Source organism: Apium graveolens, chromosome 8 (assembly GCF_009905375.1).
Source record: "Apium graveolens cultivar Ventura chromosome 8, ASM990537v1, whole genome shotgun sequence".
In the NCBI taxonomy this organism is placed as follows: Eukaryota; Viridiplantae; Streptophyta; class Magnoliopsida; order Apiales; family Apiaceae; genus Apium; species Apium graveolens.
The window spans coordinates 264,820,487-264,892,575 of record NC_133654.1 but is presented as its reverse complement, the minus strand read 5'-3'; the positions used below and the strand labels follow the sequence as shown (position 1 = coordinate 264,892,575).

Sequence of the window (72,089 nt, the reverse complement as noted above, 5' to 3'; positions counted from 1 at the left end):
AGATCTCGATGTAAAACTCAAGTACAGAATACAGAACAGTTAAAGAACCAAGATTGTCAATCAACAAACAAATCAATCACTGATTTGAAAAGTCTACAAAAAGAAGCTTGAAGAGTACAAGATCAAAGGCCAAGATTAACTAACAAAGTAAAGTCACAGACATGCACGATTTGCAAAGATACACTAAGCCAGAAATAGAAAGTTTTAGTTAACTTAAAGTAGGGTTTAGTACATGCTATTGCATGATGTGTAAAACCTGTGTTTACTATTCTATAAAGTAAACACTGGATGCTTTGTTTTAAGAAGTAACAAAAAATTAGATGTAGAATTTTCTTGTAACTCTCTCAAGAAAGAAGCTGAGTTCTTTATCAACAAAGAACCCAGAAATTTGTAGCAAGACATACTTGATTTGAATATAAAATTAAGTGAGTTTTGAAGATAGTGTGTTTATATGCCTGATTTACTATTTCTGTTAAAACGCTTTATCTCTACAAGTTAGACTACTTTGTTCACCATATCTATAACAGTTCAAAAAGCTTAAAAGTAATTCAAATCACACTCACCCCCCCCCCCCCCCTTTGTGTTATATTTATTACCTAACAAGTGGCATTAGAGCAAAATCTGAAAGCAAATAGATAAAAGATCTTGAAAGAATGAATACATAGAAGCTTAGCAGTATCAAAATCCCTACCTTTGACAGACCTAACTACACATTATGGAAAAAAAATGATGTTGTTTATAAGAATGGCCAACCCATTATATGTTCAGATTCTCAAGAATGGCCCTTTCACCCCGTGGTAAGAGTTGAAGAATCTACAGATGAAGACATGGTCATTCCAGCACATTATGCTCCTAAAGATCCTTCACAATATTCTGAACCTGAAAAAGAAAAAGTCTCCCTGGATAGTGGCCTACAACCAATCTTAATAGAGTCACTTGACAATGTGACGTACAATAACATTATCAAGGTAGTTGGCAAGCCAGTAGATGGAGCCTGCAAGTACAATGAAGCAAATGCAAATGATCCCTACTCATTCTGTGAGAAGTTTGATTGCATCCCTTGAAACTTGAAAGTGATGAAAAGTTGTCACAAGCTGAGAGTAGACCTCAAAGAAATAAATATTGGGTCTGCATCAAAAAGGGAAAATGCACAATAGTCCATGAACACTATTCTTTCTCAAACAACTCATTCTAATTCTGCTCATTCTGTTAACAAGAAGAAAGTACCCAACACTACTTGGGTTGCTAAACACACTTAATCCTCATTGTGTGCAGGGAAAAAGGAAGAAAGTCATATGGATCATAGACAGTGGATGTTCAAGACATATGACATGTGATATGGCCTTGCTTTCACAATTTGAGGAGAAGGCTGGCCCATTAGTGACTTTTGGAGACAACAACAAATGTTTCACAATGGGATATGGCAAATTAATTTCTGGAAATGTTGTCATTGAAGATGTAGCACTGGTAGCTAGTCTTGAAGTGAATCTTCTTAGTGTTAGTCAATTTTTAGACAAATGATTCAAGGTCTCAGTTGACAAAGGAGAATGCATTTTTATCAGCAAAAAGACTGGTGAAGTTGCTCTGAAAGGAGCAAGGAAGGGAAGCTTATTTGTTACAGACTTGGACTCAGCAAATGAGGATGGAATTTGTTACTTCTACACCAAGGCATCTGTAGAGCAAAGCAAGTTGTGGCATAAGAAGCTGTCTCACTTGAATTTAAAGTAATAAACACTCTAGTCAAGAAGGGGTTAGTGAGAGATATGCCAAACCTGGAGTTTACTCAAGATGAAGTCGGTGATGCTTGTCAAAAAGGAAATCTGAAAAGATCAAATCATAAAAGTAAAACTGTGAATTCTATAAGTGCACCTTTGCAACTTATTCACATGGACTTATTTGAGCCAGTTAATGTCCTGTCAATTTCAAGAAAGAGATATGCACCTGTGATGGTGGATGACTACTCAAGATATACATGGGTAGAATTTATGCATTCTAAAGATGAAACTCCACATATCATAATTGAACACATCAAGAAGATTGAGAAGTAGGCTGAAGATTAGAATTCTGTGAAAAGATTGAGAAGTGATAATGGAACATAATTCAAGAATGCAACCTTGACTGAATTCTGCAAAGACAAGGGTATTGTTCAAGAATTCTCAGCTGCTAGAATACCTCAGCAAAATGGGGTAGTTGAGAGAAAGAACAGAACACTAGTAGAGGCTGCTAGAATAATGCTGCAAGATGCAAAATTGCCAACAAGTTTTTGGGAAGAAGTTGTGAACACTGCATGCTATACTCAAAACACATATCTCATTAACAAGAATCTTGGAAAATCACCCTACTCAATCTTGTCTAAAAGAAAGCCTACCGTCAAGTATCTTCATGTGTTTGGAAGCAAGTGCTATGTTTTGAAGGACAACTCTGAATATGTGGGAAAATTTGACTATAAAGTTTTTGAGGCATTTTTCTGGGATATTCATTGGAGAGAACTGCATACAAAGTCTATGTGATTGAACAGAAGAAAATTATGGAAAGCACAGATGTTACTTTTGATGATGACAAATATCCAGACTTGGAATGCCTTAGTGAAAACGAAGCCGAGACCCTACAATTTGAAATTTTCAAAATTGATAGTGATTCTGAGGATGAAGCTGAAGTCAACACAAATCACAGAATAGATGAAGAGTCTACTGAACAAGTTAATCATGAGAATGGAAGCTCATCTCAAACACCTGAATTTGATAGCACAAACTCAGGGGGAAAAAGAGGAGAAAATTCTGGAAGTCATGCCAATGATGAAGAAGAAGCAGAAAACACAAGTCAACAAACTCACACAAGAAAATGGGATAGGAGTCACAATGTAGATGCAATTATTGGTGATCCCAATGCTGGAGTGAGAACTAGAAGTGCAACTGCAAATGAATGTCTTCATGCATGTTTTCTGTCTCAAGTTGAGCCTAAGAAAACTGAGGAAGCCCTACTTGATCCTGATTGGATATCTGCTATGTAAGAAGAGCTAAATCAGTTTGAAAGAAACAAAGTTTGGAAATTGGTTCATGCACCAAAGAACGGGAGTATAACTGGAACAAAGTGGGTGGTCAGGAACAAAATGGATGAAAATGGAATTGTCACCAGAAATAAAGTAAAGTTGGTTGCAAAAGGCTTCTCACAGGAGGAAGGAATTGATTATGATGAGACCTTTGCTCCAGTTGCAAGAATTGAAAAAATAAGGATCTTTCTTGCATTTGTTGCACACTCCAATTTCAAGGTGTATCAAATGGATGTGAAGAGTACATTCCTTAATGGTGAGTTGGAAGAAGAAGTTATGTGCAACAGCCACCTGGCTTTGAAGATCCAGAATTTCCAAATTTTGTATACAAGTTACTCAAGGCTCTCTATGGACTAAAACAAGCACCTGGAGCTTGGTATGATACACTGTCATAATTTTTGATTAAACATAGATTCACAAGAGGTACTATTGATAAGACTTTCTTCTATAAGAAGCATGGTGATGATATGATCCTGGTTCAGATCTATGTGGATGATATTATCTTTGGTTCTACAAATGAAAATCTTTGTCAAAGATTCTCTAAGCTTATGTAGAGTGAATATAAAATGAGTATGATGGGGGAATTAAGTTACTTTTTTGGATTTCAAGTCTGTCAAAGAAGTGATGGAATCTTCATCAACCAAACTAAGTATGTCAAGAATTTATTGAAAAAGTTTGGTATGGTTGATTGTTCACTTACATCTACACCTATGTCTACAACTACAAAGTTAGATGAAGATTAAAAAGGAAAAAGTGTAGATATCCCAAGTTATAGAGGAATGATTGGATATTTACTATACTTAACTGCAAGTAGGCCAGACATCATGTTTGCTACATGTCTGTGTGCAAGATTTCAAGCCAATCCAAAGGAATCACATTTGATGGCTGTGAAGAGAATTTTCAGATATTTGAAGGGGATTCCAAATTTGGGATTATGGTATTCTAAGGGAACAGGTTTTGAAGCTGTTGGATACACAAATGCAGATTTTGCTAAATGCAGGGTTGACAGAAAGAGTACTAGTGGAAACTGTCAGTTTCTTGGACAAAGACTTGTATCCTTGTATAGCAAGAAATAACAATCGGTGTCAACTTCCACAGCTGAAGTTGAATACATAGTTGTTGGAAGTTGATGTGCTCAAGTGCTTTGGATTATAAATCGGTTATGGATTATGGCCTAGTGTTACACAAAATTCCAGTTATGTGTGACAATACTAGTGCTATATCAATTGTGTCTAATCCAATTAATCATTCTAGAACAAGGCATATTGATGTAAGATATCATTTTATTAGAGAACATGCTGTTAATGGTACCTTTGAGCTCATTTTTGTCCCAACAGTAAAACAATTAGCTGACATTTTTACTAAAGCTTTGGATGAAGCTACTTTCACTAGACTTGTAGGTGAAATTGGAATGCTTGATTTTTCATCCTGAAGGCAAGAACTCAGCTAATATTTTGCAGCAGATTAATTTCTAATAAATCAAAATTCATTTGATTAATTAAAAATTAACTGAAATATGAACTATAAATATTTCATATTTCTCTGCATATTTATTTTTTATTTTATTTTCATTAACTTGGAATTTCTCAAATTATAAGTAAACTGTCACTTTGTTATTTCATATGGTCAATATTTGTAAATGATAAAAGACAGAATTAAAATGCAGCAAAAGTATATAGAGAACCGATTTCTCGATAAGTATAAATGACTTCTCGATAAGTCATTTTGTGACTTCTCGAATGAGTTTCCAATAAGTCAATTTTGGACTTCTCGAATGGACTTCTCGAATGGTTGTTTTGACTTCTCGAATGGGTTCTCAATAAGTCTTTGTTAGACTTCTCGTGGACTTCTCGATAAGTTATTATGACTTCTCGAATGAGTCATTAATAGACTTCTCGAATGGACATCTTGATAAGTAACTTTATGACTTCTCTATAAGTCATTGTAGAAATCTCGAATGAGTAATTTTAAGATCTCTACAAGTTTATTTAAACTTATTTTTAACTCAGACTGAAATAATTTAATTAATAATTTATTTTCAGAATAAAAATTTTGAAATAAATTCATTCTAAATTTATATTGATTTGATCAATAAAATTTTGGAATATATCAGTCCAATTTGGACAAACTGAGTATTTATTTGAAATTTCGACAAGTCAATTTTAGTCCTCTAAAAGAGTAAATTAAAATGACTTATTGATATGTAATTCACTCTTCACAATGACTTCTCGATAAGAAAATTACAAACGTCTATCTTTGAGTTCTCGATAAGTCATTTGCTTTTACTATAATACATACAGTTCTTTATGCTTTCGAGAACTATAAGTGACCAAGAACTTTCAAATCCAAACAGATTTATCTCTCTTTTCGAACTCTTTCTCTTAAATTTCTCTTACCCACTAAACCTCAAATACTAATCAATAGCATTGAACACTATTATACCATTTATCCCAAAGGAAGCCAACTTTCTTGCATTCTTATATGCAAACCAGGCTCCTGAAGCTTTCAAAAGCTTTGTGAAGTTTCTGTCAGAGACATACCTTGTGGGGGGCTCTTACTATAAATCCCATACTCTACTTGGATGTTCATAGGGATTTATGGACTATAGCTATGACTAGGACACTAGTGCATGACAATCAGGCTGCATCAATTTTTGTAAACTGTTTAATCAAGGGCCAACAGGTGGAGATTTTTGAGGGTGATGTCAACATGGCTTTGGGCATCTCTACTGACATGCTGGTGGAGATTCTAACTCAGGAGGAGCTTTATGAATTCATGGACTTCATCAATTATTCTGAAAATATTAACTTGGCAAGCCTGAACAAAAAGAACATGCGAAGGGAATGGTCCTTTTTATTTGATTCAGTAATAAGGGCATTCACATGCAGAAAGTCAGGGTTTGACAACATTTCAAGTGTTGTCCAGAAGTTGGTCTACTCAATGGCTCACAACAAACAGATCAATTTAGGTCACTACATCTTGGAGGAACTGAGCACCAGGCTAACAATTCCTTTGGCATCAAGAGGTAAGAAAAATTTTCTTCTTAGATTTATTATGTCTGCTTTAAATCATAAAGTTAATGTTAGGAATATATGTGCATTAGTTTGATGATATGTTTAACAAAACACTTAAGTAGAAAACTAGTGTTTGTAGCCTCAACGGATAAGACCATTTTGGCTATCCGTTGATGGTGTAGCTTTACTTAGAAATAAGTCTAGTGTTGTAGCACATTTCAGTCTCTGAATTTGAGATATAATTCTTAAATGTTGAGGGAAATTATAAGTCATGTTGACTACTAGAGGATATGCAGATAGGAAGGCCAATTGTAAATATTTCATGCCTTGTAATTTTGTATAAATGAAATGGTGTCAACGGATAACTTAAAGACCTTCAACGGATGAGAAACAAAGCTTCAACGGATGTCTCTAAAGCTTCAACGGATAACATCCTTCAACGGATGAGTGCATCAACGGATAGAGCTTCAACTGCTAACACATCAACGGATGAAGCCATCAACGGATGAAGGCTTCAACGGATGTTCTGTTAGATAGCAGTTGACAAGTGGTAGTTGTACCTACAAACAGAGGCACATGGGTTGACAGAGACAACTGAGATGTGGTAGCCTATTTCAGGAACATCAGAAAAAGCAGCCGTTCTACTCTAGTATAAAGAGGCAATAGTCAATAATACACTGGAGTAAAATGGAGAAGAAACAAGTGGAGAACTTATTTTATTATTGTACTTTTTATCTTTGTCTTCACTTGTAAACTTGGTAATATATAAACCAAGTAGCAGCTAGTAATTAGATATGAATTTTTTTCCAGAACTGTTTAGAAAAATCTTGAGAGAAAAATTATCTAGTTTGTACTAGGACGCAGCTGTGATCAACTTCTTGAATCACAGATTTTCTGAAATACCATCTCTGGTGGAACAACAATCCACCAGAAAAGTTTTTAAGGTCTGTTGTGTTCTTTACATTAGTGTTTGAATATATATCTGTCTGTATTAGCTTAAAGCAATTCATACACTTGTTTATCTTAAACACATAGCCTTTGAAACTGCTCAAAACTTGAAAAAGTTTTGAGATTTACATTCAACCCCCCTTCTGTAAATCTCATTGTTAGTTCATTAGGAATAACAATTGGTATCAGAGCAAGCTCTTGACACACAAAGAGTTTAAAGATCTTGGAAACTAACAAAGATGAGTAAGAAGGATATTGGAGTAAAAATCCCAGTTCTTGACAAAGACAGTTATCACCATTGGAAGGTGAAAATGCACCTTCATCTACTCTCCCAAGATGAAGGTTATGTAAACTGCATTGAGAATGGTCCTCACATTCCCCCAAAGTAGCCACAGTTGCTACGACCACAATTGTTGTTGGTCAATCCATTCCAAAACCTAGAGCAGAATGGACAATGGAAGACACATAAGAAGTCCACAAGGATAAGAAGGCTATGAACATTTTGTTTAATGGTCTTGACAAGGATATGTTTGATAATGTGATAAATTGCACAACTTCCAAAGAGGTTTGGGATACAGTTCAGCTACTGTGTGAAGGTACAGAACAAGTAAAAGAAAACAAAATACAGCTTCTCATTCAACAGTATGAGTATTTTCATTTTGAAGAAAATGAATCTTTAAATGACACATTCAATAGATTCCAAAAGCTGTTGAATGGACTGAAGCTGTATGGTAGAGTGTACCAGGTGAAGGATTCAAATCTTAAATTTTTAAGATCCTTGCCAAAGGAATGGAAACCCATGACTGTCTCCTTGAGAAACTCTCAAGATTATAAGGACTTCACTCTTGAAAGATTATATGGAATCTTGAAGACTTATGAACTAGAGCTGGAACAGGATGATGTATTGGAGAAGGGAAGAAAGAAAGGAGGTTCAGTTGCCTTGGTAGCTGAAAATGAGAAAGAATGCAGACAAGAAACTGTGAGATCTACATTAAACTCCAAAGATGGCACAAGCAAATCAGAATCAAGCAAGGGTAAGGAGCAAGTTGCTGAGAATGAAGACAACTCCAGCCAAGATGACTCTGATGGTATTGATGAGCATCTTGCATTTCTGTCCAGAAGATTTGCAAAGATGAAATTTAGGAAAAACACTAGAGCCACTAAACCTCATAACAACATGGTGGACAAATCCAAGTTCAAGTGTTTCAATTGTGGTATAAGTGGACACTTTGCAAGTGAGTGCAGAAAGCCAACTTCTGAAAAGAAGAAATTTGACCAAGTAGATTACAAAAAGAAATATTTTGATCTGCTCAAGCAAAAGGAGAGGGCTTTCATTACTCAAGAAAAAGACTGGGCAGCTGATGGAGAAGAAGAAGATGAAAATGTGGAATATGTCAACTTGGCTCTCATGGCTGATTCTGAGGAAAATGAAGTTAGTTCATCAAGCAACCAGGTAATCACTACTGATTTAACACAGCTTACTAAAGAAGAGTGCAATGATGCTTTTAACGACATGTCTACTGAACTATATCATTTGCGTGTGTCTCTTAAATCTCTTGCTAAAGAAAATAGTAGGATTAAAGAGAACAATTTGTTTTTAATTGATAGAAATGTTGTGTTAGAAGATAAGTTGATTGACCTAGAGAAAACTAAGCTACATTGTATATCTGTTGAAAATGAACTAGCTGAATCTGTTAAGAAAGTAGAAATACTTTCTAATCAATTAGAGAGAGAGCAAGAGGTGATTAAAGCCTGGAAGACATCTAGGGATGTTAGTGCTCAAATTGCCAAGGTCCAAGGAATTGAATCATTCTGTGAGACTGCCTGGGATAAAAACAAAAAGAGAATGGAATTAATTGATGGGCTGTCAACGGATGTGGAATCAACGGATGATGAAAGTTATCCGTTGAAGGAAGAAAAGGAGCATCCGTTGAAGGTTCCTCAATTAAAACAGGCAGATGTTTCTAAAAGTGAAAATCTAAAGAAACTCAAAAAAAAAAGTTTGGTTCAACTTCCAAGAACTTTGTCAAAGAAGAAGCAAGCACATCCAAAGATTTCAGTAAGGTGAATATAGGACACATGACCTTAGAACAGTTAAAGAATAGGCTCAAAGTGGTTGAGGATAAAAAGGAAACTAAAAGGAAATCTAATAGAAATGGGAAGGTAGGGGTTAACAAACATAACAATTACACACCTGATAAGTATGCTCCTAGAAAAAGCTGTGTGCATTGTAGTAGTGTTAATCATCTATCTGCTAATTGCAAATCTATTAAGAAAACTCCCATACATGTGCCCTCTTCCATGCCCAATATGTCTGCATCACCTCTGCATGCTATGCCTGTTATGTCTCATCAGAATCCTTATGAACATTTTGCAAACATGCCATATTTTAACAATCCTTATCTTGCTGCATTTAGTATGCCTCAAATGTCATACAATATGCCAATATGAAATAACATGCTTGCACAATCCATGCCTTATCAAATTCCAAATGTGCTAAATGATTCTGTGACTAACCCTACACCTCAACCAACTACATCTAAGATCAAGGTTGACTCAAAGTTACCTAAGTCTAAAGATGCAGGAGGAATGAAGTCTAGGAGAAAGGCTAACAAGAATGGACCCAAGGAAACTTGGGTACCAAAATCAACTTGATTGATTTTATGGTGTGCAGGGAAAAAGAAGAAATCTATGGTACTTGGACAGTGGCTGTTCAAGACACATGACAGGAGATTTCTCCCTGCTCACAGAGTTTAAGGAGAGAGCTGGCCCTAGCATAACCTTTGGAGATGACAGCAAAGGGTTTACTATGGGATATGGCTTGATTTCAACAAGGAATGTCATAATTGATGAAGTTGCACTAGTTGATGGTCTCAAACACAACTTACTGAGCATCAGTCAACTATGTGATAGAGGGAATACAATTTCCTTCAATTCAGAAGCCTGTGTTGTCACCAGTAAGAAAGACAACAAAGTGGTTCTAACTGGAGTTAGAAAAGGAAATGTGTACTTAGCTGACTTCAACTCTACAGATGCAAAATCTATTACTTGTCTCTTCAGCAAAGCAAGTTCAGCTGAAAGTTGGCTATGGCACAAGAAGCTATCCCATTTGAATTTCAAGACAATGAATGATCTAGTCAAAAAGGACTTAGTTAGAGGAATTCCTCTTGTTGAATTCTCAAGGGATGGTTTGTGTGATGCTTGTCAGAAAGGCAAACAAAGGAAAGCATCATTCAAAAAGAAGCTTGAAACAACAATTGATGAACCATTACAGCTGATACATATGGATTTGTTTGGACCAATCAATGTATTGTCAATTGCAAGAAAAAGATATTGCTTGGTGATTGTAGATGATTTCTCAAAGTTTTCATGGGTCTATTTTCTTGGATCAAAGGATGAAGCAAGTGAAATCATTATCAATCACATCAGGCAAGTCAATAATCATCCTAACTTGAAGGTTAGGAATATCAGGAGTGACAATGGAACTGAGTTCAAGAATTTGACAATGAGGTTGTTCTGTGAAGAAAATGGAATCATGCATGAGTTCTCAGCTCCAAGAACACCTCAGCAAAATGGGGTAGTTGAAAGAAAGAACAGATCTTTAATTGAGGCTGCCAGAACAATGCTTGAAGAATCAAAGTTACCAACATATTTCTGGGCTGAAGCTGTTAATTGTGCCTGCTACACTCAGAATATTTCCTTGATCAATCAAGCTAAAGGCATGACTCCTTATCAGTTGTTCAAGAGAAGAAAACCAACTCTAAACTTTCTTCATGTCTTTGGATGTAAATGCTTTATACTAAGAAATCAATCTGACCATAAAGGGAAGTTTGATGCAAAGGCTGATGAAGGGATATTTGTTGGTTACTCAGCTGGAAAATCTTATAGGGTCTACAATCTAAGAACCAACATTGTTATGGAATCTGTGCATGTTGTGTTTGATGATAAAAAGATTGATGGACTAACAGATGAGGGACACCATGAAAGACTCAAATTTGACAACATTGAGATATATTGTGATGATAGTGAAGAGGAGATTGATGGAAATGACACTTCAAAAGGGATTCAAGATATGCCCTTGGATAATGCACAAAATACTGCATCCGTTGAAAGTCAGAATTCTGCATCCGTTGAAAGAGGCAATGCAGTATCCATTGAAAGACATAATGCATCATCCGTTGAAGTACATAATGAAGCATCCGTTGATCATAGTTCATCAACGGATAATCGATTTACATCATCAGTTAATAGAACTCCAAGTTCCCTGCGAAGGACCAACAACTCAGGGGGAGTTTCAACTGATCAACATTATGTCTCACATCACGACAATACTGAGGCCACCTCATCTAGAGCACATCTTCCACCTCAAAGGAAATGGACCAAGAATCATCCCTTTGAACTAATCATTGGTGATGCATCATCTAAAGTGCAAACAAGAAAAGCTACTCAAAATGAATGTATGTATAGTAGTTTTCTATCTCAGGAGGAACCTAAGAAAGTGGAAGAAGCCTTGTTATTTCTAGAGAACTAACAATGAGATTTACAGAAGGGGGGTTGAATGTAAATCTCAAAACTTTTTCAAGTTTTGAGCAGTTTATAAAGACTGTGTGTTCAAGATGAACAAGTGTGTGAATTGCTTTAAGCTGATACAGACAGATATATATTCAAACACAAATGTAAAGAACACAATAAACCTTTAAAAACTTTTCTGGTGGATTTGTTGTTCCACCAGAGATGGTATTTCAGAAATTCTGTGATCTAAGAATTTGATCACAGCTGCATCCTAGTACAAACTAGATAATTTTTCTCTCAAGATTTTTCTAAACAGCTCTGGAAAAATTCTTATCTAATTACTAGCTACTACTTGGTTTTTATATATTACCAAGTTTACAAGTGAAGACAAGGATATATAAAATAATAAAGTAAGATCTCCACTTGTTTCTTCTCCAGTTCACTTCAGTACTTTGTTGACTTAATGTCTCTTTATACTAGAGTAGAACGGCTGCTTTTTCTGATGTTCCTGAAATTAGGCTGCCACATTTCAGTTATCTCTGTTCACCCACGTGCCTCTGTTTGTAGGTACAACTACCACTTATCAACGGTTAATCAACAGAACATCCGTTGAAGCTTTCATCCATTGATGCACTCATCCGTTGAAGGATGTTATCCGTTGAAGCTTTAGAGACATCCGTTGAAGCTTAGCTTCTCATCCGTTGAAGGTCTTTAAGTCATCCGTTGATACCACTTCATTTATACAAAATTACAAGGCATGAAATATTTACAATTGGCCTTCCTATCTGCATATCTTCTAGTAGTCAACATGACTCATAGTTTCTCTCAACTTCTAAGAATTACATCTTAAATACAGAGACTGAAATATGCTACAACACTAGACTTATTTCTAAGTAAAGCTACACCATCAACGGATAGCCAAAGTGGTCTTATCCGTTGAGGCTACAGACACTGGATTTCTACTTAAGTGTTTTGTTAAACATATCATCAAACTAATGCACATATATTCCTAACAATCTCCCCCTATTTATGTCTATAAGAATTGTAGGCATAAATTCAGGGTTAACTTGATGATAACAAAACACTTAACAGATATATGAATTGAAACTAAGTAGAAATTTGAAAATGCTGCAAAAATGTATGTACTAGGAGGAAATTGAAGATTTACAGTATTTCCAAGGATACTCCTTTAGCCTGAGCAAATCATCTTTTTCTTCTTTGTTCCTTGGTTTTCTTTCCTAGCCCTTTGTCATTTTCCTCAATATGGAGTTGGAGTTGTCTGAAGAATTCAGCTTCATCTTCAACACTGATATCCAACTTAGATTGCATTTCCTTGAGAGTTTCATTGCTGGCAATCTTGAGTTGGTCTTCAAGTCTGAAAAATCTTCTGACTCCTTTATCATCTCTAAATTCCATCAACCAATGAGGTGATTTGTGAATTGTAATTCCCCTTTCTTGAATGAGTAAAGTCCTGGGTAAAGCATTGGGCTCCCTCCAAGTTTTCCTTATAATGGCAATCTTGTTGAGAATTTCAGTCTTGGCAGTTCTGGTAAAGCCAGAATCCTTTTGTATAGCTGAAAAGACTCTAATCAAGGTAGAGTAGCCTTCATTCAGAATCCTGTGGAGAGGCCATGTTCTTTCCCCAGCTCCTTTGTATCTGAACACTAATCTCTCTGGTAGCTGTCTGTAAGCAGCTATTCCTCTTACATCCTCCAGCTCATCCAGATAGAGTTCAATGTCTGAAATTTCTTTTATGTCACAGATGTGAACATAATCATCTTTAGAAATGGATGGCTTAGGCTTAGGCTTTTGTTTTTGAGTGAATTTCTTAGAGGTTATGGGAGGTGTAGATTTGGGTTTTCTTTTCTGTTTCTTTGGTAGTGGAAGAGTGGTTAGAAAGGTAGGCAATTTGATGGTGTCCCAATCAATAGGTTCCTCTTTTGGAATGATTGGTTCACCATGGATGTTTATAGTGGGATTAGCAACAAGAGGTTCAGGTATGGAAGGTAGTGGTTTAGATATAGATTTGGTTACTTCAGTATTATCTTCACTCCTTCTATGTGCCTTGGCCTTTCTTCTGTTTCCCTTCTGCCATTCCTCTCTTTCTTCCATACTCTCACCAAATATACTCCCAAAAACCTCATCTAGGTTTGCAATCTTGTCTTCACCCCTGACTTCAATTCCTTTCTCTTCTTCAACTTGACTTGACTTTAGCTGTTGTTCAAGCTTTGCTTGTGCTCTTTTGTCAGCCTTTAGTTGCTTGACTTCTTCCTTCTTGGCTATTGAGAATTTGGGATGTCCTTGTATCACACATATGCTCTTTCCCTCTCTAGAGATAATAGCCCTATTTCTCCTTACAGCCTCATCCATGGTCTCTTTGAGATAAGCAATACTCCTACCTAAAAGCTTGTTCTCATCAGCTTTTGGAGGAGGAAAGTCCACTTCTTTTAAAGGATTCTTTGTAGAGTCCTTATTGGATCTTTTATTGGGCTTGAGAATTACAGCTTGTAGTTCTTTGGAAGAAGCTTCTCCATCCTTATGTCTCCCTACTGGCTTGAGCTCCATGTTGATTGGTTCAATCTTTGTGCTATATTTCACAGATGTTGATTTATCTTGTGTAGAGCCAAACAACAGTTGCAACCTTTCATCAATTCTCCTCCTTTGCTCTTTTACTTGAATTTCAGCTGCTGCTAGCTGAATCAAATCAATTCCATCAGGCTTTCCTTTGATTTGAATGATTGGAGAAGTAGTGATGGCAGGAACTAGCACTTTAAATATTTTGATTTTTGTAGATGGCTCTCCTTCCCCTTCCCTTTTACTCTCCCCCTTTTTGTTATCATCAAGGAGAGGGGTCAAGCCTTGTGCTTTTGCCAGCTGCATTAGGAGACTGGTTTGAGATTGTTGGTTGTGAAGAATGGTGGCCACAGAATCTTCAATAACTTGACCTCTGTCTTCCAACTTGGCCAGCCTTTTCTCAGTAACTGATTCCTTTTTCAATCTCAAAACCAAGTCCTGCAATGTACCATAGGGCATGACTGAATCCAATTTTTCAGAACTGTAGGATTTCAAGTCAGCAATATCCTTCCTTAGATCATCCATACTCAGATTCTGTTTTACTTGCTGCAACTTCATGAGATGCAGTGAGTCCAGGTGAGCTTGAAGGATAGCCTTGATACTTGCATGTGAAGTGTTCTGAATGGCCTGTTGAATAGTGTTGATTTGTTTGACTAAGGAGACATTGAATTCCCCTGATCTATACTCCTTTGTCAAAGCCCATTCAGGTAGATTTGGAATTGAACTAGGGCCTTCATCTCCCCCTAAGTTCATGCTTCCATCAAAAGAAACAGAGTCGTCATCATCAGAATTTACTCCAAATTCCTCAGATGGCTCACCAGCTGTAGAAGGCATCTTGTTAATAGCAGCTTTATCCCTTTGAAGAGATTCTGTTGTGTGTACTAGATGTAGTGTCTTTTCTGCCTCCTCATTGCCCTGAGCAGCCAACATTTGATAGGCTGACACAGGATGAGTAAAAGTGTCAGCATCCAAGGAAATGTTATCAATTACAGCTGTGTAATGTTGCTGAAATTGTCTTTCCTTTTCAGCATCATCCACAATCATTGACTCACTGGCAATGGCTGGTTCCACCCTTATATCTGCTGTACCTGCCTTTCTCTCTTTTTCTCTATTTTCTTGCATCAGGGGCTCCCCCTGGCTCACACAACTCACTCCCTCACCTTCACCTACTAAGGTGGTACTCCTCTCACTTACTTTTGCCATGCTGGAAGAAATAGCATGCATATTTGAGCTCTCAATCTCTCCTTTTGCCTGGGAGCAACCCAGCCTCTCACTCAAATTTTCACTCCCTTCCCTCAATCCTAAGAGTGATTGCACAGTATTCATGTCTTCTACACTTGGAATTGATTCAGTTATGTGTGGAGAGACTATCAACGGATGTGGAATATCCGTTGAAGGTGAAACTGATGTTATCAACGGATAACTGCTGTTAAGCTTATCCGTTGAAGAGCAACCACTTGTCAACGGATGAGTGATATCCGTTGAAGAAGGAAAAGAAGTTGAAATTGAAAGTGATATAACTGTTGAATCTGTGTAGATTGATTTGAGATGTGGTGACACAGATCCTTCAATTATATCTGAAAGAATTTGCGGGTGATCCAACAAATCATCTAAGAGATGATGATCACCTGTATTTGAGTGGGGCTCCTCCCTGAGTTGTAAAGAGGGAGAATCAGGAATTGATGGGAATAACATATCCACATCCAGAGATGGTGATGAAGTGTTTGGTGATTGATGTGTGATTATTGTGAGAGAATGGGGCTGTGACTCCACATTTATTGGAGCCACATCAAACTGAGTTTGAGAAGGCATAGATACAGATGGATGTATCTGTGCAGTGTGTGCACCCTGTGTAGAAGATTGGGTTCTAGCCTTCTTTCTTCTAATAAAAGCTTTTGTTGGTGAGTGTTTGGCTTCAGTGTCCCTCCCTCGTTTGTTCTGTGTTCCTGGTTGGGAACTATTTTCAATAGTAACATCCTTTTGGGAGGATGCAACTAGGGATGTGCTAGATACCTTTTCAACCACCACAGCTTTTTGAGAAACTGTGGCTTGGCTAGCTTGGGAAGCACTTAACTCTCCTTCCTTATCCTGGGGGTTTCTTTGATGTTCACCCCTCCCCTCACCACTCACACCCTGTTCACTCCCCTCAGGGTTAATGGTTGGTGTTACAACTGTTGTCTTTTGAGAAACAACAGAGGTGGTTTTCTTTGTCTTTGATTTTGAAAGTTTAGTTTTGGTGACCTTGGTAGAAATCTGTTGGGGCATTGTCACAGATTTCATGGCCACACTAGAAGATAAAGAAATAGAGGGGTTTGAAGAAGTAGGAGTTGTAGAAGCAATTACCTCACCTACCTGAGGTGCATTCATGATTGGTAAATATACCAATGGCACACTGCTGTTGAGATCCATTCTCAATAAATCTGCAAGAACTCTTTTCTCTTGTGCCCAGCACTTGAGTTTATTATTCTCGTTGATTATGACCAAACCTTCAGCAACATGGTTAGCCAATAACATAAAGAATCTAGCATAATAGATGTTATTAGGTCTATTAGCTTTGTTACCTAATCTAGTACCCAATTCTAGCATCACATAGTTGCTAAGGTTAAAATACCTATCAGAAACAAGCATATAGAGCATATTAACAAGAGATGAAGTTATGGCATCAAAATTACTAATTTTCCCAGAGAAAACCTTTATAAAGGCATCCCCAAGAAAACTCCATTCTTTCCTAAGGCCTTTTCTTCTAATACTCCCTAAACTAGCAGAGTTAAGAGAATAACCTATGGAATCTAACATGCTGGATACATCATTATCAGTGTGTGGTGTCATGGCATTGTTCTCAGGTAATTTAAAACATGCTTGTAAATCATCACAGTTAATACAGTGATTTTTACCTTTGAGAGTGAAGGAGATAGTCATATCTATGGAGTTGAACTCAGCAGTTGTCCAAATCTCCTCAACTACTTCACAGTAAATCGTTGGGGCTTCCAGCATTGCATAGCTAAGTTTACAGTTTTTGATGAAGTCCATCATTTTGTGATAGTCTGAATGGGCTTCATTCTTTTCTACCAAAGCTACGAAATTGTTCTTCTCATAGATGAACCCAGATTGAGACATAATTTTCACGACTGGTGCCATTGTTGTGAGTAGAAATTGCAGAGAATAACTTGAAGGTTTTGCAGAGAGAAAATGGTAAATGCTTGAAATTTTAAGAAAGCGTAAAGTAAAAATGAAAAATCAGAAGGGCTTATATGCTTTCAAAAAAAATTAGTAAAAGATTAATCAATAAGTATATGTTAGTGAATTTCAGCCGTTTAAGAATAAACTGTAAGAATTCTAACAACTACCTTTAAAACCAATACATACAGATGTATGTATGAGTATCAACGGTTAAGAAAATAGAATTAACGGCTGTGAAACACCTGAATCGACTGATGTGACATTTCAACGGATAAGGTAAACTATTATCCGTTGAAAAGTACTTCAGTTTTATTTAATTCAAGTTTGGTGGCAGTGGCCATGGGAGTTTTTGCAGATGAACATTCCATTAAGTCAAACTTCTTTAAAAGATCATGAATATATTTAGTTTGACTAATGAAAATTCCATTACTAACTTGTTTAATTTGTAAACCAAGAAAATAGGTTAGTTCTCCCATAAGGCTCATTTCATAATTACTTTGCATTAGCTTAGCAAACTTTTTACAAAGTTTATCATCTTTAGAACCAAATATTATGTCGTCTACATAAATTTGAACAAGTATACTAGAGCCATTAACATTCCTAAAGAAGAGAGTTTTATCAACAGTACCTCTAGTGAAGTGATTCTCCAAAAGAAATTTTGATAAGGTTTCATACCAGGCTCTAGGTGCTTGCTTCAGTCCATAGAGTGCTTTCAACAGATAATATACATAGTCTGGAAAATTTGGATCTTCAAATCCTGGAGGTTGACTTACATAGACTTCTTCCTCTAATTTCCCATTTAGAAATGCACTCTTGACATCCATTTGATAGACTTTGAAATTGGCATGAGCTGCATAGGCTAGAAAAATTCTGATGGCTTCAAGTCTTGCAACAGGAGCATATGTCTCATCAAAATCTATTCCCTCTTGCTGAGAATAGCCTTTAGCAACCAATCTGGCTTTATTCCTTATGATAATGCCATTTTCATCCATCTTGTTTCTGAATACCCATTTTGTGTCAATAGGACTCTTGTTCTTTGGTTTGGGTACCAGCTTCCAAACTTGGTTTCTCTCAAATTGGTTTAGCTCTTCCTGCATAGCTAATATCCAATCTGGATCCAATAAGGCTTCTTCCACTTTCTTAGGTTCCTCCTGAGATAGAAAACTACTATACAGACATTCATCTTGAGTAGCTCTTCTTGTTTGCACTTTAGATGATGCATCACCAATGATCAGTTCAAAGGGATGATTCTTGGTCCATTTCCTTTGAAGTGGAAGATGTGCTCTAGATGAGGTGGCCTCAGTATTGTCATGATGTGAGACAGAGTGTTGACTAGTTGAAACTCCCCCTGAGTTGTTGGTCCTTTGCAGGGAACTTGGAGTTCTATCAACTGATGATGTAAATCGATTATCCGTTGATAAACTATGATCAACGGATGCTTCATTTAGTACTTCAACGGATGATACACCATGTCTTTCAACGGATACTGCATTGCCTCTATCAACGGATGCAGAATTCTGACTTTCAACGGATGCAGTATTTTGTGCATTATCCAAGGGCATGTTTTGAATCCCTTTTGAAGTGTTATCTCCATCAGTCTCCTCTTCACTATCATCACAATATATCTCAATGTTGTCAAATTTGAGTCTCTCATATTGTCCCTCATCTGTTAGTCCATCAATCTTTTTATCATCAAACACAACATGCACAGATTCCATAACAATGTTGGTTCTTAGATTGTAGACCCTATAAGATTTTCCAGCTGAATAACCAACAAATATCCCTTCATCAGCCTTTGCATCAAACTTCCCTTTATGGTCAGATTGATTCCTTAGTATAAAGCATTTACATCCAAAGACATGAAGAAAGTTTAGAGTTGGTTTTCTTCTCTTGAACAACTGATAAGGAGTCATGCCTTTAGCTTGATTGATCAAAGAGATATTTTGAGTGAAACAGGCACAATTAACAGCTTCAGCCCAGAAATATGTTGGTAACTTTGATTCTTCAAGCATTGTTCTGGCAGCCTCAATTAAAGATCTGTTCTTTCTTTCAACTACCCCATTTTGCTGAGGTGTTCTTGGAGCTGAGAACTCATGCATGATTCCATTTTCTTTACAGAACATCCTCATTGATGAATTCTTGAACTCAGTTCCATTGTCACTCCTGATATTCCTAACCTTCAGGTCAGGATAATTATTGACTTGCCTGATGTGATTGATAATGATTTCACTTGCTTCATTCTTTGATCCAAGAAAATAGACCCATGAAAACTTTGAGAAATCATCTACAATCACTAAGCAATATCTTTTTCTTGCAATTGACAATACATTGACTGGTCCAAACAAATCCATATGTAGCAGCTGTAATGGTTCATCAATTGTTGTTTCAAGCTTCTTTTTGAATGATGTTTTCCTTTGTTTGCCTTTCTGACAAGCATCACACAAACCATCCCTTGAGAATTCAACAAGAGGAATTCCTCTTACTAGGTCCTTTTTGACTAGATCATTCATTGTCTTGAAATTCAAATGGGATAGCTTCTTGTGCCATAGCCAACTCTCAACTGAACTTGCTTTGCTGAAGAGACAAGTAATGGATTCTGCATTTGCAGAGTTGAAGTTAGCTAAGTACACATTTCCTTTTCTAACTCCAGTTAGAACCACTTTGTTGTCTTTCTTACTAGTGACAACACAGGCTTCAGAATTGAAGGAAACTGTATTCCCTTTATCACATAGTTGACTGATGCTCAGTAAGTTATGTTTGAGACCATCAACTAATGCAACTTCATCAATGATGACATTCCTTGTTGAAATCAAGCCATATCCCATAGTAAACCCTTTGCTGTCATCTCCAAAGGTTATGCTAGGGCCAGCTCTTTCCTTAAACTCTGTGAGCAGGGAGAAATCTCCTGTCATGTGTCTTGAACAGCCACTGTCCAAGTACCATAGATTTCTTCTATTTCCCTGCACACCATAAAATCAATCAATTTGATTTTGGTACCCAAGTTTCCTTGGGTCCATTCTTGTTAGCCTTTCTCCTAGACTTCATTCCTCCTGCATCTCTAGACTTAGGTAACTTTGAGTCAACCTTGGTCTTGGATGTAGTTGGTTGAGGTGTAGGGTTAGTCACAGAATCATTTAGCACATTTGGAATATGATAAGACATGGATTGTGCATACATGTTATTCCACATAGGCATATTGTATGGCATTTGAGGCATACTAAATGCAGCAAGATAAGGATTGTTAAAATATGGCATGTTTGCAAAATGTGCATAAGGATTCTGTTGAGACATAGTAGGCATAGCATGTAGAGGTGATGCAGACATGTTAGGCATGGAAGAGGGTACAGTTATGGGGGTTTTCTTAATAGATTTGCAATTAGCAGATAGATGATTAACACTACTACAATGCACACAGCTTTTTCTAGGAGCATACCTATCAGGTGTGTAATTGTTATGTTTGTTAACACCTACCTTCCCATTTCTGTTAGATTTTCTTTTAGTTTCCTTTTTATCCTCAACCATCTTGAGCCTATTATTTAACTGTTCTAAGGTCATGTGCCCTATATTCACCTTACTGACATCTTTGGATGTGCTTGCTTCTTCTTTAACAAAGTTCTTGGAAGTTGAACCAAACTTTTTGTTGAGTTTCTTTAGATTTTCACTATTAGAAACATCTGCCTGTTTTAATTGAGGAACCTTCAACGGATGCTCATTTTCTTCCTTCAACGGATAACCTTCATCATCCGTTGATTCCACATCCGTTGACAGCCCATCAATTAATTCCAGTTTCTTTTTGTTTTTATCCCAGGCAGTTTCACAGAATGATTCAATTCCTTGGACCTTGGCAATTTGAGCACTAACATTCCTAGATGTTTTCCAGGCTTTAATCACCTCTTGCTCTCTCTTTAATTGATTAGAAAGTATTTCTACTTTCTTAATAGATTCAGCTAGTTCATTCTCAACAGATATACAATGCAGCTTGGTTTTCTCTAGGTCAATCAACTTATCTTCTAACATAGCATTTCTATTACTTAAAAACAGATTGTTCTCTTTAATCCTACTATTTTCTTTAGCAAGAGATTTAAGAGACACACGCAAATGATACAATTCAGTAGACATGTCATTAAAAGCATCATTGCACTCTTCTTTAGTAAGTTGTGTTACATCAGTAGTGATTACCTGAGTTGTTACCTGATTGCTTGATGAACTAACTTCATTTTCCTCAGAATCAGCCATGAGAGCTAAGTTGACATACTCCACATCTTCATTCTCTTCCTCTCCATCAGCTGCCCAATCTTTTTCTTGAGTAATGAAAGCCCTTTCCTTTTGCTTGAGCAGATCAAAATATTTCTTCTTGTAATCTACTTGGTCAAATTTCTTCTTTTCAGAAGTTGGCTTTCTGCACTCACTTGCAAAGTGTCCACTTATACCACAATTGAAACACTTGAACTTTGATTTGTCCACCATGTTCTTATGAGGTTTAGTGGCTCTAGTGTTTTTTTTAAACTTCATCTTTGCAAATCTCCTGGACAGAAATGCAAGATGCTCATCAACACTATCAGAGTCATCTTGACTGGAGTTGTCTTCATTCTCAGCAACTTGCTCTTTTCCTTTGCTTGATTCCTGATATCTTGTACCATCTTTGGAGTTTGATGTAGATCTCACAGTTTCTTGTCTGCATTCCCTCTCATTTTCAGCTACCAATGCAACTGAACTTCCTTTCTTTCTCCCCTTCTCCAATACCTCATCCTGTTCCAACTCTAGTTCATAAGTCTTCAAGATTCCATATAATCTTTCAAGAGTGAAGTCCTTATAATCCTGAGAGTTTCTTAAGGAGACAGTCATGGGTTTCCATTCCTTTGGCAAGGATTTTAAGAATTTAAGATTTGAATCCTTCACCTGGTACACTCTACCATACAGCTTCAATCCATTCAACAGCTTTTGGAATCTGTTAAATGTGTCATTTAAAGATTCATTTTCTTCAAAATGAAAATACTCATACTGTTGAATGAGAAGCTGCATCTTGTTCTCTTTTACTTGTTCTGTACCTTCACACAGCAGCTGAACTGTGTCCCAAACCTCTTTGGCAGTTGAGCAATTTATCACATTATCAAACATATCCTTGTCAAGACCATTAAACAAAATGTTTATAGCCTTCTTATCCTTGTGGACTTCTTCTGTGTCTTCCATTGTCCATTCTGCTCTAGGTTTTGGAATGGATTGACCAACAGCAATTGTGGCCGTAGCAACTGTGGCTACTTTGTGGGGAATGTGAGGACCATTCTCAATACAGTTTACATAACCTTCATCTTGGGAGAGTAGATGAAGGTGCATTTTCACCTTCCAGTGGTGATAACTGTCTCTGTCAAGAACTGGGATTTTTACTCCAATTTCCTTCTTACTCATCTTTGTTAGATTCCAAGATCTTTAAACTCTTTGTTTGTCAAGAGCCTGCTCTGATACCAATTGTTATTTCTAGAGAACTAACAATGAGATTTACAGAAGGGGGGTTGAATGTAAATCTCAAAACTTTTTCAAGTTTTGAGCAGTTTATAAAGACTGTGTGTTCAAGATGAACAAGTGTGTGAATTGCTTTAAGCTGATACAGACAGATATATATTCAAACACAAATGTAAAGAACACAATAAACCTTTAAAAACTTTTCTGGTGGATTTGTTGTTCCACCAGAGATGGTATTTCAGAAATTCTGTGATCTAAGAATTTGATCACAGCTGCATCCTAGTACAAACTAGATAATTTTTCTCTCAAGATTTTTCTAAACAGCTCTGGAAAAATTCTTATCTAATTACTAGCTACTACTTGGTTTTTATATATTACCAAGTTTACAAGTGAAGACAAGGATATATAAAATAATAAAGTAAGATCTCCACTTGTTTCTTCTCCAGTTCACTCCAGTACTTTGTTGACTTAATGTCTCTTTATACTAGAGTAGAACGGCTGCTTTTTCTGATGTTCCTGAAATTAGGCTGCCACATTTCAGTTATCTCTGTTCACCCACGTGCCTCTGTTTGTAGGTACAACTACCACTTATCAACGGTTAATCAACAGAACATCCGTTGAAGCTTTCATCCATTGATGCACTCATCCGTTGAAGGATGTTATCCGTTGAAGCTTTAGAGACATCCGTTGAAGCTTAGCTTCTCATCCGTTGAAGGTCTTTAAGTCATCCGTTGATACCACTTCATTTATACAAAATTACAAGGCATGAAATATTTACAATTGGCCTTCCTATCTGCATATTTTCTAGTAGTCAACATGACTCATAGTTTCTCTCAACTTCTAAGAATTACATCTTAAATACAGAGACTGAAATATGCTACAACACTAGACTTATTTCTAAGTAAAGCTACACCATCAACGGATAGCCAAAGTGGTCTTATCCGTTGAGGCTATAGACACTGAATTTCTACTTAAGTGTTTTGTTAAACATATCATCAAACTAATGCACATATATTCCTAACAAGCCTTAATGGATCCAGATTGGATATTAGCTATGCAGGAAGAGCTGAACCAATTTGAGAGAAACAAATTTGGAAGCTGGTACCCAAGCCAAAGAACAAGAGTTCCATTGACACAAAATGGGTATTCAGAAACAAGATGGATGAAAATGGCATTGTCATAAGGAATAAAGTCAGATTGGTTGCTAAAGGCTATTCTCAACAAGAGGGAATAGATTTTGATGAAACATTTGCTCCAGTTGCAAGACTTGAAGCCATCAGAATCTTTCTAGCCTATGCAGCTAATGCCAATTTCAAAGTCTATCAGATGGATATCAAGAGTGCATTTCTAAATGGGGAATTGGAGGAAGAAGTTTATGTAAGCCAACCTCCAGGTTTTGAAGATCAAAATTTTCCAGACCATGTGTATTATCTGTTGAAAGCACTCTATGGACTAAAGCAAGCACCTAGAGCCTGGTATGAGACTTTGTCAAAATTCCTTCTAGATAATTATTTCACAAGAGGTACTGTTGACAAAACTCTCTTCTTTAGAAATGTTAATGGCTCTAAGATACTTGTATAAATTTATGTAGATGATATTATATTTGGATCTACAGATGATAAGCTTTGTAAAAAGTTTACTAAATTAATGCAAAGTAAATATGAAATGAGCATGATGGGAGAGCTAACTTACTTTCTTGGGTTACAAGTTAAACAAGTTAGTGGTGGAATTTTTATTAGTCAAACTAAATATATTTATGATCTTTTAAAGAAGTTTGACTTAATGGATTGTTCACCTGCAAAAACTCCCATGGCCACTGCCACTAAGCTTGAATTAAACAAGACTGAAAAGTCTGTGAATATTACAAGTTATAGAGGCATGATTGGCTCACTTTTATATTTAACTGCTAGTAGACCTGATATAATGTTTTCTACATGCCTCTATGCTAGATTTCAAGCTGACCCTAAAGAATCTCACTTAGTGGCTATTAAAAGAATTTTCAGATATCTCAAGGGGACTCCAAATCTAGGAATTTGGTACCCTAGAGAGTCTGGTTTTGATCTAATTGGCTACTCAGATGCAGATTATGCAGGTTGCAAAATAGACAGGAAAAGCACAACAGGCACCTGTCAATTTCTAGGGAACAAGCTTGTATCATGGTTCAGCAAGAAGCAGAATTCTGTTTCCACATCAACAGCTGAAGCTGAGTACATTGCAGCTGGTAGTTGCTGTGCACAAATACTATGGATGAGGAACCAGTTATTTGACTATGGTATGACTGTTGACAATATTCCAATATTTTGTGACAACACAAGTGCCATTGCCATTACTGAAAATCCAGTGCAGCACTCAAGAACTAAGCACATTGATATCAAGTACCACTTCATTAGGGAACATGTGATGAAAGGTACAGTGGAACTTCATTTTGTTCCAAGTGAACAACAAATTGCAGACATATTTACCAAGCCACTTGATGAATCAACATTCACAAGATTGGTAAGTGAGCTAGGTATGCTTAATTACTCTTAAAATTCATGTCCTTATTGCAATTTGATTTGAAGCCTGAAATGTATTAGCTGCTAGAACAAATTTGATTTTTAACACAGATTATTCCATCAACGGATATTCCCTATCCGTTGAAAGTCAAAATTATTCTGTCAACGGATGTTCATTATCCGTTGAAAGACATATACATTTCTGGAAATTTTTATCCGTCAACGGATAAAACTGAAGTGCTCTTCAACGGATGACAGTTTACTTTATCCGTTGAAATATCACATCAGTCGATTCAGGTGTTTCACAGCCGTTGATTCTATTGTATTAACCGTTGATACTCATACATACAGCTGTATGTATTTGTTTTAAAGGTAGTTTTTAGAATACTTACAGTTTATTCTTAAACGGCTGAAATTCACTTACATATATTTATTGTTTAATCTTTTATTTATGCTTTTTAATTTGAGAAAGTATATAAGCCCTTCTGATTTTTCATTTTTACTTTACGCTTTCTTGAAATTTCAAAGCTTTTACCATTTTCTCTCTGCAAAACCTTCAAGTTATTCTCTGCAATTTCTACTCACAACAATGGCACCAGTAGTAAAGATTATGTCTCAATCTGGATTCATCTATGAGAAGAACAATTTCATAGCTTTGGTAGAAAAGAATGAAGCCCACTCCGATTATCACAAAATGATGGACTTCATCAAAAACTGTAAACTTAGCTATGCAATGCTGGAAGCCCCAACGATTTACTGTGAAGTAGTTGAGGAGATTTGGACAACTGCTGAGTTCAACTCAATATATATGACTATCTCCTTCACTCTCAAAGGTAAAAATCACTGTGTTAACTGTGATGATTTACTAGCATGTTTTAAATTACCTGAGAACAATGCCATGACACCACACACTGATAATGATGTATCCAGCATGTTAGATTCCATAGGTTATTCTCTTAACTCTGCTAGTTTAGGGATATTAAAAGAAAAGGCCTTAGGAAAGAATGGAGTTTTCTTGGGGATGCCTTTATCAAGGTTTTCTCTGGGAAAATTAGCAATTTTGATGCCATAACTTCATCTCTTGTTAATATGCTCTATATGCTTGTTTCTGATAGGTATTTTAATTTTAGCAACTATGTTATGCTAGAATTGGGTACTAGATTAGGTAACAAAGCTAATAGATCTAATAACATCTATTATGCTAGATTCTTTATGTTATTGGCTAACCATATTGCTGAAGGTTTGGTCATAACCAATGAGAATAATAAACTCAAGTGCTGGGCACAAGAGAAAAGAGTTCTTGCAGATTTATTGAGAATGGATCTCAACAGCAGTGTGCCATTGGTATATTTACCAATCATGAATGCACCTCAGGTAAGTGAGGTAATTGCTTCTACAACTCCTACTTCTTCCAACCCCTTTATTTCTTTATCTTCTAGTGTGGCCATGGAATCTGTGACAATGCCCCAACAGATTCCTACCAAGGTCACCAAAACTAAACTTTCAAAACCAAAGACAAAGAAAACTACCTCTGTTGTTTCTCAAAAGACAACAGTTGTAACATCTACCATTAACCCTGAGGGGAGTGAACAGGGTGTGAGTGGTGAGGGGAGGGGTGAATATCAAATAAACCCCCAGGATAAGGAAGGAGAGATAAGTGCTTCCCAAGCTAGCCAAGCCACAGTTTCTCAAAAAGCTGTGGTGGTTGAAAGGGTTACTAGCATATCCCTAGCTGCATCCTCCCAAAAGGATGTAACTATTGAAAATAGTTCCCAACCAGGAACACAGAACAAACGAGGGAGGGACAATAAAGCCAAACACTCACCAACAAAAGCCTTTATTAGAAGAAAGAGAGCCAGAACCCAATCTTCTACACAGGGTGCACACACTGCACAGATACATCCATCTGTATCTATGCCTTCTCAAACTCAGTTTGATGTGGCTCCAACAAATGTGGAGTCACAGCCCCATTCTCTCACAATTAACACACATCAATCACCACACACTTCTTCACCATCTCTAGATGTGGATATGTTATTCCCATCAATTCCTGATTCTCCCTCTTTACAACTCAGGGAGGAGTCCCACTCAAATACAGGTGATCATCATCTTTTAGATGATTTGTTGGATCACCCGCAAATTCTTTCAGATGTAATTGAAGGATCTGTGTCACCAAAACTCATATCAATCTACACAGATTCAACTGTTATATCACTTTCAATTTCAACTTCTTTTCCTTCTTCAACGGATATCACTCATCCGTTGACAAGTGGTTGTTCTTCAACGGATAAGCTTAACAGCAGTTATCCGTTGATACCATCAGTTTCACCTTCAACGGCTATTCCGCATCCGTTGATAGTCTCTACACACACAACTAAAACAATTCCAAGTGTAGAAGACTTGATTACTGTACAATCACTTCTAGGACTGAGGGAAGGGAGTGACAATTTGAGTGAGAGGCTGGGTTGCTCCCAGGCAAAAGGAGAGATTGAGAGCTCAAATATGCATGCTATTTTTTCCAGCATGGCAAAAGTAAGTGAGAGGAGTACCACCTTAGTAGGTGAAGGTGAGGGAGTGAGTTGTGTGAGCCAGGGGGAGCCCCTGATGCAAGAACATAGAGAAAATAAGAGAAAAGCAGGGACAACAGATATAAGGATGGATCCAGCCATTGCTAGTGAGTCAATGATTGTGAATGATGCTGAAAAGGAAAGACAATTTCAGCAACATTACAAAGCTGTAATTGATAATATTTCCTTGGATGCTGACACTTTTACTCATCCTGTTTCAGCCTATCAATTATTGGCTGCACAGGGCAATGTGGAGGCAGAAAAGACACTACATCTAGTACATACAACATCATCTCTTCAAAGGGACAAAGCTGCTATTAACAAGATGCCTTCAAAAGCTGGTGAGTCATCTGAAGAATTTGGAGTAAATTCTGATGATGATGACTTTGTTTCTTCTGATGGAAGCATGAACTTAGGGGGAGATGAAGGCCCTAGTTCTATTCCAAATCTACCTGAATGGGCCTTAACAAAGGAGTATACAACAGGGCAATTCAATGTCTCCTTCGTCAAACAAATCAGTACTATCCAACAGGCCATTCAGAAAACTTCTCAATCAGGTACAAAGGCTATCCTTACAGCTCACTTGGACTCACTGCATCTCATGAAGTTGCAGCAAGTAAGACAGAATCTGAGTGTGGATGAACTCAGAAAGGATATTGCTGACTTGAAATCCTACAATTCTGAAAAATTGGATTCAGTCATGCCCTATGGTACAATGCAGGACATTTTGTTGAGATTGAAAAATGAATCACATACTGAAAAGAGGCTGGCCAAATTGGAAGACAGAGTTCAAGTTATTGAAGATTCTGTGGCCACCATTCTTCACAACCAACAATCTCAAACAAATCTCCTTATGGAGCTGGCAAAAGCACAGGGCTTGACCCCTCTCCTTGATGATAACAAAAAGGGGGAGAGTAAAAGGGAAGGGGAAGGAGAGCCATCTACAAAAATCCAAATATCTAAAGTGCTAGTTCCTGCCATCACTACTTCTCCAATCATTCAAATCAAAGGAAAGCCTGATGGAATTGATTTAATCCAGCTAGCAGCAGCTGAAATTCAAGTGAAAGAGCAAAGGAGGAGAATTGATGAAAGGATGCAACAGTTGTTTGGCTCTACACAAGATAAATCAATATTTGTGAAACATAGCACAAAGGTTGAACCAATCAATATGGAGCACAAGCCAGAAAGGAGAAATAAGGTTGGAGAGACTTCTTTCAAGAATCTAAAACCTATGGTTCTCAAGCCCAACACTAGATCCAGCAAGGACTCCACAAAGAACCCTCTAGACTTTGCTCAGATGAAAGAAGTGGACTTTCCTCTTCCAAAGCCTGATGAAGACAAAGTTTTGGGTGCTAGCATCATAAAACACAAGGAGACCATGGATGAGGCAGTAAGGAGAAACATGGCTATTATCTTTAGAGAGGGAAAGAGCATATGTGTGATGCAAGGACATCCCAAATTCTCAATAGCCAAGAGGGAAGAAACCAAAAGGTTAAAGAAAGAAGCTGAAAAACTCAAGGCTGACAAAAGAGCACAAGCAAAGCTTGAACAAAAGCTAAAGTCAAGTCTAGTTGAAAATGAGAAAGGAATTGAAGTCAGGGGTGAAGACAAGATTACAAACTTAGATGAGGTTTTTGGGAGTATATTTGGTGAAAGTATGGAGGAAAAAGAGGAATGGCAGAAGGGAAACAGAAGAAAGGCCAAGGCACATAGAAGGAGTGAAGACAACACTGAAGAAACTAAATCTCTACCTTCCATACCTGAACCCTTTGTTGCTGATCCCACTATAAACATCCATGGTGAACCAATCATCCCAAAAGAGGAACCTATTGATTGGGACACCATCAATTTGCCTACCTTTTTAACCACTCTTCCACTACCAAAGAAACAGAAAAGAAAATCCAAATCTACACATCCCCTAAACTCTAAGAAATTCACTCAAAAACATAAACCTAACCCTAAGCCACCCATTTCTAAAGATGATTATGTTCACATCTGTGACATAAAAGAAATTTCAGACATTGAACTCTATCTGGATGAGCTGGAGGATGTAAGGGGAATTACTGCCCACAGACAGCTACCAGAGAGATTGGTGTTCAGATACAAAGGAGCTGGGGAAAGAACATGGCCTCTCTACAGGATTCTGAATGAAGGCTACTCTACCTTGATCATAGTCTTTTCAGCCATACAAAAGGATTCTGGCTTTACCAGAACTGCCAAGACTGAAATTCTCAACAAGATTGCCAACATAAGGAAAACTTGGAGGGAGCCCAATGCTTTGCCCAGAACCTTACTCATTCAAGAAAGGAGAACTACAATTCACAAATCACCTCATTGGTTGATGGAATTCAGAGATGATAAAGGAGTCAGAAGATTTTTCAGACTTGAAGACCAACTCAAGATTGCCAGCAATGAAACTCTCAAAGAAATGCAATCTAAGTTGGATATCAGTGATGAAGATGAAGCTGAATTCTTCAGACAACTCCAACTCCAAATTAAGGAAAATGACAAGGGGCTAGGAAAGAAAACCAGGGAACAAAGAAGAAAAAGATGATTTGCTCAGGCTAGAGGAGCACCCTTGGAAATACTGTAAATCTTCAATTACCTTCTAGTACATACACTTTTGCAGCACTTTTAAATTTCTACTTAGTTTCAGTTCATATATTTGTTAAGTGTTTTGTTATCATCAAGTTAACCTTGAATTTATGTCTACAATTCTTATAGACATAAATAGGGGGAGATTGTTAGGAATATATGTGCATTAGTTTGATGATATATTTAACAAAACACTTAAGTAGATAGGAAGGCCAATTGTAAATATTTCATGTCTTGTAATTTTGTATAAATGAAATGGTGTCAACGGATAACTTAAAGACCTTCAACGGATGAGAAACAAAGCTTCAACGGATGTCTCTAAAGCTTCAACGGATAACATCCTTCAACGGATGAGTGCATCAACGGATAGAGCTTCAACTGCTAACACATTAACGGATGAAGCCATCAACGGATGAAGGCTTCAACGGATGTTCTGTTAGATAGTAGTTGACAAGTGGTAGTTGTACCTACAAACAGAGGCACATGGGTTGACAGAGACAACTGAGATGTGGTAGCCTATTTCGGGAACATCAGAAAAAGCAGTCGTTCTACTATAGTATAAAGAGGCAATAGTCAACAATACACTGGAGTAAAATGGAGAAGAAACAAGTGGAGAACTTATTTTATTATTGTACTTTTTATCTTTGTCTTCACTTGTAAACTTGGTAATATATAAACCAAGTAGCAGCTAGTAATTAGATATGAATTTTTTTCCAGAACTGTTTAGAAAAATCTTGAGAGAAAAATTATCTAGTTTGTACTAGGACGCAGCTGTGATCAACTTCTTGAATCACAGATTTTCTGAAATACCATCTCTGGTGGAACAACAATCCACCAGAAAAGTTTTTAAGGTCTGTTGTGTTCTTTACATTAGTGTTTGAATATATATCTGTCTGTATTAGCTTAAAGCAATTCATACACTTGTTTATCTTAAACACATAGCCTTTTAAACTGCTCAAAACTTGAAAAAGTTTTGAGATTTACATTCAACCCCCCTTCTGTAAATCTCATTGTTAGTTCATTAGGAATAACAGTTAATGACATAGATATGCTAGAATGTATAGATAGATCACTAATAGGCAACTGTAAACAAGTATCCAAAATTCTATTTGGATCACTTATTACAAAGAATAAGGTACATGTAGGGCTTAAATTAACTCCATTCATGTTGGAGAGATTTAGGACATATCCTTACCCCATGCCTGATATGAGGATAAACATTGCACAATCTTGTACAACAATGGTCCCTAAACCTATGGAAGTACAAACACAGGCACACCAATAGGGACCTTCCCATGCTGAGACCATTTCTTCTATACCATTAGCTGATACGAAGCCAACCACTTCATTCTCTCAAAAGGGTGTAGTGAGTAAAAAGAAGATAAAGGAGGCACCCCTTCCAATTATCAATGAGAGTGGTGAGGACAATACACCAATAGAGTCTACCTTGGTCAAGAAACAAAATAAGGCAAAACAAATAGAACTGACCACTCAAACCACCTCTGCATCCTCCCAAAAGGATGTAGGTGTAAAATAGGGACAAAAACAAACTCTAGGGGCATCCTCTCAACAGGCTGTCTCTATTGAAAAGAGCACTCTCCCTAGTTACCCTGTACAGATTCTGCACAAACACTTGAACAAATTCAAGTGTATAAAAGGAGACATAAAGATGGCACGCATAAGGATAACACATCACTTTAAGCTCCCTCTTCTACTTAGGGGGAGCTGCCAACACTCCAATCTGAGATTCAAAGTCTAATTTCTAAAATTTCTTCATCCTATTCTCAAACACTTGAATCTAATTCTCAAGTGTTGTCAACCTCAAGTGACATGGTTCTAGAAACTGTGCTCACCACCCAGGAACCACATTTAGTTGGTGAGAGGCTACATGTTGGGGTAGACTTTGATGACACAAACACAAACACAAGGGTTTCATCAGTTTTTACTAAAGACCTTGTGATGGACACAAATGCACCTTCATGTGCAAATCAACCTTCACATGTTATTAGGTTTGAGGGTAGTACTTTTGAGGGGGAGCTATCTAAATTCTTTCCAATTCAATTGGAGGTTCCTCTTATGGGAACAACTCCCCTCACAACCCTAGTTGAGATTGCTCTCACAATTGAAGCTAGGAGTTCAATTGCCAATGATCCTGCTATGGGGGAGGCAAGTACAGCACTTTCAAGTGACAGTGTTTTGAAATAAACACAAGGGTTTGAGGCTAGAGTACATGACAGTAACATAGCTAACTTCCCTCCAATTCAAATAGAGGTTCCCACAACAAGTGTGGAATAATAAACTGTCATAACCACAGCTCAGGCTGTGAGTCGAACTGTGACATCTGTCACAGGTGGTTCTAATGATGCACTTCCATCAACTTCAAACTCTTCACAACAAACATCTCACCCTATCCAACAGTGGCTGCAGAATGTTCAAGCTCAACCAGGAACTATGGATGATCTCCTTGATGATCAAATTTCTGGTCTTGCCAACATCTCACAGCACCTTCTTACCTCAGATATGAGCAACCAAGACTATCAAGCTATTCTTCTAACCTACAATGAAGAAGTTGAAAAGCAGAAGCAGAAAATAGTTAATGAAACTGAGCAAGATGGGAATGTAGATGCTTGGTTATCTAAGGACTTCACTTTGGAGATGGATCAAGTCTTGGCTAGGTTTAGAGATGAATATGTCACCATATTGGGGAGTAATGCTAAGGACCTGACTCCTCAAGAGGTTTATGATGCAGTTAATGAGGTTCACGAGGCTCAACTCAAAGCTTTTCACCTATTTGGTAAAGCTCTAAAATTAAAATTGACTGGTCATGAAGACAAGATCAGGAAGCTGGTGAGAGGTACGATGGATGAGATTATTCTTTCTCAAGTCAAGATCACTTCAAGATTCCAACATTTTGCTAACCAAATGGCAAGATTTAATCTGACTTCTGTAGACACAAATGTTAAAAATCTCAGACAATCTTTCATAGCTTTGCATGAATTGGTTCAACAGTACATTGTTAACTCTAATGACACAAGGCTAAAGCTAGAACAACTTCATCAAAGTAGGTATGAGACTTCTGCACTGCTTATGAAAGGAATAAAGGAAGTTGTGTAAGCAACCTTTGGTACCTCAGTACCTTCAAGCTCTCAACCATAATCTGCCACTTCATCAAATCTCCAACTGCAAGCTCTCCAACAATAAGTTTCAACTCTGCAGTCTTCAATGATTCACTCACAGCTCAAGTGCAAGCTCTCACTACTCTGGTGCAGAGTCAACAGGCAGATATACAGACCTTGGTGGACTCCGACAAGCATTTACAAATGCAAAATTTTGTAGCTTTGGGAACCATCATGGGAAAACTAAACATTCCATTGCATGTACTTCCTCAGGTTGTGAGGCCAGAAATACCAACTCCCCTACTCATGCCTGTCAACAAGCCTAAGGGGGAGATAGAAGCTAGGATTCAACAATTCAGGGATGCTGGTAAATCAAAGGAGCTTAGCAAATTGACATCAACTCCCAATGGTCAAGGCTCTTCAAAAGCTCAATTATCTAAAGATGTTGGGAAAGACAGACTTCTAAAAGCTGCAGAAGGACCCTTTCAAGATCAAGAATTCAATGAACTTCTAACAATCTTAAGGGTGTCTCTCCACAACAACTACATCACCTACAAAAGAGCATTGGCTAACAACATCAATTTTGTCAGCGTGGTGATTGTCAAAGTTGATAATTTTCTGGAGAAGAGGATTGTTGCAAATGTGAGTGACTGTGGACTGGACATATGTCTTAAGTGTCTCTCTCCAATCTTCAAAAATTGAGAGCATCTGAGCTGGATGTAGTAATTGATAAAGTACATACAGTAATTCCAGAGGACACCCAATTGCTACATGAACTCAAGAAGGCTCATATAGATGCTTTTCATGAAGCCTATCTCTATCCAAGCAATGGGTGGCCTACATATGTCCTTAGTCTAAAAGATGCAAACTTTTCACTGTTCCTAAGAATTGTGTAAGAAGAAATATGAGGTTGTTAACGGCTCTTCAATCTGATCTGAAATGCAAAAATAACAAGAAAACTGAAGATGAAGAGATGATTAAAATTCTTGACAGATGTCTTCTAAATGTTTATACCATGTTGCCAAACCTTCAATTCAATCTAAAAGATGACAAAGATGATGATGAGCAAAAACCTTCTCAAATCCAAGTCAAACTTCTAGAGCAACTGGTAGCAAAGAGAAGAAACCTGATGAGAAGAAGGGGACGATAAGAAGAAGAATGATGAGAAGAGAAGGAAGAAGAAGGAAGACAGCTCAGAACCACAAAAATAAACCCTACAAATCCAAATCAATCAAGCTCAATCCTCTAAGCCAACAAACTCAAACACTTTACCACCTCAAACCTCTAAGCCCAAGTTTCTGTACAAACAAACTGCTAACACCTTACTGAAAATACCAATCATCTCATGCCAAACATCTCTAAAGAAAATCTCAAACCTACCTTCTGTTAAGACACCAACCAAAATTCATTATAAATCTGTTGGGAGAAAACCAAAGAAAATGCAAGTTACTGAGAGGGCCATCTGGAACTGTTTAAATCAAAGTGATTTTCTACCTATGAACCGGTGCATCTCAGATGAAGACTACTTTCAACAATTAACTGAAGAAATGGTTAAAGTTTGAGTTGTAACATTAAGGGAAGTGAGAATCTACTATCAGGATGAAACCTTCACATTTCTTGGCAGAAACTAAATGGACACATTTTCACCCACAGAGATCAAAAGGGTGATAAGCTTACTAAAGGACATGGATACTGCAACTACGGCATGGAGATCTATTTTGACTGAATGGTTGGTAGAAAGGGAGTAAAGAAGAGCAAGGGATAAAGCTGAAAGAAAGGAGAGGAAAAGAAAGTATATTGAGGAGATAGAAATGTACATGCAAAGATATGAAGAACTAAAGGCAAAGGGGATGAGCAGAATTACCAAGGATGGACAATTTCTAAACATCAGGGTTGGCAGATTCTCAAGAATTATGGTTGGTTTCTTGAACAGTTACCCATTAGATGATAAGCTCAAACTTGTACAAGCTCTAAGAGGGACACCAATCATAGAGGAACTAGAAGTACTTGTAAAGTTAAAGGACCTCATTAGAGAAGAAATAGGAGATTAGAAATTTTTCTGATGAATGTACCTTTCAAACTCAGTAAATCACTTAATGTATAAAAGTTGTATTTCTGTCAATATTTATGTAATGTTTTATTATTTATTGTAGCTTGGGGTTAGTCTTGTTACCAGGCATAAATTTGTGATAAGCAATCTTCTCACAAATTGGGGGAGATTGTTGGGCAAGACATGCATGTACTATTACAAGACTAAGTCAAATTGACAGCCCTAAGTAAGTTGTATGATAATCTAAGTTTGCATTTTATATTGTATTACTTGAGTCTGTAAAAGTGTCAATATATTAGACTGGAGTATTTTTCCAGTAAACAGTCTCTAGCCTAAGAATAAACTCTGAAAGAAGATCATGAAGATTGTGCCTCAGAGAAAGTGTGAAGAAGCTTGGAGTTGAATAAATCTGTTTTGAGAAAAACATTCTAAGTCAAGAAATTTACAAGTCACAGATCAAGTCATATAGAGAAGTCATTCAAGAACTCATTCGAGAATTCCAAAATGACTTATCGACAAGTCAAAAATAAGCTTATAGAGAAGTCTCAGAGATATCGACAAGTTATTTCAGCAATAGAGAATTTAGAGATATCGACAAGTCATTTCTGTAATAGAGAATTCAGAGATATCGATAAGTCAAATTGAAGATGTGAAGATTGGAGATATCGACAAGTCAAACTCTTATTTGAGATCTCAGAGATATCGATAAGTCAATATGCCAATAGAGATTTCAGAGATATCAACAAGTCTCTTCTAGATGCAGAAATTCAGAGATCTCGACAAGCCAAATTCTCTTATAGAGAACTCAGAGACTTCGATAAGTCAAAACAACTATAGAGAAATAAGAGATCTCGATAAGTCATTATACTTATCGAGATGTCGAGTTCTCTGTATAACAAACTGGAGATCTCGATGTAAAACTCAAGTACAGAATACAGACCAGTTAAAGAACCAAGATTGTCAATAAACAAACAAATCAATCACTGATTTGAAAAGTGTACAAAAAGAAGTTTGAATAGTACAAGATCAAAGGCCAAGATTAACTAACAAAGTAAAGTCATAGACATGCACGATTTGCAAAGATACACTAAGCCAGAAATAGAAAGTTTTAGTTAACTTAAAATAGGGTTTAGTACATGCTATTGCATGCTGTATAAAACATGTGTTTATTGTTCTATAAAGTAAACACTGGATGTTTTGTTTTAAGAAGTAACAAAAAAATTAGATCTAGAATTTTCTTGTAACTCTCTCAAGAAAGAAGCTGAGTTTTTTTATCAAAAAAGAACCCGGAAATTTGTAGCAAGACATACTTGATTTTAATATAAAATTAAGTGAGTTTTGAAGATTATGTGTTTATGTGCATGATTTACTATTTCTGTTAAAACGCTTTATCTCTACAAGTTAGACTACTTTATTCACCATATCTATAACAATTCAAAAAGCTTAAAAATAATTCAAATCACATTCACCCCCCCCCCTCTGTGTTGTATTCATTACCTAACAAATGTCAAAGAAACTCTAGCTTATAGATGTTTATACCTCGATCGTCATCTATAACTCAAAGAATGCAAGTCCAAATGTTATGTTGTCATGATTTTTATTTCATTTCATCTCCTGGCTCCTCCCGTAGCTCCTGTCGACTTCTAGGCTTAAAGGATAAATTATTTCTAAGGCAAAAAGGCTCATGTCGACATGTAAACCTCTCTCTAACTCTAGATGTCGACATCTAGGTGACATCATGACATTATGTTGACTTTTATCCTTAAAACAAAGAAAAGTTTTTTAAGGCAAGGTCACATGTCGACATGGATCATGGTTGAGGTCGACTTCTGAGTTAGAGAGAGGTTTACATGTCGACATGTTACCTTTCCCTAAAAACTTTTCTTTGTTTTAAGGATAAAAGTAAACATAATGTCATGATGTCACCTAGATGTCGGCATCTAGAGTTAGAGAGAGGTTTATGGATCATGGTTGAGGTCGACTTCTGAGCTTGTATAGTACTTTGTGTCGATATTGAGGAGTTGTACCATGCCAATGTCGATGTCTAGGTTCCCAAAGAAGATTCTTGTCGACATGTAGCCTTCTTCCTAGTCAATGTCGATATGTAGCTTCAAAGAACAAGGCCATATCAATGAGTATCCTTATTTCAAAGAGAGATGTCGACATGTAGCTCATAAGCGGTCGACTTCTAAGCAAAAAATAGTCTAAAATTGAAATTAAAATTTCAAAGAACAAGGCCATATCAATGAGTATCCATATTTCAAAGAGAGATGTCGACATGTAGCTTCTAAGCGGTCGACTTCTGAGCAATGAATAGTCTAATTAAATTCAAAATACTTGGCTCTCATTATGTCATATCACCGTTCCCATTATCCAAGCTACAATTCAGATCTAGATCCTATATAATCAATCAATCAACAAATATTTCTCTCAAGCATTCTCCAACAGTTAAAATGAAACTATGCTGAATTTATTTCTCAAGAGTTTTGATTTGATTTTGATAATTTTACAAGAAAAAATGATTCGCATTTTTCTATACAACATTGAAAACTTACATAGGTACACTCACATGTTATATAGATCTATGTTTTGATAGCTTATTTGATAAGGTTTATAATTTGTTAGAGTGATAAGAAAAACCTCAGACTGGATAGCCTATTACATTATATCTTCTTGTATTGTTACTTCGAATCTTTAGTATTCGAAGGTGTAAGTACACCTCGAGGTTTATTTTCTTAATATAAGAATTGAACCTCGAAATCTTGTGTTTAGTGGTTTTATTTTTAATTTTGCTGATATATCTTTAAGGAAACGATTAAATTACATTTACCTCCTCTCTGTAATTGACTTTTAGACTTAACACAACACAAACTCCACCGCCCAAACAACGTCCGGGATATTATCTTATAAAACAGTAACAACCTGGATATTATCTAATAAAACAGTAACAACCTGGAAATTATGGTTTTTGAATATTGCAAAAATATATTCATGCAATTTGCTTTTTATTGTTACCTTACCAACTGTAGTCCATCAAAATTATGTATTATATTAATAAACTTATATAACATAAATCATTAAATGCATAAAGAATAAAATAAGTTAAACATTTTAAGATTGATATGTGACAAAATGAGTATAGATACATTATATAGTCGGTACTCAGCAGAACTAAACAGGGTAAGTTTAACTTCATGTTCTTGATGTAATACATGACTCTTATTATATTCAAATTATGCATGTGGCTTATTATTATAAACATAAATACATTGATAAAATTTTATAATTATCTATTAAATCATTTTTAGATGCTTGTTGAGACTATTTATATTAATTAATATTCAAATTGTCCTTCAATTTGATAAGTTTATGGGTTTGAAAAGTATTTTCGAGATAATAATTGCAAGCTCACTAATCCAAAATTTTTATGTTGTTTTTATTGTACAAAGTGCAATAGTAAAAATTTAAATATTTTATTGTCTAACAGAAAATAAAAATTACAGGTAAGGTTCATTTTTTTGGTAAAAAATGATTATCGTACATAAATTTTTTATAAAAATTTAGAAGTTTAGGAAACTGTGATAAAAAAGATAAAAATATTTTTATTTTATTATATATATCTATTTAAATTAAAGGTACGAATACATATAATATTTAGCTAATATTTAATTACAAACACAAAAACTCCATAGGAAAAATAACCTTTTGCCTTTGAAAAGAGCCGGCCTAAAGCATTTACTGACAAGAAAATCTTCGTTGATGACAACATATGAATTCAAAATTCTTTACTCGGATTGCTTCCACATGGAATCTTTGAAATCAAAAATTATGTATTTAATTGTGTCATCAGTTATATTTAATTTATCCAATAACACACAAACAATCTTTAAATAACTGTGATATTTCCATAAAAAAATTAAACTTGTATAAAACAACTCAGATACAGAATAAACGTAGTTAAACATATAGTAAAAACATTAAATTTTATAATATGAAAAAATCAATTACATTATCATGGGTTGCATAGACAAGCAACTCATTACATGAATCAACAAAATAATCACAGTGATGAGCAAAACAAGATCGAATACTTGATGTTTGAATAAAAACATGATCATGGAGTTGAAGTAGAGTTGGAAATTTTAATAAATTTGAGTTCTTGAGAAATAACACCAAACCTTTGGAACTTTTCCTATAATTGAAAAGTCGAAAAATGGTGTCTAAAAACGTGAAATTTCTTGAGACCCTCTCGAATCTGCAACGAGGTTTCAACATAAATATAATATTTTTAATGATTTTTTGGCTCAAGAATGAAAGATTTTTCTTTTTCTTATGATTAGACATGATTTAAATTAATTGGATGATAAAATTGAGATTGGTTGTTTACAAATTGTGATGTTTCTTGTAAGTATTTTTTTTATAAAAAAATTTAATGAACAATTCTATATATACCAAATTGGGTACTAAAATTTGTTTTCAAATGACGTGACACTAATAAATCGGTAATTTGGTATGATTTAATTGGTGAAATTTAATGTTAATAAAGAGGGTCAATTATTATACATTGGATTATAATCAATAAGTTCATGACACGTGACACTTTAGATTAATTTTGGATACAAATTTGGGACCTTTAGTATTTTTTATTTAAATTTTGAGAACTTTAATAATAAAAACATGGAACATATTTTTTTTAAAAATTATTGAAAAGATATGCGTACATAAAATTAATTTAAGTAACCCGTATTTACACATATATACGTGTACGTATATACTTATACGCTTATTACTTAAAAGAAATTATAAAAGTAAGAGAAAGAAAAAAGAAAATTCGTATTTGTGATATATGAATTATCATTTTTTTAATTATATATATATATATTAAACTACTTTTTTTATTTATCAAAATAAAAATAATTTATCTTGTACATAGATATTTAATTGTTCTTTGGTGAGGTTCTGTTTCCCACAAAATCTGAAAAAGAAACTTATTTCAGTTTTTTCAAAAGTATTGGAGGGGGTGTGAAAGGCATATGTCATAGCCTACTCGTTTATTCGAGTATTTAACTCAACTCAAATAAGAATGTAATAAGTAAATAGTGGATCAAGCATCAGAGAGATCTCACAAAGTAACATCTGTCAAAGAATAAAGAAACATTGTTCATCTGCAGACTTGAAGATTCACTGGAAGAAGTTCAAGAATTTGATCATGCCTCAGTGATATAAATCAAGATCGTGGATTTAATCAAGTGACAGAGATCTCGTCAAGGTATCATTTATTACAAGGATTCAATCAGAACAACAAAGTCAAGACATGAAGAAACGTCACGAAAGTTAGTCACTCATGAACCAGACAGTACATCGAGTGTCAGCATTGAAGTGACGGAATTGATTCATAAGTCTCAGAGACTTTCAGAAGATTGTCAGAAGAATGGATGCTGCTCAGGGATAGTATTAATTCACTATTAATTAATTAAGTCATATAATTTAATTAAGAGAATAAATTAAATCTGCAAGGATTAATTTATTGATTAATTGAATTAAATTGATTAATTAATTTAGAATTAATAATGAGGATTTTCAGAATGTTAATTGATTAAAATCTGTGATAATTCTAAAAAGACAACTGATTGTACTAGTATGACAATCGGTATGACAATTGATAGTCATACCGAATGTCTTGCTAATTCAGTTGATTGTATTGATAGAATTTTCAATTAGATTAAAATCAATTATGTATTCAGAAAAACAATTTCAATTGTACTACTATGACAATCGGTATGACAATCAATAGTCATACCGAAAGTCTTGCTAGTTCATTTTAATTGTCTTCCTAGCTCTAATAGATTGTCTCACCGAAAGTCTTTCAAGCTCAAATAGATTGTCACACCAGTTCAACAACTTCGGCTGTGATTGTTTAAAAGAAAGCAGAAGACAATATCAACAAAACAACTCAGCACATACAGAACAAGAAAACACAGCAGAAAACAAAAGAAAATATTTCATCATTCATCTGCTTATTCAAGATCAAATATTCTAGTTTGTTAATGTTAAATCCAAACCACTAGAATTACTTATCTTGTTCTTGTATATCAATCTAGCGGATTAAAATCCCTAGAACTTAATCTCAAATCGCTTTTAGCATTTGATCTTTTAATTACAAAAATAGAAAAAGTTCATGTCGAATTTATTCTAAATTTGTAATAATTGATTTGAGATTAAACCCTTGTAATCGATACCGTAGTTGTAACACCTTTCAAGTTTAATAAAAGTTTTATTTAACTTGAATTTTGTTTCACAATTTTATTCCGCATTTTATTCGACGAAACGGTATTGTTTGCATTCAACCCCCCTTCTACAAACAAATTGGGACCTAACAATTGGTATCAGAGCCTTCTGATTAACGTACAAATCAAGATCCTAGACTTTTGTGTTTCTTTCACTTCTTGAATTTTTATTCACTCAAAAATTCATAATGACTACACAAAAAGTTGGAACCGTTAAAATTCCACTTTTCGATAAAGAAAATTATGTGATGTGGAAGAAGAAGATGCTACTGTTTTTACAGGTTGCTAATCCCAAATATTTGCAAGTGTTGAAGAAGGGTCCAAAAATTCCTATGGTTATTGAACCAGAGGTAATAGAGAATGATGTGGTGATCACCAAAGCGAGAACTTATGTGAAGGATCCTGAGGACTTCTCTCCTGCTGAAATAGAAGAAGCTTCCCTGGATGCTAGCCTTCAATTAATCTTAGTAGATTCCCTTAATCCCCTAATGAACAGACATGTGATGAATTGTAAAGATTCTAAACATATCTGGGAAACTATTGAGATTATTAATGAAGGCACAGAGGAAGTTAGGGAGAACAAACTAGAAATCCTAACCTCTGAGTATGAATACTTTAAATCTAATCCAGGAGAAGGAATCACTGAAGTGTTTGAGAGGTACAATGCATTGATCAACAACCTGAACATTAATGGTAAATACTATTCCATCAGGGAGGTCAATAAAAAGTTCCTTTTAACACTGCCAACTCATCTCGAACATAGAATCACTGCCATAAGAGAAGCAAGAGATCTGAGTGAGATTTCTTTGGAAAGGCTATATGGTGTGTTAAAGACTTATGAGTTGGAGCAGATTCAGCAGAAGGAAGTTTACGGAAAAGGAAGAGTGGTCAGCACGTCTACTGCTCTGGTAGCTGATGAACAACAACAACAACAACCACTATATCAACAACAATCTCAACAGTCAGATAGAATGGTACAGTCTTCCAAGGTTGAAGATAATGTGATAGTAGCAGAATTTGATTCACCTACTACAAATCAATCAGGAGATGATTATTATTCCTTGGAAGAACTGGAGCAATTGGAGGATGAGTCAATGGCCCTAATTGTCAAGAGATTCTCAAATGTCAGATTCAAAAGGAATCCCAAGTTCAAGTACAAGTCCAACTACAACAGATTCCAGAAAGGTGGATCTTCATCCTCTAACACCAGCAGTGGTGGGTATAAAACAGGGATGGTTGATCGAAGCACCATTCGATGCTTCAACTGTAATGAGTTGGGACACTTTGCCACAGAATGCAGGAAGCCAAAACAAGCAAGGAAGAACTCTTACGATTCTAATCAGAAGAGTAAATCTGAAAGGGCGTACCTGGCAAAGGGAAGAAGCTGGGATGATACTGACAGTGAAGATGAAGAAGTTGGGAATCTTGCTCTCATGGCTAGTGATGCAAGCACCTCATCGTCAAGAAAAGAGGGCATTAAACAGGTACAACCGGTAGTGTGGATTCTTGACAGTGGATCGTCAAGACATATGACCGGAGATAGAGCCCTGCTATCAAATGTGGTTGAGAAAGCTGGCCCAGTGGTTACCTTTGGAGATAACAGCAAAGGTTTAACGGAGGGATATGGCTGTTTGCAAGCTGGAAATGTTATCATTGAAAATGTATATCTTGTGCAAGGACTTGAACACAATCTGCTTAGCATTAGTCAGTTCTGTGACAACGGCTACAATGTTTTATTCGACAAGCTGAAGTGTCAGATTCTGTACAAGAAAAGTGAAAAACCCTCCTTAATGGGAATACGGAAAGGAAATCTGTTCGTAGCTGACATGAACTCTGGAAGCAATCTTGAAGTCAATTGTTTCTATGCAAAAGCATCGTCAAATGAGAGTTGGCTATGGCACAAGAGACTTTCCCATCTCAATTTCAAGACAATGAATTCTCTTGTCAAAAGAGAATTGGTAAGAGGTCTGCCTCAGCTGGAATTCTCTCCAGCAGGACTATGTGAGGCTTGCCAGAAAGGAAAGTCAAAGAAAGCAAGTCACAAAGGCACTGACACATCTTCCATAACTGGTGTTCTGCAATTATTGCACATGGATTTATTTGGTCCAGTTAATATCCTTTCTATGTCAAAGAAGTGTTACTGTCTTGTGATAGTTGATGACTATTCCAAGTATACGTGGGTTTTATTTCTTCACTCTAAGGATGAAACACCACAAGTTGTGATTGATCATATCAAGATGATTGAGTTAGATTCTAACGTCCCTGTTAGAGCAATAAGGTCAGATAATGGAACAGAATTCAAGAATGCACTTCTAAATGGATTCTGTACAGACAAAGGGATTACCAGACAATTTTCAGCTCCTAGAACCCCTCAGCAAAATGGAGTGGTAGAAAGGAAGAATCGTACATTGATTGAAGCTGCAAGAACGATGTTAAATGAATCAGGTCTTCCAATGTACTTTTGGGCTGAAGCTGTCAATACTGCATGTTATACTCAGAATCGAACTCTAATCAACAAAGACTTCATGAAAACTCCTTATGAGATTTTGAATGAAAAGAAACCTTCTATCAAATACTTTCATGTATTTGGTGCCAGATGCTTCGTGCTCAAGGATGGAGATGATCGTCGTGGTAAGTTCGAGGCAAAGGCATATGAGGGTATTTTTGTTGGATATGGAAGAAGATCATATAGAGTGTATATCATTGATCAACACAAAGTAAATGAAAGTGTCAATGTTACATTTGATGACACTAAACTCCCTAGTATCCAAACTGAAGATCCTTCTGAGAAACTGAAGTTTGATGATACGTCAGATTCAGAGTCAGAACATGGTCAAGAACCTGAGGTTGTTGCTGTTGAAGAACCTGTTAATCCTGATAATACTCAAGGTAATAGTGATGAAAACTCTGGAAACAATGGAGATACCACTGCTACTGACGGAGAATCTTCAAGTCAACATGGCAACAACTCAGGGGGAGATGCTGAAGGATCATCTAGTAGGACACAACATCACAATGAATTTCAAGGCGAATCATCAAGATCAAATCTTCCAAGACAGACTGTCTGGAATAAAGCTCACCCTTTTGAGTTGATTATTGGTGATCCAGATGTTGGAGTCAGAACTAGACGTGCTACTCAAAATGAGTGTCTGTTCTCAGGATTTCTTTCTGAGATGGAACCTAAGAAAATTGAAGAAGCACTAACTGATCCAGATTGGGTGATTGCTATGCAAGATGAACTCAATCAGTTTGAAAGTCAACAAGTCTGGAAACTGGTACCTAGACCTGTACACAAGAAAGCTGTTGGTACAAGGTGGGTATTCAGGAATAAACTAGATGAAGATGGTGTGGTTACAAGAAACAAGGCAAGACTGGTAGCTAAAGGGTATTCTCAAGCTGAAGGTATTGATTATGATGAAACCTATGCTCCAGTGGCTAGACTTGAGGCCATCAGGATATTTCTGGCATTCGCAGCATTTTCAAACTTTAAAGTTTATCAAATGGATGTCAAGAGCGCCTTTCTGAATGGAAAGCTGGATGAAGAGGTATATGTAGAGCAACCTCCTGGTTTTGAAGATCCAGATCATATGGATTTTGTCTTCTTTCTTTTCAAGGCTATCTATGGGCTAAAACAGTCACCAAGAAAATGGTATGACACTCTCTCTGAATTTCTTATTGAAAATAGCTTTATTAGAGGTGTCATAGACAAAACTCTCTTTTCTAAAAAACATAAGAATGATACTATATTAGTCCAAGTCTATGTGGATGATATAATATTTGGGTCTACTAATGATAATCTCTGTAAGAGATTTGCTAAGTTAATGCACAGCAAGTTTGAAATGAGCATGATGGGAGAGCTGAAGTTCTTTCTTGGATTACAAGTAAATCAAAGGTTAGATGGAACATTTATTTGTCAATCCAAGTATCTCAAGGAACTCCTCAAAAAATACAATCTAGAGGATTCTGCATCAGCAAGGACTCCATCAACTACAGCTGTCAAGCTTGGACCATGTGAAAACTCCATTAAGGTAGATGTCACAAGCTACAGAGGTATGATTGGCTCGTTACTCTATCTTACTGCAAGTAGACCAGATATTATGTATGCTACATGCCTATGTGCAAGGTTCCAAGCGGATCCTAGAGATATTCATCTCGTTGCTGTTAAACGAATCTTAAGATATCTTAAGGGAACACCAAATCTAGGTATTTGGTACCCTAAAGAATCTGGTTTTAACCTTGTCGGATATACAGATTCAGATTATGCAGGAAGTGTTGTTGATAGGAAAAGCACCTCAGGAAGTTGTCAATTCTTAGGAAGCAGGCTAGTCTCATGGTACAGCAAGAAACAGCAAACAGTTTCCAACTCAACGGCCGAGGCTGAATATATTGCTGCTGGAAGCTGCTGTGCTCAGATCTTGTGGATTAGGAACCAACTACGAGACTATGGCTCTGTATTGAACAAGATTCCTATTTTATGTGACAACACAAGTGCAATAGCCATCACCAACAACCCTGTGCAGCACTCGAGGACAAAGCACATTGACATCAGGTATCATTTTATTAGAGAGCACGTCATGAATGGTACTGTTGAACTATTTTTTGTTCCAACAGAAGAACAAATAGCAGATATTTTCACTAAACCACTTGACGAATCCACATTTACCAGATTAGTTGGTAAATTGGGCATGTTAAATAGTTTTTGTGATTAATTTAATTAATATCTGGAATCTGTTCTTGAATGAATTTACAAATGAATTTTTCATAAATGAAAAATTCATTTGCAAATTTATTTTATCATTTTATCATATTTCTTGCTTATTTCTATGTAATATATATTATCTTATCTATGTTATTTACTCTACTTGTTAATTTAAAATATCTCAGAATATTTTATTTCCTCTAAAAATATTTTTCTATGAATTTTATTTGCTAAAATTCAACAGAAATCTATTTTTGGAATAAAAATAATTAATTCTGAAATATTGTCTTTATTTTCTGTAAAAATTTTAAGTATTTATTTCAGTTTTACTATTTTGTAATAAAGTTTCAGTACATTAATAGTTGTCTGTACATATTCATTTTGTTTTTCTACTGCAAAGACAATCGGCAAGACAATTAAAATTGTCTTGCTGAAAATCATTTCAGTAAACATGTAAATATAAATCTGTTAATGCTTATTTTATCTTATTCTAGAAAGACAATCGGCAAGACAATTGAAATTGTCTTGCTGAAAGTCATTTTAGTAATATTGATTGCTTATTTTAATATCAGATTAATTTTATAACTGGCAAGACAATCGGTAGGACTATTGATTGTCATGCCAGTAATAAAATTAATATCAGAATTATATTGTTTTATTTTGTACTGGTATGACAATCGGTATGACTATCAGATTGTCATACCAGTTGTTTATTTTTATTTGTTTCTTTTCCTTCTTTTGCCTGGTATGACAATCGGTATGACAATCCCGGATTGTCATACCAGCTGTTATATAAGGCTTTTGCTGTGTTGTGTTAAATCATTTTCAACATAACAGTTCATTTTCAAGAATTTTGAACAGTTTTTCACTCTCTTTTTTCTCTCTTCTCTCTCCTCGAACAAGAACCAAACCAAAAACCTGCTATTTCCTTGCTCGAGTTTTTACTCAGCACACTAAATCATCACTTTGTGATATATACATACAAGTATATACATAAAGAGGTGCTGCTGAAATTTTCTTAAAAATAAAAGTTATTATAAAAAACGCAAAAAAAAAAATCAAATTAAAATCAGTTTGCCCCTTCAAATTCCATTTTAATTTTAATTTCTTATTTGTGTCTTTTGGTGTGTCAAAACTGTGTTAGTGATTTAAGAATTTTAACGAGATACATTTCTGTCTAAATTTTTCGATTATAATTAATTTAATTCGAATTATTAAATTAATTTAATTAATTCGAATTTTCTTAATATTATTCTTAAAATTCTGAAAAGCTTGTGTCTTATTATTATTTTATAAAAAATGGCTCTCCATTTCCAAATTGTCGCGCATAATCAAATTGGTTATTTCAATCCGGAAAAATGTGATGTGGAAAAATTTAAGCCTTGGATTAGATTTTTAAATGATCATTCGATTGTTAGCTCTGCTATTAAATCAAATGTGATTTTAAACGTCGATCTACTTAGACTGATTTGCACAACTTCTACTGTGGCCGATGATTCAAAATCTTTTTCATTCACCATCGCAAACACACAGTATGTAGTTGATGAAACAGTCGTCAATCGTGCGTTAAATTTTCCACTAGACAATTTCTGTAATTTACCCTCTGAAAATGATATCACAAATTTTTTCAATGCCATTCACTATCAGGGGGTGATCAATTTAACCAAACTTTCTAAATCAAATTTGGTGTCTGAATGGGATATATTCTTCGATACACTTTCCAAAGTGTTTGCCAACTGCACAAAATCTAATTTTCATAACATTACTTCCACCCTGCAGTATATTGGTCTTGCGGTTGTTTTCAATCAAAGGATCAATTTTGGCAAACTACTTTTTCCCATTCTCTTGAGACGTCTAACTTCTGCTTTACGTGATCATTCTACAAATCGTAGGGTATCATGTTACTATGCTCGTTTTCTTATGCTCATAGCAGATCATCTACTCACCCCTGAACACAAAGCACTTTTTGCTAACTCTGCTGTAACCGAACCCCCACCAGTTAGCAAAAAGATTTACACTCGCCAAGACACAACCTTCAAATTTATGCAAGTACCAGTACTTGTATCTGCTTTCATGGCCAATTATATTCCCTTGCCTATTTTTAATCTTCCCGGCCATGAACAGCAACCTCAACCTCCAGTGGTTCAAGCCACCCAGGCTCTTCCATTACAGGTAGTAACTCCTCACTCTCACTCTCACTCTCTTCCTACTTCTGTTAACAGACCCTCAGTGGTTGATAGGGCTGACCATGAAGTTGTAGAACCACAGCTTCAATCCCAGGTCATAGAGCCAAACACAGAGTCTCATTCTATCTCACCCTCTCCCCCACTGTCTAAAATGTTACCCAGAAGATTACTAGGAACTAGTACAATGTCAAATATGAGTGAACCCTCAGCTCTGCCTCCTCCTAAGAAAAGAAAAACCTATTCTGAGGCATCTGAAAGCCCATCCTTGTCCTCCCAACAGGACATGGACTTTGAAATGGCCAATGAACAGTTTCTAGAGGCATTCTCTCAACAGGATGCATCTATTGAAATTCGCCATCGGGCCATGGCATCTTGTACTGAGTCAAGCACAATTCCATTACTCACAATGGAACCATACACTTCCCCAGATAATACTCAGGACACCCAGCGAGGAGTGCACGTAGAGTCGGTTACAGTGCCTGCCATAGTTATGGCAGAAGAGCAGTCACATGCTTCAGAGGGAAAATCTGACTCTCCGCCATCTTTAATAGAGTCATTTTCTCCCCTCCCAGATCCAACAACTCTGGTTCCCTTATGGGATTCTCCACTCGCAGATTTATCTGGAGAAAGTGGAGGGCAACTCGGTCAATCTATCCCTGAAGCAATTCAGACATCTATTCCAAAAGATTTGATAGCATTGACTGAGGATCGGGACTCGCGAATTCCCATTGCACCACCACTGACCTCTCTTGAAGAGGCTAGGGTGATTTTTAATGCAGGTACCCAAGGACAGCAATTGGAAGACTCCTCACGAGCAATCATATTGAGAGAAACACATGCACGTGAGATGAGTGAACCAAATACGAGTGAACTTCAGGTGAGAGCACACACAGACACTGATACTGTCAACCTGTTAGCTCAGATTGCTGCCCTGAAAGAAGAACTTGCTAAAAGTCAAGCTGAAGCTCAAGCATTCAAAGCACAAGTGGTTGAACGGTCTTCTTCTTCCACCTCTGTCGACAATCAGCTTGCAATCATAAGGAATGACATCTCAGATTTAAAGACTACTGTAATACCAAAGCTCAATTCTATTCAGGACACTCCAAATTTATCAGCTGATGACATATCCAACTTCTGCTCCCTACATACAAGAATGACTTCTCTTGAAGACCTCGTTAAGATGAATCATTCACTGGACAACTCAAGATTTCTAAAGATAGAGACGGGCATGGAACATCTAAATGAAGGCATGAAACACTTATATTACATGATCAAGAATTCTCATTGCCCTAATGAAGAACAAAGAGCTTATTTTGAAGGACCGTCTGGTGGAGGATCAGGCTCTGGAAGTGGTGGAGGTTTCAAAGGAAAGTCAGTAGAGGATCCCTCAACTAAGGGGGAGAAGAAAGGGAGTAGTTCCAAAGGGAAAGAAAAAGATACTTCTGCTGGAGATAAAGGAAAGGCTGATGATGCCTACTACAGTGGAGAACAGGATGACTTCGATATTTTTGACATTCCCACTGAACCAGTTCAGGAAGATAAAGATGGGTTATTTGAAGCTGAAGAAGAAAGTGATTTTGAAGATTGGGAAGAAGAAGATACAGTGGATCCTAGGTTTGAGAAAGAATTTCAGAAAGAGCAGTCAGAGATGCAAAGAAAAGAAGCTGAACTCAAGAAGGTCTCACAGATCATTGATAGGAGAAAAGATATACAAAGAACAGAAACTCTTCAAAAGCAACGTCTTCATGACATTAAAGCTCAAGAAAGGAGAAGAGATGTCAGACTGAAGATTGGTGGAAAGTGGGATGAAGCTAGGAGAGTACTCGATATGCCTCAGCTATGCACTAACAATGATAGGCAGTTCTTACATCTTCTTGACAAGCTGGAAATCTCAAATCCTAACAATGACATGTACATGAATGCTATCAAGACTGAAGTCTCAAGGATCACAGCTGCTTTTGATAGATCCCTAAATGAGATGAGCATTTTTGTATATTGTCAGAGTGAAGGATCATTCAAAGTGTCACTTCATCTATTTGAGAATCGTTCGTTGTCAGAGATTTGGGTTCTTTTAAAAAAAGTGAAAAGAAGCTCAGAGTTGAATGAAGTTCTTCGGGAAAGGCTTAAAGAGTTTGCCAGCAGGGCTAGTCCTCAAGTGGTCAACAATCCTCATCAGGTGAGATTCTTTAAGTCTGATTGTCTTCAAATCTGTCAGCTAGATGTACAATCTCTTAAATACTACTCAGCTAAGCATCTGGTCTGGATGGAACATCATTTGAGAACTGCTGGATATTCATCCATGTTGAAGACTCAAGCTGCTGACTTGATTCAAGCTTATTGTGAGAAGAATGTTAAAAGGTACAATCAACTCAAGAATAAGTTGAAGACAGTTGGAGTTCAACCAGTCAGACCTGCAAGCTTCACTTCAGAAAAAGATCGTATCTTTGACAAGGAATCGCTTCAAGATTTAGAAGAAGGTGAAGTCAGAAGAGAAGACAACTAAAGTCAATTAGCTCAAAACTCAATGTAATATGATTAGAGCGTTATGAATCAAGATAGTCTAATGTAGTTATATGTTCAGGCTAGAGGAACATCTATCTTGTATTCACTTGTAAATTTCATTTGGAATCTGGAAAATGTTAAATATAATCCAGAACTTTTCTGCTATTTACTTTACATTACTGTTTATATCTTTTTCTTATTTGTTAGTTGAGTTATCCTCTAGGTATTTGTTGTTATTGTCTAACAAGCAAATAGGGGGAGATTGAAAGGCATATGTCATAGCCTACTCGTTTATTCGAGTATTTAACTCAACTCAAATAAGAATGTAATAAGTAAATAGTGGATCAAGCATCAGAGAGATCTCACAAAGTAACATCTGTCAAAGAATAAAGAAACATTGTTCATCTGCAGACTTGAAGATTCACTGGAAGAAGTTCAAGAATTTGATCATGCCTCAGTGATATAAATCAAGATCGTGGATTTAATCAAGTGACAGAGATCTCGTCAAGGTATCATTTATTACAAGGATTCAATCAGAACAACAAAGTCAAGACATGAAGAAACGTCACGAAAGTTAGTCACTCATGAACCAGACAGTACATCGAGTGTCAGCATTGAAGTGACGGAATTGATTCATAAGTCTCAGAGACTTTCAGAAGATTGTCAGAAGAATGGATGCTGCTCAGGGATAGTATTAATTCACTATTAATTAATTAAGTCATATAATTTAATTAAGAGAATAAATTAAATCTGCAAGGATTAATTTATTGATTAATTGAATTAAATTGATTAATTAATTTAGAATTAATAATGAGGATTTTCAGAATGTTAATTGATTAAAATCTGTGATAATTCTAAAAAGACAACTGATTGTACTAGTATGACAATCGGTATGACAATTGATAGTCATACCGAATGTCTTGCTAATTCAGTTGATTGTAATGATAGAATTTTCAATTAGATTAAAATCAATTATGTATTCAGAAAAACAATTTCAATTGTACTACTATGACAATCGGTATGACAATCAATAGTCATACCGAAAGTCTTGCTAGTTCATTTTAATTGTCTTCCTAGCTCTAATAGATTGTCTCACCGAAAGTCTTTCAAGCTCAAATAGATTGTCACACCAGTTCAACAACTTCGGCTGTGATTGTTTAAAAGAAAGCAGAAGACAATATCAACAAAACAACTCAGCACATACAGAACAAGAAAACACAGCAGAAAATAAAAGAAAATATTTCATCATTCATCTGCTTATTCAAGATCAAATATTCTAGTTTGTTAATGTTAAATCCAAACCACTAGAATTACTTATCTTGTTCTTGTATATCAATCTAGCGGATTAAAATCCCTAGAACTTAATCTCAAATCGCTTTTAGCATTTGATCTTTTAATTACAAAAATAGAAAAAGTTCATGTCGAATTTATTCTAAATTTGTAATAATTGATTTGAGATTAAACCCTTGTAATCGATACCGTAGTTGTAACACCTTTCAAGTTTAATAAAAGTTTTATTTAACTTGAATTTTGTTTCACAATTTTATTCCGCATTTTATTCGACGAAACGGTATTGTTTGCATTCAACCCCCCTTCTACAAACAAATTGGGACCTAACAGGGTGCTTTCTTTAAAAACGGTTTTTAGACAAAGAGCACTTTTAAGAAAAGTTACTTTTAAATTTTGTCAAACCATATTTTACTTATTTTTCAATAAAAAAATTGTGCGTAACAACAATATCAAATAAACACGTAATATAAAAAATTATTTAGGTTGACGAGATAAATGGGGCAATTACTCTTACTAGTACGAATTTAATTAGTAACCGTCTAAAAATATATGATTATACAAGATTCATCAAATACATACCGGTAGAATATCACCAACGTACCTTTGTTAGAGTATATGTTTCTTTTAGAATATTAGTTGGAAGATTGAAGAGTGGCTTCCCACTTAAGCCACTAGATTACTAGGTAAAAGTTCTTTGCTTTCAGACTCCGGTCTTAAGATAGTTATTTTTTAATTTAATTTACAAAAGCGTCAACAAAATATAGGGTCAAAAAATCATTGAATGAACATTATAGAGAGGACATAGAAACTTATTTCGCTAAATTTTGTCTATGATGACGTTAATATTGGATCACATATATAGAATTTTATTTTGAATATAATTATGAATACAAAGCTTTCTGAAATTCATCATTATTTAATAATTTCTGGTATAATATAGTAAGTAAACTATACGTTGTATAGAGAAATGAGGTGTATTAAGTATCGATAATTGTTGGTTATATTTTAGTATCGTATTTGAAAACCATTCTTAATTTCTGCAATGCTAATAAAAATCCGGATCATCGGTATTCCATTTATTAGATCAAATATCTATAGTATAATATAATAACCGGAATGAGGTATATTTTGAGTTAACAGTTATCCCACTATTTTGATTATTAAAAATAAAAATAAATAGTGTTAGATAATGTTAAACTACTAGATATAATCTCCTTATCCCACTAAACCACGACCCAAACTTATCCTACTAAACTACGAGTCTACGGCTTCTTCCTATATTTTATTATTTTTAGCATGAATTTATAATTATTATATATTTATATAAATATATTAAAATTTTTATATGATTGGATAAATAATAATACAATAGTATAAAAATAGAAAATAATGTTGGTCCTTGACTATAAAATAATATTAATTATGGTATGATTGGATAAATAAAATTTTAAAATTATATGAATATTAACGAACTCGTGCATCATACGGGATTTAAGTTAGTATGGATAAAAGAAATTCTTTCATTTATTTTTTAAATTTTATGATACAATTTTACTATGAGTATTTCCTGGATTCTAAGCGGGGTGATAATAAACATGATTTGTTTTTTATTAAAAAATTAAAGAATATTAACTACTTAAATTTTGAAAAATGAGTCAAAAATATACTGCAAGGTGTTTTGAAAAAAACAATAAATATAAGATGAACAATTCGTATGAGAAATAAGTTACTTATTCGCTTATAAGCCAATAAGTACTTATCGACCAGTGTTTGTCGACCTAGCTTATAAGTCGAATTTACAACTTATAAGCTGATAAGTTGAATGTTAGCAAAGACGTACTTTTTCTCAACTTATTTTGATTTTTCATTTTTTTTATTAACTTTTGTTTTAAAATTTATGTTTTTACATGTCTTTCTAATTTAAAATTTACTAATTAAGATAATTATATTTAAAGTTTATTAATTTTAGCTCAGTTAAGATATTCTGATATTTAACCAAACACTTATTTAATATATAAATATCCATCTACTTATCACTTATAAGTCTATTATTCATTTTAAGTCGTAAGTTGACAAACATAATTTACTTTGATGCTAAATTTGCAAATATTTTGAATTTGATGATCAACTTAAAAATTATATTTGAACCGAGTGATACAATAGCTATTTAACCGAGATAGAAAAATGATTCAAGTCCGATTCCAAATCGGAGCTTGCCCAACCTCCAAGAAACAAAACAAATTACACATAATAAATAATATAAAACCCCTCAAATTAAATAAAAATCTTCTTTTATCTCACTTCACTTTGTGAAAAAACCCTAATTTGAAAAAACCCCCAAATTGAATTGCAATCGATGGCGACGATGGTGAGTTCAGCGGGAGGATTGTTGGCGATGCTTAATGAGGATCATCCGACACTGAAGCTTCATGCTCTTACTAATCTGAATGCTTTTGTTGATTACTTCTGGCCTGAGATCTCGACTAGTGTGCCGATTATGTATGTTTATTTTGATTAGGAGTTGTAATTGGATGAATGTGTTATTGTGTTTTGGTTGTTAATTGGTTGAATTCTCTCTCTCTCTCTGATAAACACTACTCTCTCTCTCTCTCCTCTCTCTCTCCTCTCTCTCTCTCTTTCTCTCTCTGATAAACACTACTCTCCCTCTCTCTCCCTCTCTCTCTCTCTCCCTTACTCTCCCTCCCTCTCTCTCTCTCTCTCTCTCTCTCTCTCTCTCTCCCTCTCTCTCCCTCTCGCTCCCTCTCTCCCCCTCCCCCTTTCTCTCTCTATCACTCTCGCTATCTATCACTCTCGCTATCCATCTCTCGCTCCCTGCTCCCTCCTCTCTATATCTCCTGCAAAACACCTCTCTCTCTCTCTCTCTCTCTCTCTCTCTCTCTCTCTCTCTCTCCTTCTCCCTATGATACTTCTTGTGTGTGTGGGATTGTAATTGAGGCTGAGAAGTATGTGTGTTGTGATGTTTTATTTGAATTGATTGTTCGTATCAGTGTGTATGAGTATTTAATACTTAATAGAACTGAGGTCTTATTATATTCTTGTTTGCTTTCGGAGTTGAGGATGGGAACTTAATGAAGCAATTTTATGAATTGTGGATTAAAGTTGTAGTACTTGTGTATTTTTATAAGGAATTAAAGATAATGTGTTGTACAAAATTGTTATGTTGTAATTTAACTTTGGGGATAAACTAGATCACGTATTATTCAAAAGTTTGTGATTTTGTCTTCTTTAGTTCTTATATTTGCTTTAAGCTGGAGTTCACTTTTGTTAAATCAAATCTTTTTATAAAAGTATTTTGCAAAAGTTTAAAGTTGGGATTTTATGCAAAAAATAAAAAATGGAAATTAAGATTCTTGCTTTGGAAAAGTGTTAAGAGCACAATTGTGCTAATTATTGGATCAAAAATATGTCTTGGTCCTATTATAATAATCTTTAGTTCTCTGAGTAGAACTGGTATTTGAAAAAATATAGACATTGATGAGTTGTGGTTGATAATATTAGTTTTAAAAAGTTTTAATTTATGTGTGAAGTTTCTGTGTCTTCCGTATGCGTGTTTGGTATATCAGTATATCAGTATCATAGAAAGATAAACAGATTCACGCTGAAGAGATGGAGTAGCTTTTTTGTGGAGGCTGAATTTAAAGAGAATATTACATTGAAAATTTTGGGATAAACCTAAATATCGGTCCAGTTTTGACTTTTTTGGTGGCTGGCCAATCATCAAACTAAGTAGTTTTCTTCAGTACCTGGATTCTATCTGTATGCGTTATGTGCGATTTCGTTGAATTAAGTTGTCATATTTTAAATTAATAATGAGATCAAAGGTTTTAAGTTTCAAATATTCATTTGATAATAGTTATGAGATAGTGAAGATGTTCTTTGCTGTTAAATCTTTTTCATTCCTTTCTGGTGCAGAGAAAGTTTGTATGAAGATGAAGAATTCGATCAAAGACAACTAGCAGCGTTACTTGTATCAAAGGTATTTTTAGAATCTGCTTTCCTACATTACCCCCTTACATGAGTTCTAGTCTCCTTACCTATCTGAGCTTAGCAATTAATATTTTCAAATGTTAGGGTTCAGAGGATATATTGAGTTGTATCAGTACTAGAATATCTATTGGAAGGTGAAAAGCAAAATAATTGATTACTACTTGAGTGTGGTCGGATAGCCTGAGTGGTAAAGGGGGCTCATCCTTTGTTTTCTTAGGTCCTAGCTTCTACTCTCGCTCGACTCTCTCTCGCCCTGAGATATATAAAGAAACATACACTACTTAATAGCTAATAAGCTATACTAAAAAATCTATTATCAGTTCAAATTGTCCATTTTTTGTTCATATTGTCCATTTTGTTTTTAAGCAACTTAGCTTTTATTTTTTAATGCGATTTTATACCTTGTGAAAAGTGAATCAACTTCACTCTTTTTTCGCTCTTTGTAGAAGGGATACTAGGTGAAATAGAAACATTTGGATCTAATTATGTTGCAGATAAAAAAAATATTTTCAGATAAAAAGTAGAAAAGTTGGGCGAATATTGTCAGATATAGTTAAGACTTAAGATCTGGAATGAGTATTACTAAAAGCATACGTCATGTTTTTGACATCATTATGACTTTCTTGCAAGTATGATTCATGTATTATTTCTTTCGCAGGTCTTTTATTACTTGGGTGAATTGAATGACTCTTTATCATATGCCCTTGGAGCTGGTCCTCTGTTTGATGTCTCAGAGGAATCAGATTATGTTCACACACTTTTAGGTACTTTGCTTGAAGAAGAATATTTTTTCCTTGCATTAACCAAAATATATGCTAGCCTGTCAGTTTCGTTTTTGTTTTAATTTAATATAATATTTTGTTAAAAAATTTGTTTCTCAGCCAAAGCTATAGATGAGTATGCCAGTCTTAAAACCAAAGCTGCAGAGTCCAATAAGGCAGCAGAAGTTGATCCTAGGCTTGAGGCAATCGTTGAGCGGATGCTTGACAAGTATGAAGACTGTATATACCTTTGTTCTTGTTGTTAGGATTTCATATAACTTACTGGTTGCTCTCGACAGGTGTATTTTGGATGGTAGATATCAACAAGCTATTGGAATGGCCATCGAATGTCGAAGACTGGATAAGCTTGAAGAAGCAATAACAAAGAGTGACAATATTCATGCAACCTTATCATACTGCAGCAATGTATCTCACTTGTTTGTTAACCGCAGAGAATACAGACATGAGGTAAAAGAAACAATCAGGATAAAATTTCCTTTTATATCATCGCTATTATGGTTGTCTAGCATTACGTTGTTACTGACTGTATTTTGTTGCAGAAATGATATTAACTGTTTTAAGGAGTTCTTTTGATGGCTAAACGATATAATTTTAACTTCTATATCAATATCCCACAACATAGAATTGGTACTTCGATATTTAATAGATCTACCGACTGAATATGTTAAGTAGGAGCAGTTAGTAATATCTTCTATATTTGTGTGCAGTGTCATGAGTATTATATAATACTATATAATCTTGGTGATATATTATGTTAGATTATGATTGATGTGTTTGTTCCTGAGTCAAAATGAAACTGAAGCAGAGTTACTCTTCAATGGTCAGCTTGAAGCATTAGATCTTTCAAAAACTCTAGGCTGTGTTGGACAGGCTATTTATACAATATACGTACATTTTTGTTTTATGGTACATATATGGCTGATTATTGCGGAGTCTGTTTCAAAACCTACTTAATCATTTGCCTTCATCGATCTATTTGAAATTTTAGAATATATGATATATACAAGTCTTGAACTTTGAACAGTAATGAAATATTTACAGTTAAATTCATGTTAAGATTTTCTATGAGAATATGATTCTTATTTTCGAGTGCATATGAAGTAAGACTCTTTAATATGCCTTCAGGTACTTGGTCTTCTCGTGGATGTTTTCAAGAAGCTGCCATCTCCAGATTATCTGAGCATCTGCCAGTGCCTGATGTTTCTTGATGAGCCGATGGGCGTTGCTGGCATATTGGAAAAACTTATACGATCTGAAAACGAGGATGATGCTTTACTGGCATTTCAAATAGCTTTTGACCTTATTGAGAATGAACACCAAGCTTTTCTATTGAATGTGAGAGACAGGCTCACACAGCCTAAATATCTACCTGCAGAACCTGTTCAACCAGTATCTACTGAAACAGAATCCGCTCAAGATGCAACTGCTGCTACAACCGAGGATGTTCAGATGGCTGATGGGACTCAAGCTGCTACTGAAGCTGCTGTAACTGGGAGTGTACCTGTTGTTGATCCAAAAGAAGCAACATATGCTGAGAGGTTGACAAAACTTAGAGGGATCTTGTCCGGAGAGACTTCTATACAGTTGACTCTGCAGTTTTTATACAGCCATAATAAGTGAGATTCTAATTTATGTTGTTAAATATTTTTTATGACAATATCATTACATGCACCTTAAAAAAAGTTCTTACTGCATTGTTGGAATTGAGTACAGGTCTGATCTTCTAATTCTTAAGACAATAAAACAGTCAGTTGAGATGAGAAACAGTGTTTGCCACAGTGCAACAATCTATGCTAATGCAATTATGCATGCTGGAACAACCGTTGATACATTTTTGAGGGAGAATCTGGTATTTTATAGTTCCATCTGGATTTTGCCTTCACCGTTATATTTTATGTGTATGGATTATAAGCAGAAATTACCTTGAACAAATTATCAGGACTGGCTGAGCAGGGCAACAAACTGGGCCAAATTTAGTGCAACAGCAGGGCTTGGGGTTATTCACAGGGGTCACTTGCAGCAAGGAAGATCATTGATGGCTCCTTACTTGCCGCAGAGTGGTTCTGGTGGCGGTAGCCCATATTCCGAAGGTGGAGCCCTGTATGCCCTCGGTCTGATTCATGCAAACCATGGAGAAGGCATCAAACAATTTCTTCGTCAGAGCTTAAGTAGTACTAATGTTGAGGTGGTTGCTTTCTTTTGTTGAATTGACTGCTGGTTGCACCTCAATTATTTTGTACTTGGCAAACTAAATTTGCAATTTTGATTGGTATAGGTTATACAGCATGGTGCATGCTTAGGTCTTGGACTGGCAGCTCTAGGAACAGCCGATGAGGATGTTTTTGATGACATAAAAAATGTGCTTTATACTGACAGTGCTGTTGCTGGTGAAGCTGCCGGTATAAGTATGGGTTTGCTGATGGTTGGAACTGCTAGTGAGAAGGCAACTGAAATGGTTGCTTATGCACATGAGACTCAACATGAGAAAATCATCAGGTAATTGTTACTCCTTTAATACCACTTTATGCTATATACATATATACACACGCGCTCACACACACACACACTTACATATTTATATCTGTGTGTGTGTATTTACCAAATTTTTTTATTTACTGTTAATTCTGTCATTTTGCTATGTAGGGGGTTAGCACTAGGGATAGCCCTTACTGTGTATGGAAGAGAAGAAGGGGCGGATACATTAATTGAACAAATGACTCGGGATCAGGACCCTATCATACGTTATGGTGGTATGTATGCCTTGGCATTAGCATATAGTGGAACAGCAAACAACAAAGCCATCCGCCAGCTGCTGCACTTTGCTGTATCAGATGTGAGTGATGATGTCAGGCGGACGGCTGTTCTTGGACTAGGATTTGTTCTTTATTCAGAACCAGAACAGGTTACTTCTATACAGCTCTTTTGTTACCCAGTAGCTGTCTTATGATTGCTCATTGCTTTATGTCTCCATACGTGTCAAGAATTTATCTTAATGAGTCTCATCTCTTTACTGCAGACCCCTCGTATCGTCTCCTTGCTATCTGAGTCTTACAATCCACATGTTAGATATGGTGCTGCTTTGGCAGTTGGTATCTCCTGTGCGGGCACTGGCATGAGTGAGGCAATATCTTTGTTAGAGCCACTAACATCAGACGTGGTTGATTTTGTTCGTCAAGGTGCTTTAATTGCGATGGCTATGGTAATGGTGCAGATCAGTGAAGCTAGTGATTCTCGTGTTGGAGCATTCAGGTCCTGCATTTTTTATAAATATTTCTTTTTAGGTATTTTTCATCACATGACTTCCTCTTGAGCTTCTTCTGGTTTGTTTCTTATTTAGACGGCAATTGGAGAAGATTATCTTGGATAAACACGAAGATACTATGAGCAAGATGGGAGCCATTTTAGCCTCTGGAATCCTTGATGCTGGTGGAAGGAACGTCACCATAAAATTGCTTTCTAAAACAAGACATGATAAAATGACTGCAGTAGTTGGTCTTGCAGTTTTTAGCCAGTTCTGGTATTGGTATCCGCTTATTTACTTCATTAGCTTGGCATTTTCGCCAACAGCTCTGATAGGGCTTAACTATGAACTGAAAGTACCTCGGTTTGAGTTCTTGTCTCAAGCAAAACCGTCACTATTCGAGTATCCTCGGCCGACTACTGTTGCCACCACCACATCTGCCGTGAAATTGCCTACTGCGGTACTATCAACATCTGTAAGAGCAAAAGCCAGGGCAAGTAAGAAAGAGGCAGACCAGAAGGAAAAAGCTGAGAAGTCATCTGCTACAGAGTCAACTTCTGGAAAAGTCAAATCATCTAGTGACAAGGATGATGATTCTATGCAGGTAACTTCTGGTTTATTAAGTTAGTATGAACATCCATTTCTAGATTTTGGGGGACCTAAATGCACAATTGTATTTTGATTTTGGACCTTTTTTAACACATTATATTTGGCAAGGTTGATGGTCCTGCGGAGAAGAAAGCGGAACCAGAGCCATCATTTGAAATTTTGATCAACCCTGCTAGGGTGGTTCCTGCGCAAGAGAAGTTTATAAAGTTCCTTGATGACAGTCGATATGTACCAGTAAAATCAGCAGCATCGGGTTTCGTTCTTTTGAAAGACTTGCGTCCAACTGAGCCTGAATTTTTATCCCTAATCGACGCCCCTTCATCAAACGCATCAACTGGTGGCGGTTCTGCAACTGCACAACAAGGATCAGCCGCATCAATGGCTGTTGACGATGAACCTCAACCACCACAGGCATTTGAATATACTTCTTGATCTGAGTGTTCAAATTTTTAGTTTGGCCCTTGTTTATTAAAATTGTAGATGGTGCTTTAAGGTCTGATAAAGTTTAAACAATTTCGAGCATCATTCTTCTCGTACCACGATGATATGAGTTGGGCCAAGGGCATTCCGATGTATTTCTTTCTCCCGTTTCATTTTATCAATACATTGAGTAAGCTGGCTTAAACATGAAGACTCTGTAATTGTATGTTGTCTGTTGCTAGCTAGGCTTCCGTTGATCATTTCGGAATTTGTAGTCCTTTTGAGAAAACTGAAGTGGATTTTCCCTACTTTTAATTGCTAGTTGCTAGGAAAAAAAAAGATTTCTTTCAGAAATTCCAGTTTTTTCTTGTGAACAGTTTTGATCATTGTTGTATTATTACATTTGTACTTTCGAAAATTTGAGTACTGAAGTTAAATTAGTTGAAGTTGGATAATCAGATTCTTCATGTTTTCAGTTATAGTAAGATTTTCCTGAACAACTAATCGAGAAGCAGATTAACAAAGTGACGGAAAGATTTTTATTCTGAAGATTAATCTTAGACGTATAATCGCGATATGCGTATAGTACATTTTGTGTTGTGCATATGTAGCATTTTTATGAGATCTAGCAACGTTTCGCGTCGTGTACAAACGTTACGTGTACCAAATCTTAAACCTGGACCCGACCCGAATTTGCATTCATGTATCAATTTGATGACACTAACCCCGGAACTAATATATTCGTGTTTACCCGTTTTAGTACACTAAAGTACACGGATTATACACAAAAAATATTAATTGTTAAAAAATGCAATAAATAATTAAATGGTGAAGTGCTCACTCACGTAGTTAAGAAATAATAAAATATATTTTAATATTTACAATTGTATACATGTTATTTAGAATATGTAAAATTCACATTTGGTATGTAGTATATATATGTATATTATATATTTTTTAAAATTTAATTATTTATTTATTCTGTGTACTTTCATTCCATGTCGTGTACCTATATCGGAAACCCAAACCCGACACTAATTATATTCGTATTTTTTCATGTTCGGGTACCAAATTTTCAAACTCAGACACTAATTATTCGTGTCGTTCGTACCGTGTTCACATGTCGTATACCAATATTGTCAGGTCTCATTTTTATACATACCGTGATAAATAACCGCATATATGGACTGAAGGGTCCATTTTTATACACAATGCGATAAATTAACACGATGTATTATATCACTGAAAATCGTTTGCTCCGGATCACTTTCCGTAACTATTTCACACATCTAGTGAACATTTTTTGTGCTACAATAATTGATGGAATGGTAGAAGATATAAAATAGTAGCACAGATACTTACAGAAATCAACCATGTTTTCAAGTTCAGTGAATCATCAACCCATGTATAATAACTGGCATAAATCTATTTAAAAAATAAATAAAATGTGTGGTGGATCTTGATATCATAATAACATATATTAGGCTCCCCAGTCACATGCATACAAAGATTAAAGTAAATCAAAATTTTCAACATTCAAGTTTTCAAACATTCAAATCAAATCCAGTAATTTATCAAGTTCATGAAAAAGTTTATAAAAGTTGATGTAGAGCGTTGGTGCCCTGTGACACACATTAATAAAAAGGTGGTGAAAATGTGATGTGGTTAATTAATTTTTGAGGTGCAAATCAGCCATCTACTAGCTCCTCTACTCTTTCAACTCTCCTATATAAATTGACAAACACCATTGAAAAGTCAAAGCCTGACCCAACAACAAAACAACTGCCTTGGTCTAGTTTAGTTTATGTACAGATAAGTATTATCATATCACCCTTTGTCAACCATTTTCTGGCCACAAACACATGCATGTTTGTTTGTTTCTTCTATTGTTCTGCACATATCACAACCCCACCTCAATTTTACAACTTTCTCCTACCTCTTTCCTTCCTCCCTTGAGGTAAGATTAAGATTTTACCGTTTGTTTCAGGTTAGTCGGGACTTCAGCCTAGATTAGTCTCGTACTGATTTCGAGATTTTGTGTTTGTAGCTATATTACTAATATTAGTGGCTTAATTGTATGATTGCACTTGCATGTTCTTATTAGAATGGTGTTATATACGTGAAGTTTGTTATCACCATATCACTACAACACGTACGACCTTTTACGACAGATTCACTAGTTTCGTAGTAAAATTTATATCGTTTATAGTCTCATATGACCTTTTACAACTGGTTCACTAGTTTCGTAGTAAAATTTATATCGTTTATAGTCTCATATGACCTTTTACAACAGATTCACTAGTTTCGTAGCAAAATTTATATCGTTTATAGTCTCCTTGAAAATTCGAGAATACCATCACAAGTTTATGGTCCATTTATGTTTGTACTATTTTGTTTATTGAGGTAGACCCCGAAGTGTAAAATATCATAGAACATTTGTTTTTTGCACAAGTCAACACTTCTTGCAAACTTCTTGCATATATATAGTTATGGGGAATGATGGGAAATCTTCACTGTCAAATATTAAAACACACACACACACACAGAGAGAGAGGGAGGGAGGGAGAGAGAGCGAGAGAGAGGGAGGGAGAGGGCGGGAGAGAGAGAGAGAGAGAGAGAGAGAGAGTAAAAATATATATTTTTTCATTTTAAATAGTACCAATCATGTTGTTTTACTCAGAACTTGACCTCATGCAGGCTTCTTTACCAGGCAGTAATTTTCTCTGTGCAAATTATCCACTACATCATCAACATCAACCATTCATGGAGAATCGGAGGAACGAAACGACAGCTGGAGATGATAACAATCAAATGGTTGATTACATGCTTAACAATACTGCACAACCGCAACAACAAATGGCATCAGGGTTTGGTCCTTCTTCGACATCTTTGAGCTTTGCTGATGTGATGCAATTTGCTGATTTCGGGCCTAAGTTGGCCTTAAACCAGTCCAAATCATCGACAGCTGAAGAAGAAGAGAAAGAAGAAGATGGAATTGATCCGGTTTACTTCTTAAAATTCCCGGTGTTAAATGACAAGTTGCAAGATGATAATCATCCACTAATGATGTTTCCTCAGGATAACATTGTCGGAGATGAGGACGAGAGGTTTAAGAGAGGTTTAGTAATGACTAATGAAGAAAGTAGTAAAGCAAGGAAAATGATGGATGATGAAGGTAGGGTTATGGAGAATGCATCTTCTGTTCAGCTTCAGTTCCTTGGAGAAGACGTCGAAAAGAACTCTCAGATGGGAGAAGCTGGGAAGAACAAGAAAAAAAGGCCAAGAACTACAAAAACCAGTGAAGAAGTTGAAAGCCAGAGAATGACTCACATTGCTGTGGAGAGAAATCGAAGAAAGCAAATGAATGAGCATCTTCGCGTCTTGAGGTCTCTCATGCCTGGATCATACGTTCAAAGGGTATGATTTTACAGATTGCCCTTCGTAAATTTATACTGTTAGAGAAAGACACTTTCCAGGATGTTATAATATCGTACAAACATTTTTTTTCTGTACGTTTAGTGTTTAGCATTCGAAATTATTGATTATGTTATGTAAATAATAACTTTTAGGGTGATCAAGCATCAATTATAGGAGGAGCAATCGAGTTCGTGAGAGAATTGGAGCAGCTCCTGCAATGCCTTGAATCACAAAAGCGACGAAGAATCTATGGAGATGCACCACCACCACCACCACCAAGGCCTATTGGAGATTCATCAAATCCAATGCAACAAACACAAGTTCCACCACCTCCACCACCATTCTTTAATCCCATGTCATCAGCTTCGGATGATCCACTGAAACTTGTCTCTGAGTACGAGAACGGACTAATCAGAGAAGAAACAGCGGAGAGTAAGTCGAGTTTGGCTGACGTGGAAGTTAGAGTACTTGGCTTTGATGCCATGATCAAGATTTTATGTAGGAGAAGTCCAGGTCAGCTTATTAAGACTATTGCTGCTTTAGAGGATTTGGAGCTTAACATCCTTCACACCAACATCACCACTATTGAGCAAACTGTTCTCTATTCTTTCAACGTCAAGGTAAATTTAAAATGTTCATATATAACATTTGTCGTACCTCATTTTAAGATCGCAAAAATAAGAACAGTAACTTATCTATCCCAATCCCGGTAACTCAGCTGGTTGAGACCAGGACTTTAGGGGCTTACCACTCCAAGTACCTAAGTTCAATTCGCCTATTTATAAATTATTTGTCTCGTTGACCTATTCGATAAACTGTAGGTAGCAAGCGAATCAAGTTTTACAGCGGAAGACATAGCGAATGCAGTACAGCAGATCTTCAGCTTCATCCATGCAGACAGTAACATTTGAATGTGTACTGTCTGTCTACGCGCGCACACACACAAGCACACAGTCGTTTTAGCTAGCAGATTCTTTTACGTGAGCTGTTTTTGTTGTAAAAATAAAGTGCTGGATGTAAATTTATCCGAATAAGAGAAATGAAAGATCTCAAGCAATTTGATACTCTTAAGTCCGCCAATCATTAAGCTGCATGGGATTTTGCGGAATAGAGCTAGCAAGAGTACTGTGCCATGGGGACACAGTGTGGGAAGGTGTTTGATTGGTTAACACTGTATTGTCATGTATGGGGTTGGGGCCCCTCTGGTCGGAACTCTAACATACGACTGTTACAACATATCTTCGTATTTATTTTAGTTATCCAGACTCTTCATTTTGTTTCTCGACACTCGAACATGATTATGGACACTTGAACACTTATTTTACGCCAAAAACATGTAATTTTTTCAGAATATTGCCGAGTCCGACACTTGGATACGAACCCGTGTCCGACACCCATACCCGAGTCCGGGTAACATAGGTATTTATTATTTGTGAAAAGAATATAATACGTGTTTTAAGTGAATACACGAAGTTCATTTTATCTTTTCTAAAACTTTTTCGCACTTATTATCTGTACGTATGTTGCAATATAACATACGTGTTTAGTGACTCGACCTTGTATAAATTGACCGACCTTGTATAAATTATACACTCCTAGGCATTTATGGATTTTGAGTTAGAAGGTCAACGCAACTACATGATTTTGGATTTTACATGAGGTTGACTTGTCAGGAATTCATTGTTGGGCTTGGTTGTATTCGACTACATTGAAATCTTTCTCGAATGCAGAGAACTGGCCCCTTTTGACCTCTGAGTCCTGTAAGCTAATTATTAACAATGACTTCATATAGAGAAACAATGACAAGCACACAGTTGCTGAAATCTAAGATTATACTACAACTAAGGGGGCTCATTCATACTCATATATGCTGTAATTTCCAACCTCCTTAGCAGACCATATTGACACGTGTCTCCCGGTATCCCTTACTAGATCCTCCCCTAGTTGCGTAGAGAAAGCAGATTAGAAGTGAATCTGCAAGATAATTAGTTGCCCCCTTCTTCTTGGTAGTCTGAGCTCGAGATTTCTTCGAACACAGCAAGTAAAACAACTAATAAAGTAAGCTAGATTGTTAGATTATTAGTGGTATCATGCTCGCTCTCATTACGGGATGTCAAGATTTCGAATGCGGTCAAAGAAAAGATAAGTGTGTGTAAATATTAAAGTGGTCACTCAACTAAATGCCATATATTAGTTAAATCATCAAACTTAAACGGGTATTATTTGAATCACTAAAATTATAATAAATATCAAACAGATACCTCAAAATATGTGTTCGAGATTTAAAAATTATTTTATGTAATTCTATATATTTTTCTTGAATTCTATTACAACCAAATGAAAATGTATGAATTCTAGTATTTTATAAAATATAGTAAAAATTTTAAAAATTTTATGTATTATTTATTTTAAATTTTGTAATCATTTTCTTTATTTAAATAAAAATAATTAGTAGATAAATTTTTAAAAATTTCACAAAATCATCTAAAATACTATAAATTCATAACTTTTCATTTGGTTAAAATAGGATTTAAGAAAAATGTTTAGAACTCCATAAAATAAATTTTAATTCTCAAATACATATTTTGATGTATCAATTTGATATTTATTATGAGTTTAGTGATCCAAGTGATACTCTGTTAAGTTTGATGGTCAAACTGATATATGACTTTCAGTTGAGTGACCACTTTGATATTTAAGTCGTGTTTTAATTATATAATAAAAAAAAGATGTGCCCACAAACATGCAAAAAACCATAAGGTCATGTTTAGCAAGAAAATGATTACACAAAATAAATTATTATACTGAGATGTGTAATCCATGGTAGAAATCAGAGAAGAGCAATGCCAAAATGCTAGAAGCTCAAGTTGTAATAGAGAACAATATAAAATATAAACCAGAATGACCTTCTTTCACACTTGTTCTTTCCAGTTTCCACCACCTTTCAGACTTGTTAATACAAAAGTATCAACAAGGCTCCGATTCAGAGCTAGGGTGAAACCAGGCTTTCAACACAAGTATCGACATGAAGGTCGTTGAAACGAAAGCCTAACAGATCTTTGAATGTGCTATGCTCAGTGTTGTACAGTACGATGGTTGAACACAAATGTAACAAAATGTCACCCTTCACAAAAAAGCAGATCGGTTTTGCATATAGGTCCAGTTTCGAATTATTTTATCATCTCGAAGTCTTGACATAGTCTGTTATAACAATGCAAATGCAACTATAAGGACACTGCAATACTGATACAGTTCATCGAATTATTTGACTTCCTTTGTTATCCATGTTGCTTAACAGCAGAAGAAGATCAATGTGGCGTGAGGGTCTGCAGATCAGAGGTCATGTGTTTTAAGACGGTGAATGAGTCAGACGTCGTAATAAACAGAAACAATTATTGATTATATCCTTCGTGATGCTACAATGCAGAGTCCTGGCTTTATCTAGGCACATCTAACAAAATTCATACTAAAAAACACCCAAATGAATTCACTGTATATGCAAATATATATTCAAGTTTGGGCAGTCTTCTTGATTTTCTAGTAGACGGGTTCCATAAGAATATATGACGTTTATCATGACTGACCAAACAAATCAATCCATTACAATAGCCAAGCACATGCTTGATATCACCTGGATGATCAAGCTCAAAAGTTTGAGATCCTGAATCATCAAGCATACTCTTACTAAAGGGTTCATTAAGCAGAGAATACACGGAACAAGTGAGGGTTATTAGTTGACATAGAGAGTTGAGTTTTGGTGAAATCACGACTAGATATAAGTTACACAATTTATAAGTTATTTTCGGATAGTGAGAATATAGGTAATCAGGACACTCTGTCTGTTGAGCTTCCATATCTTCGAAGATCAAAGGAAGCAAATTAACTCAATATCATCCATACTTCTGAATCGAAGGAAGACATGTTAACTGAGTTTTAAGATTAATTCTAAAGAAATTTCTCCGGTTTCCCAGCAATAATTTAGGATAATTATACAAACCTCTCTGAATTAAAAAAAAAAATCACAAGTCTGTTAATATAAAAACATTGTCATTAAAAAACCTCTTGAATTTTATCATCTCTAAGTCATGACATAGTTGAAACAATGCACTATAAGGACAAACAAACAAGATCAATGTCGCTTGAGGTCTGCAGTTCAGAGAAGGAAGAATACATGAACTATTAATCAATCGACAAAACAAACAGGGGAGGAAATTGCTAGCAAATCAAAAGTAGAGTGACAAGCAACACTAAAAGGAGATTTATACTTTCCTACTTCAATAAATTGCTCAACGAAGGTCATACTGATATGACGAGTGATAATGATATGACAAACGACAAAGTTAAAGAATCTCTTAATAAGACTATAGATGAGTATGACAATTTTGTAAATTAAAAAAGATATGGATAGTATGATCTCACAAAGCCGAAAAATTTAGAGTACAACTACGTAAATTTAAACAAAATTTGATAGAATTATAAAAAAGCACAATATCATCAACTGGCCTCGAGTTTAAAAGATAACTACAAGCTCAAATTGTAATAGAAAGCAAGTAAAAACAAGAGCAAACTAGAAAAACCTTCTTTTCACTTGTTAATGGCAGCACGCTTGGATTCAGAGATGGGGTGATACGAGGCTTTCGACATAAGTGCAAACTTCTAGTGCTCCAAAACGGAAGCCTAGCAGCTCCTTATAAGTGTTATACTTAGTGTTGTAGTATATGATGGTTGAATTCAAACTTAACAAGACATCACCATTTACTAAAATGCAGATTAGTCTTGGAGACTGGTGCAGTAGAGTTCTCAAAGTCAAAAATCCATTTTCCTCAAGTGGGATTGTGAACAATTCTCTCCAACACTCCTCAGCACCATATTTCTCGAGTACCCAGAAAGTATAACGGATTTTTTCATATTTAGTGAGTATGATGAGTTTTTCACCGAAAGTGTCCAACTTTATAAAGACCGTACCTGCTTCATAACCTGGCAGCAAAACTTCTCTAAACGTCTCCGTTTGTATATCAATGGAAAGAATAATCTTCGATTCAACATGTTCGGATCTTCTAACAACCCAGTGTATAGCTCTATTTGCAAACTTCACCCCGTCATACGATACTCCCCCAATATGAAAATCTCCAATCATTCTCCAAACGTCGGATTTTGAGCTATAAACCGCGACTTTACATTTATATCCAAGATAGCAATCAAAGATGGCAAATACTTTATAATCATCATTTGATTCGTCATAGCAAAACCCAAACTTCGTACTTGAAAATTTCAAATCGTCAAATTCGGGTAGTATTCTTGATTTTCTAGTGGACGGGTTCCACAAAAATATAACTTTATCTTCACAATTATTCGCTAAACAAATTAGCCCATTACAACAACCAACTACATAACTATGATTACCCGAAGGAATATCATTAAGCTTAAAAGTCCGAGCACCGGACTCATTAACCATATTCTTAGTGTAGGGTTCATTGATGAGAGAATGTACGGAACAAGTCCTAAAATCATAGCTAAAATTGAATGTCCACTGTCTTAAAAGGAGATGAGTGTGGGTATAGTAAGGATCATTATTTGATACAAAGAGGTGAGTTTTGATAAAATCACGACTAGATATAAGAGATAACCATGTTTTGCAAGCAGTCTTGAATCGCAAAAGAGACTTAACAGGAAGCCTTGAGAGTATGAGGTAAATTATATCATCCGGAAGGTTTGGGTTAGTTCTTGTATCATGAGTTGCCATTGAATTCATGGCTAAATTATGAAGAAAAAACTAAACAAGGTTATCGACATGGGTTAGGTTTTACCAATTTTTTGACCTGCATGGATTATCGATCTTAATGGCCATACCCTAAGAATTGTTTTATTTGATTTTAAAAGGAATTGAGATTGTTTATATTTTAATTAAGTTTTAAGGAGTATTTGTTTTCTTTGGATTGTTATTTTGCGAATCATTTCATATATAAATCACTATTTTAATAAAAAACATCGTAAAACACATACTGTTTACCAATATAAAATTGTAAAATATATTATTTTACAAACATGTTTATATTGAAGATACATGTTCACATTGCATAACATATATATTTTACTTGTAAAATATATGAAATTTTCAAATTTTATTAAAATATTAATGATATTTATTTAAATTGATTCCCAAAATAATACGCTATATAATATTTAAATTACAGAATAAAACGTATACATACAAGACTCCACAAAAAAAATAGTACTCCTTGAAACTTTCTTCTACTAATTATATATGTGAAAATATAATATTTTGATTATAGCATACTTTTAAACAAGAAAAAAATAGTTATTAATTACATATAAATTAGTTTCTTGAAAAAATTATGTAGTTTTCAAGTTACTTTTGCAAAATAATGTTTTTTCAATTTTTTATGTGAAAAATAGGTTTTTAAATTTTTTCATAATAATACGGTTTTGCAACTCGATGCAATCTCGAATGCCCTGAAAAAACAATTTAGTTATTTTTTAGAAATCTTAAAAGAAATTCCATATCTGATTATTTTTAGTTACAAACTATTTTTCTCAATAAAATCACAAAAAAAACTTAAAAAATATAGTATTTTTGATAAATATCCCTGTATAATATTATTATTCATTATTTTATATAAATAAATTGTGTGCATGTATAAAATTATTTTATTATGCTAACTGTAAAATTATCATAAAAATTTACCTAAAATGGAATGGAATTCACTAATGGCTAGTCAATAGCAAAAATTCGCCCAGCAACAATTCAAATGATACATCAAGATCTGGTTTTTATTTAAATTTGTTAGAAAATTGTCTCTTTTTTAGATAACCATGTATATTATTTCCAAATTCCAAAATATGCAACCAATTTTAATGGTCGACAATCCGTAAATGAACAAAAGACAGGAAGAAATTGAGCAACTTAATAACAGTTATATAATGAATTTTTTCAATAAGAATATAAAAATGGCTTGTTTAGATTCACATTCCATAGTAGAAATTAGTTTAGAAAAGGAATATATAAAAGAAAAAAATTAGAATAAAGTGTCAGATTTAATCAATAATAAATAACTAAAATAAAAAAA

The 72,089-nt window shown here is 35.5% G+C and overlaps 3 protein-coding genes across 5 annotated transcripts; 2 read left to right on the top strand and 1 right to left on the bottom strand.

Moving 5' to 3' along the window:
- The first annotated feature begins 54,778 nt into the window (after positions 1–54,778).
- On the top strand, positions 54,779–62,039 carry LOC141676553 (26S proteasome non-ATPase regulatory subunit 1 homolog A-like). Its single transcript, XM_074482223.1, has 13 exons — positions 54,779–55,023; positions 56,458–56,521; positions 57,191–57,296; positions 57,414–57,522; positions 57,593–57,761; positions 58,440–58,930; positions 59,028–59,163; positions 59,254–59,499; positions 59,590–59,810; positions 59,958–60,216; positions 60,331–60,563; positions 60,652–61,159; positions 61,273–62,039. Exons 1-13 carry the CDS (start codon positions 54,881–54,883, stop codon positions 61,594–61,596), a joined length of 3,009 nt encoding a protein of 1,002 aa, XP_074338324.1. The 5' UTR covers positions 54,779–54,880; the 3' UTR covers positions 61,597–62,039.
- A 1,316-nt stretch (positions 62,040–63,355) lies between these two features.
- On the top strand, positions 63,356–65,912 carry LOC141679057 (transcription factor FAMA). Of its 3 annotated transcripts, none has more exons than XM_074485541.1 (4): positions 63,356–63,541; positions 64,282–65,001; positions 65,154–65,621; positions 65,823–65,912. In XM_074485541.1, the coding sequence occupies exons 2-4, from the start codon at positions 64,348–64,350 to the stop codon at positions 65,910–65,912; spliced, it is 1,212 nt and encodes a 403-aa protein (XP_074341642.1). In that variant the 5' UTR covers positions 63,356–63,541; positions 64,282–64,347. The 3 variants fall into 3 exon arrangements, with proteins under 3 accessions (XP_074341642.1, XP_074341643.1, XP_074341641.1); XM_074485542.1 differs by having other exon boundaries at positions 63,356–63,571; XM_074485540.1 differs by lacking the exon at positions 63,356–63,541 and having other exon boundaries at positions 64,211–65,001.
- Positions 65,913–69,613: 3,701 nt separating this feature from the next.
- LOC141680920 (F-box/kelch-repeat protein At3g23880-like) lies at positions 69,614–70,753 on the bottom strand. The gene has a single exon (XM_074487006.1). It carries the CDS (start codon positions 70,751–70,753, stop codon positions 69,614–69,616), a length of 1,140 nt encoding a protein of 379 aa, XP_074343107.1.
- Positions 70,754–72,089: the final 1,336 nt, after the last annotated feature.

Bases quoted from the DNA above. Each gene is read 5' to 3' on its own strand.
- LOC141676553 (XM_074482223.1), top strand. From the start codon at position 54,881: ATGGCGACGATGGTGAGTTCAGCGGGAGGATTGTTGGCGATGCTTAAT. The intron at 58,931-59,027 runs GTGAGATTCTAA...AATTGAGTACAG, and splicing joins TTTTTATACAGCCATAATAA to GTCTGATCTTCTAATTCTTA. The intron at 60,217-60,330 runs GTTACTTCTATA...TCTTTACTGCAG, and splicing joins TTTATTCAGAACCAGAACAG to ACCCCTCGTATCGTCTCCTT.
- LOC141679057 (XM_074485540.1), top strand. From the start codon at position 64,249: ATGTTGTTTTACTCAGAACTTGACCTCATGCAGGCTTCTTTACCAGGC. The intron at 65,002-65,153 runs GTATGATTTTAC...AATAACTTTTAG, and splicing joins CTGGATCATACGTTCAAAGG to GGTGATCAAGCATCAATTAT. The intron at 65,622-65,822 runs GTAAATTTAAAA...GATAAACTGTAG, and splicing joins TCTATTCTTTCAACGTCAAG to GTAGCAAGCGAATCAAGTTT.
- LOC141680920 (XM_074487006.1), bottom strand. From the start codon at position 70,753: ATGAATTCAATGGCAACTCATGATACAAGAACTAACCCAAACCTTCCG.